Source organism: Sus scrofa, chromosome 2 (assembly GCF_000003025.6).
Source record: "Sus scrofa isolate TJ Tabasco breed Duroc chromosome 2, Sscrofa11.1, whole genome shotgun sequence".
Lineage (NCBI taxonomy): Eukaryota > Metazoa > Chordata > Mammalia > Artiodactyla > Suidae > Sus > Sus scrofa.
Window position 1 is genome coordinate 14,149,694 of NC_010444.4, and position 60,948 is coordinate 14,210,641.

The 60,948-nt window shown below is 37.0% G+C and overlaps 4 protein-coding genes and 1 pseudogene across 4 annotated transcripts; 1 reads left to right on the plus strand and 4 right to left on the minus strand.

The window, feature by feature from the left end:
* Positions 4,274-4,834, plus strand: LOC100522366 (olfactory receptor 4P4-like). Its single transcript, XM_013987262.1, has one exon. It carries the CDS (start codon positions 4,274-4,276, stop codon positions 4,832-4,834), a length of 561 nt encoding a protein of 186 aa, XP_013842716.1.
* On the minus strand, positions 15,364-16,339 carry LOC110259720 (annotated as a pseudogene).
* On the minus strand, positions 27,022-27,954 carry LOC100516851 (olfactory receptor 4C11). The gene has a single exon (XM_021085472.1). The coding sequence runs from the start codon at positions 27,952-27,954 to the stop codon at positions 27,022-27,024; it is 933 nt and encodes a 310-aa protein (XP_020941131.1).
* Positions 40,543-41,475, minus strand: LOC110259721 (olfactory receptor 4C11-like). The gene has a single exon (XM_021085473.1). It carries the CDS (start codon positions 41,473-41,475, stop codon positions 40,543-40,545), a length of 933 nt encoding a protein of 310 aa, XP_020941132.1.
* Positions 52,080-53,051, minus strand: LOC110259556 (olfactory receptor 4C46-like). The gene has a single exon (XM_021085049.1). It carries the CDS (start codon positions 53,034-53,036, stop codon positions 52,080-52,082), a length of 957 nt encoding a protein of 318 aa, XP_020940708.1. The 5' UTR covers positions 53,037-53,051.

The window sequence follows — 60,948 nt, forward strand, 5'->3', positions numbered from 1 at the left end:
CAGCAAAACAACAAACAAGCCTCAGAGAATATGTAACATGACTAATATTCATCAGGTAGGTAGAGGGACATATGCTGAAACCCATTTGGTGTAACTCAAGCACCCTCACTTACCACGTTAACCTGCCTTCCTTGCAAGTACAATTGCCAATTGTATTTTAGAAATAAAGATTAGTCAGTCTTTTTTTCCTAAGAAATATTTTCTGGGGGATGGAGGAAATCAAAATAACGCTGAAAATCAGGACTTGGGTGGTTGCGGTTGTTTTTCACTTTTTGTTCCTTTTAGATTCTGTGTTAAGGCAGAGTGAACATGAGTTTCTTTTTTTTTTAATTAATCAATTTATTTATTTTTGTCTTTTTGCCTTTTCTAGGACCGCTCCCACGGTATATGGAGGTTCCCAGGCTAGGGGTCAAATCGGAGCTGTAGCCGCCAGCCTACACCAGAGCCACAGCAATGGAGGATCCCAGCTGTGTCTGCAACCTACACCACAGCTCACAGCAACACTGGATCCTTAAGCCACTGAGCAAGGGCAGGGATCAAACCTGCAACCTCATGGTTCCTAGTTGGATTTGTTAACCACTGCGCCACCAAGGGAACTCCAAACATGAGTTTCTTAACTGTTCCTTTTAGGATGCTTTCCAGTGTAGGTTTTTTAATGTTTTCAGTTAATTAAAAGCAGTAGATATGAACGTCCTTTCCACTGAATGCACCACATATCGGATAGCTTTTGTGTAGCACGACCTAAGTATTCAGCATCCTCTGTTGCAAATGTATTGTTTTCTTCCATTAAAACTATAATAAGAGTCAGTATTAGTTCAGCAAAACAAAGAGGCAGGAAAAAGAGCAAATGATAAATTTGAGTCTTCAATAATAATGGCTATTAGATTTAACAAAAGATCTTGGGATTTACTTAAATCTTATCACATTTACTCAAGTATAAATAGACTTTTTAACGCTGATGTGAAAATGGTATTGGGGTTCCCGCATGGGTCAGACTGGTATCCATGATGATGCAGGTTCGACCCTTGGCCTCACTCAGTGGGTGAAGGATCCTGCATTGTCACGAGCTGTGGTGTATGTTGCAAACATGTCTTGGATCCTGCAGGCTGTGGCTGTGGCATAGGCTGGCAGCTGTAGCTCTGATTCAACCCCTAGCCAGGGAACTTCCATATAATGCGGTTGTGGCCCTAAAAGATGAATATATATATTCACTATATATATATATATATATGAATATATATATGAATATATATAATGGCCACAGGAGCAGTGCAAAAAAAAAAAAAGCAAGAAAAGAACATATCATGTAAAAGGAGATGAAGATATTGACATAAATGTCAATGCATAATGTTTAGATGTGTCCTGTTTCCTTATATCAGATATCTCCTTATAGAGGATGGGAAGGGGAATAGAATAGAAATGTATCAGTCTGTTTTGTTTACATCTTTTATGACAACTTATGGCATACAGTGCTCAGGGAGTAACATCCATGTCCACATTTACTAGAGTACTTGGGGAAAAAAAGTGCTAAGTAATGAGGAATGAGTTATGTGTGTTTCCTGAATTCTAGGAAAAGGCTGTGGTTTATGTTTTACTTTAATAGCATTCATTATGTACTATATTTCTCTTAAACCATATTACAAAATAATGAGTCAAAGTTAATTGTGGAAGTAATACTCAAATGTGTTGTCTTTTTTGTTTGTTTTCAGTGCCACCAATTACTTTATTTTATTTTTTAAGTGAAAGTAGAGTTGATTTACAATGTTGTGCCAATTTCTGAAGACATCAAAATATATACCACTAAAATCCCTTTTGGCCATCACTTTATTTCTGAGAAGTAAATCTTTCCTTCCTCATGTTTTCCTATTGATTTATAAGGACAGATGTTCTTGTAGAAACTACACAGTATTCAGTGGATGTTATTTTTAACATACAAGCTATTATACTGTGTTTATCTTTGAGGACCTTTTTGTATTTTGCATTCAAAACATATCTTATTGATGTGTGCCATAGTTGTGTGCAACATGAAAATTTCTGCATAGTTTTCCACTGTAATAACACACCGCACCTTATTTCCATTCTATTTTCAGGTATTAAGATCGTTTCCATTTTCCCAGCTGGAATAAGTCTGCATTAAATATCCTTTTGTGCATTTTCTGTGGAGGTTATACTAGGTCACTCATCAAAATGGTATATGAACAGGCTTTGTATTTTACTCTCACAAAATGACCCTAGCCACAACAGTGATAATGCTGGATCCTTACCCTGCTAGGCCATCAGCGAACACCCATAAATCCTTTTTAATTATTTCTCAAATATTTGTTCTAGTTTTGTTCAATGCATCTGCATCTTTCAACTATCTAGAATATGATTTTTCTGTGCCTTTTGAGGTATTTCACTCCTCCACAGGGAGATCCAAAATCTTAAACATCAGTTGCTGAAAAGTCATTATTTCACATCAATTTCAAATGTCAAATTAAGCGTAGAATAAATTCCAATATATTTTTGTTTATTTATTTTTAAAAGAAAATTTGTTTTAATTTATTTTTTAATTGTTATTTCCCTCAACATACTTTTTTTTTTTTACTGTGTTTAAGTCCAGCAATTTTCTTTACCAACAACACTTTCACTGACCTAGCTTTTTAATATGCTTGAGTTCTGAAAGGTATGTCTATCTTTTTGTTCTTTCTTTGCAAAAGTTAGGCTCACTACTTTGGATATTAATAGTTTCTGAATTCTGGAATCACATTCTCTAATTTCATGGACTATTTTGTCAGGACTTTTGTTTTCCTTATTAAATGTGATGGTTAATTTAGGAAAAGACTTTTTTTAAAAAAAAGTCAGATGTAACAAAGTGCAGTGTGTAGTTGCTGTTATAACCTTCACAAACAGGCTGACAAATGTTATCAATGTGTAGGTTTATCATTTTATAAAACTGAGCCTTGACGTTAGAGTTTTTGTAATACATTCTAGGTCATGTTACAAAAGGGAAGGAGGAGATGTGGTGCTATGTTTTGCACCAAAGAAATACTTCCTTTTCAACTAATATATTCCAGGACTCAATCCCATGGGCATATGATGAGCCTGGTAAGGAGGAGATTCAATTCAAAGACAATCAAGGTGATGTAAAGAATTGAGTGAAAAAGCATCTCTGAATGCCATCTGCCCCTCCAAGGGTGCTGTCACAAAAGGAAGTGCCTGAAAGTGTGACCAAAGGACAAAAATGATGAGATCTCCTGGGTTAGACTGGAAGTGAACTGGGAAGTAAGGGTGATTTCAGGAAGCCATAAATGTCTTAGAAGCCCATACAATGGAGTCTTTTTCACCAGAGATGATATTGTTACTCTTTTCCTCTCTCCATTTTAAAAAGGTTCATGAAAAATATTTCAGGCACTTTCTGAAATTGTCACCCAGATATTTAAAATTATGACCTCATGGAACTTTAGTGCCATGACAAAACTTTTGGAACTTAGCGCAGATGTAGTCACTGGAAAGGGCTAAGAATTAGAGTGACCTTCTGGCCCTTGAAGAAAAGACAGCCCCAGAACTCTTTCATATATAACAGAGACTCAAAAATCACTCTCAAAGTTTAATACTGAAAGTGTACTCCAAAATTGACCCCCAAAAGGAGTGTTTCATCTTTTAAATACTTACCCTGCTATTCACAGTCAGTGTGAGGCATTGAAGTTCATCGGCATTGCAATGATTTGATTATTGGTGCTGTGACTGTCACCATATGTCTGCTCTAATAGATGTAACTTGTGGGTAGTGACACTATTTTGTATCTTGCTGTACCCTTGCATCAAGATAGTGATTTGTAATATAATAGGCAACTGACGTATATTAGTTGACTAACTGAATGACTTTTAAAATAGATAATTTCAAAAAGTAGCATGTTTCAAGCATACTAACTTCCTCTTCGAAACGATTAAATGCTCAGAGGCCATGGGACATGAAAACATCACAGAATTCATCCTCCTGGGTCTTTTTAGTGATGAGAAGGTGAAGGTTGCCTGCTTGGTGCTGTTCTCACTTTGCTACATTGCAATCCTTTCAGGAAATCTGCTCATTCTCCTCACCATCCGGGGAAGCCGCCTCAGTGAACAGCCCATGTACTTTTTCCTCAGCTACTTGTCCTTCATGGACATCTGCTTTACCTCCACCGTGGCCCCCAAATTCATCACTGACTTATCAGCCCAGCAGAAGATCATCTCCTACAACAGCTGCATGGCCCAGATGTTTTCTTCCCACTGAGATCTTCATCTTGGTGGCCATGGCCTATGACCGCTACGCAGCCATCTGCCGACCTCTTCACTACCTGGTCATCATGAACAGCCAGGTGTGTGATGTCCTCGTAGTGGCTTCTGCTCTCGGAGCATTTATCCATTCAATCCTGCAGGTGCTGATTGTTCTCGGACTTCCCTTCTGTGGCCCCAATCAGATAGACCACTATTTCTGTGATGTGTTCCCCTTGCTGAAGCTGGCCTGCGCCGACACTAGCCTGTGGGTGATCGCAATCATTACCACCACAGGGGGGCTGTCCATTTTGACCTTTGTGGCCTTGGTCATTTCTTACGTCATCCTCCTGTCCACGCTGCGGACCCGCTCCTCCGAGGGCCGCCGCAAAGCCCTCTCCACCTGTGGCTCCCACGTCACCGTCGTGTTCTTGTTCTTCTTGCCCCTCATCTTCACCTATGTCCCCACGGCTGATTCTGTCGGTAACGACAAGATTTTTGCCCTGTTTTACACCGTGATCGCCCCCATGTTCAACCCTCTCATCTACACACTGAGAAACACAGACATGCAGAATGCCATGAGGAAAGTGTGGTGCTGAGACAACCTCCCCAAAGGGAAGCGTAGCCTCTGGGGGGTGTGCCCTTTGCCGGATCTGTTCTGTCCGCAGAACCATTAACGCGAACACACGCAGCGGGCACAGGGAGGTTCTGTGCTGCCAGCAAAAGTTGCAAGACTTGAAGAGAGAGGGCCCCTCTGCCACTTCACTTTCCTTGTTTTTTGCTTTCTTTCTTTCTTTCTTTTTTTTTAAATCTTTTTAGGGCCGCACATGTGGCATATGGAAGGTCCCAGGCTAGGGATCAAATTGGAGATGTAACTTCGACCTACTCCACTGCTTGCAGCAACGCTGGATCCTTACCCCACTGAGCGAGTCCAGGGATCAAACCCGAATCCTCATGGATACTAGTCAGGTTCTTAACCTGCTGAGACACAATGGGAACTCTTGTCACTTTACTTTTTTGAGACTGTACCGGGGGAGTAGATCTGACACTCTGGAACTTATGACTAACATTCTGGAGCATTCTGTCCTTAACAATCACCGAGATAGTGGGCATCAAAGCACTTTTGTCAGGGCAAATTACGAAGACTGCAAGATTTAGCAGGTGTGGCCATCTTAACTGAGACCCCTCTCACAGAGCTGTCCTAAACACCTCCATATTTTTAAGGCTTCCACTGCAATAATTTCAAAAAAGCCATGTGAAACATTTTACAAGTGTTTTATACTTTAATTCTTTCAGTAACACATTGAGCTCCTAAAAAATGCAATATAAGTATACTACTCATACCATATTTATGGACATTGTGGTAATTAATTCTTAGTGCCTTATCAGAGGTAATTAGAAGTTTTAAATTGGATAATGAACTATTTTTTCAATCTTAGACATGTAATTTTGTTATGTTATTTACCAGCTCTTTTTTTTTTTTTTTTTTTGGATCAATGTCTTTAGTTTGTGAGGAAAAAATTATATTATGGAGACTTGCCAGGGCCCTCAAGTTATGGCAGAGCTGAGTCTCCTAATTCCCACTCCAGGATTCTTCCCACCATATTCCCTTCCTGACATAGCTGCACCTTGAACGCCTCCATTGACAGGGAGCTCACCACATCCTGAGGTTGCCCAGGACATGGTTTTGAAGTTTTAGTGTTAGAAGTATTTTCTGAAAATTGAGCCAGAATCTGCTTGCCCCTAATTTCTGTCTTTCCTTCTTGTTCTTCCCCCGTAAGTCATGCAGAGGACAACTGGTTCTAGATAGGGTTTCTCAGCCTCTGGGGCCAGAGGACTTTTTGTTGTGTGTGTTTGGGGGGAGGGAGCTGGTGTGGGGGTGGTGTAGGAGTATAGGAGGAGTTTGTGCATTGTAGGATTGGAACAGAATTCCTGGACTTGACCTCCTGGATCCTGCACCCTCTCAGTCATGACATCAAGTTTCTCTAGACATTTGCCATGTGCCCACTGGGCATAAAATCACCCCGGTAAAGAGCCACCATTCTATAGGAATGAGAGTCCAAGGTTTCAGTGTCTCTCAGGAGGCCAGAAGGAGCTAGCTCCCTTGTCTCCACCCAAAGAAGCGAGCACCATAGCTGAGGGAGGCTGGCTGCCTACTTAGGTATTTAGAATTTGTTTTTTTATTATTTATTATATATTATTCATTTTATTACTTATTATTTTATCAATTATTATTTTATTATGTGTCCTATTGCTTTGTTTATTATTTGTTATTAGTTTTTATTTTTTATTATTCCTGTCCCTCATGCCCATTCTCTCCTGCTTGGCCTTTTTTATTTATTTTTTATTTTTATTTTCCCACTGTACAGCAAGGGGGTCAGGTTATCCTTACATGTATACATTACAATTACATTTTTCCCCCAGCCTTTGTTCTGTTGCAACACGAGTATCTAGACAAAGTTCTCAATGCTATTCAGCAGGATCTCCTTGTAAATCTATTCTAAGTTGTGTCTGATAAGCCCAAGCTCCCGATCCCTCCCACTCCCTCCCCCTCCCACAAGTCTCTTCTCCAAGTCCATGATTTTCTTTTCTGAGGAGATGTTCATTTGTGCTGGATATTAGATTCCAGTTATAAGTGATATCATATGGTATTTGTCTTTGTCTTTCTGGCTCATTTCACTCAGGATGAGATTCTCTAGCTCCATCCATGTTGCTGCAAATGGCATGATGTCATTCTTTTTTATGGCTGAGTAGTATTCCATTGTGTATATATACCACCTCTTCCGAATCCAATCATCTGTCGATGGACATTTGGGTTGTTTCCATGTCCTGGCTAGTGTGAATAGTGCTGCAATGAACATGCGGGTGCATGTGTCTCTTTTAAGTAGAGTTTTGTCCGGATAGATGCCCAAGAGTGGGATTGCGGGGTCATATGGAAGTTCTATGTATAGATTTCTAAGGTATCTCCAAACTGTTCTCCATAGTGGCTGTACCAGTTGACATTCCCACCAACAGTGCAGGAGGGTTCCCTTTTCTCCACAGCCCCTCCAGCACTTGTTATTTGTGGATGTATTAATGATGGCCATTCTGACTGGTGTGAGGTGATATCTCATGGTAGTTTTGATTTGCATTTCTCTTCTAATCAGCGATGTTGAGCATTTTTTCATGTGTTTGTTGGCCATCTGTATATCTTCCTTGGAGAAATGTCTATTCAGGTCTTTTGCCCATTTTTCCATTGATTGATTGGTTTTTTTGCTGTTGGGTTGTATAAGTTGTTTATATATTCTAGAGATTAAGCCCTTGTCCGTTGCATCATTTGAAACTATTTTCTCCCATTCTGTAAGTTGCCTTTTTGTTTTCTTTTGGGTTTCCTTTGCTGTGCAAAAGCTTTTCAGTTTGATGAGGTCCCATGGGTTTATTTTTGCTCTAATTTCTATTGCTTTGGGAGACTGACCTGAGAAAATATTCATGATGTTGATGTCAGAGAGTGTTTTGCCTATGTTTTCTTCTAGGAGTTTGATGGTGTCCTGTCGTATATTGAAGTCTTTCAGCCATTTGGAGTTTATTTTTGTGCATGGTGTGAGGGTGTGTTCTAGTTTCATTGCTTTGCATGCAGCTGTCCAGGTTTCCCAGCAATGCTTGCTGAATAGACTTTCCTTTTCCCATTTGATGTTCTTGCCTCCCTTGTCAAAGATGAATTGACCATAGGTGTCAGGGTTGATTTCCGGGTTCTCTATTCTGTTCCATTGGTCTGTCTGTCTGTTTTGGTACCAGTACCACCCTGTTTTGATGACTGTGGCTTTGTAGTATTTCTTGAAGTCTGGGAGAGTTATGCCTCCTGCTTGGTTTTTGTTTCTCAGGATTGCTTTGGCGATTCTGGGTCTCTTGTGGTTCCATATAAATGTTTGGATTGTTTGTTCTAGTTCTGTGAAAAATGTCATGGGTAATTTGATAGGCATTGCATTGAATCTGTAGATTGCTTTGGGTAGGATGGCCATTTTTACAGTATTGATTTTTCCAATCCATGAACACATGGACTATCTTTCCATTTCCTTACATCTTCTTTGATTTCTTTGATTAAAGTTTTATAGTTCTCGGCATATAGGTCCTTTACTTCCTTGGTCAGGTGTATTCCGAGGTATTTGATTTTGTGAGGTGCAATTTTAAAAGGTCTCGTATTTTTGTATTCCTTTTCTAATATTTCATTGCTGGTATACAGAAATGCGACTGACTTCTGAATGTTAATCTTATATCCTGCCACTTTGCTGAATTTATTAATCAGTTCAAGGAGTTTTTGGGTTGAGTCCTTAGGGTTTTCTATGTATAGTATCATATCATCTGCATACAGTGACAGTTTGATCTCTTCTCTTCCTATATGGATGCCTTTTATTTCTTTGGTTTGTCTAATTGCTGTGGCTAGGACTTCCAAAATGATGTTGAAGAGCAGTGGTGAGAGTGGGCATCCCTGTCTTGTTCCAGATTTGAGTGAGAAGGCTTTCAGTTTTTCCCCATTGAGGATTATATTTGCTGTGGGTTTGTCATAAATGGCTTTGATTATGTTCAGGAATGTTCCCTCTATACCCACTTTGGCGAGGGTCTTGATCATGAATGGATGTTGGACTTTGTCAAATGCTTTTTCTGCGTCTATTGAGATGATCATATGATTTTTGACTTTTCTTTTGTTAATGTGGTGTATGATGCTGATTGATTTGCGTATGTTGAACCATCCTTGTGAACCTGGGATGAACCCAACCTGGTCATGGTGTATAATTTTTTTGGTATGTTGTTGGATTCGGTTGGCTAAGATTTTGTTGAGAATTTTTGCATCTATATTCATCAATGATATTGGGCGATAGTTTTCTTTTTTGGTGGTATCTCTGCCTGGTTTTGGAATGAGGGTGATGGTGGCCTCATAGAATGTCTTTGGGGGTATTCCTTCTTCTTCAACCTTTTGAAAGAGTTTAAGGAGGATGGGCACCAATTCCTCTTTATATGTTTGATAAAATTCACCTGTGAAGCCATCTGGTCCTGGACTTTTATTTGTAGGGAGTGATTTGATGACCTCTTCAGTTTCATTTCTAGTGATCGGTCTGTTCAGTTGGTCTGTTTCTACTTGATTCAGTTTTGGCAGGCTGTAAGATTCTAGAAAATTGTCCATTTCTTCCAGATTGTCAAACTTGTTGCCGTATAGTTGTTCATAGTATTCTCTTATGGTTTTTTGTATTTCTGCTGTATCCGTTGTGATTTCTCCTTTTTCATTTCTAATTTTGGTTATTTGGGTTCTTTCTCTCCTCTTTTTAGTGAGTCTGGCCAGGGGTTTGTCAGTTTTGTTGACCTTTTCAAAGAACCAGCTCTTGGTTTTCTTAATTTTCTCTATTGTTTTTTGAGTCTCTAATTTATTGATTTCTTCTTTGATCTTTATAATTTCCTTCCTTCTGCTGACTTTAGGACTTTTTTGTTCTTCTTTTTCTAGTTCATTTAGGTGGAGGGTTAAGTTGTCCATTTGGGATCTTTCTTCTTTTTTGAGAAAGGCCTGGATTGCTATAAATTTCCCTCTGAGCACTGCTTTCGCAGCATCCCATAGATTTTGAGAGGTTGTGTCTTCATTATCATTTGTTTCAAGGTAGTTTTTAATTTCCTTCTTGATTTCCTCATTGACCCATTGGTTTTTTAGTAGCATGTTGCTTAGTCTCCACGTAGTAGGTTTTTTCTCTTTCCTTTTCCCATGGTTGGTTTCTAATTTCATGGCATTGTGGTCAGAGAAGATACTTGAGATAATTTCTATGTTCCTAAATTTATTGAGGTTAGCTTTGTGTCCCACTATGTGGTCGATTCTTGAGAATGTTCCATGAGCATTTGAGAAGAATGTGTATTCTGCTTTTTTTGGATGTAGTGTCCTGAAGATATCAATGAAGTCTAACTTTTCTATGGTTTCCTTTAGGATCTCTGTTGCTTTATTGGTTTTCTGTCTAGAAGATCTGTCCACTGATGTGAGGGGGGTATTAAGGTCTCCTACTCTGATTGTATTCTCATCCAGATCCCCCTTTATGTCTGTTAATATTTGATGTATGTATCTGGGTGCTCCTGTATTTGGGGCATATATGTTGATGATAGTAACATCCTCTCCTTGGATGGATCCCTTAATCATTAAGTAGTGTCCTTCTTTGTCTATCTTTATGTCTTTTGTTTTAAAGTCTATTCTGTCTGATATGAGTACTGCAACTCCTGCTTTACTGTCGTGTCTATTGCCGCGAAATATTTTTCCCCACCCTTTCACTTTCAATCTATATGTATCTTTTGTCCTAAGGTGAGTTTCTTGTAGGCAGCATATTGGAGGTTTTTGCCTTTTTATCCACTCAGCCACTCTGTGTCTTTTGATTGGGGCATTCAGTCCATTGACATTTAAGGTGATAATTGATAGATGATTATTTATTGCCATTTGAACCTCGTGTTCCAGTTGATTCTATGGTTCTCCATTCTTCCTTTCTTTCTTTTCTTTCTTTTTTTTTTTTTTTTTGTTTTTTTGGCTGGATGATCTCCTCTTATTATCTGCTTGAGATTTTTTTTTTTTTTTTCATTTTTTGTGAATGCAATATTTGGTTTTGGCTTGTGGTTGCCCTGTTTTTTAAGTCTGCTAACCCCTTCCCATAAATGTGTGTTTTAGCCTGATGGTCCTGTAAGTTCAAACACTTCATTACTATATTAAAATTAAGAAGAGAAACATACAAACAAACAAAAAGGGTTATTTACTTCCTAACATCCCTTGCCCACATTTTATGGTTTTGATGACTATTTTTTATTTTTTTCTTTTTAATTTTATTTTGTTTGAAGCATGTTCATGATTAAATCGTTATGCTGGCTTATTTGAGTGACTGCTCTCTGATTGCGGTTTCCTCAGTCCTAGTTCTTCCTCTTCTTCTTCTTCTTTTTTTTTCTTTTCTATTTTCTTCCCTTTCCTTCCTTTCTTTTTGGTTTAGAGAAGCCCTTTCACTATTTCTTTTAGCCTGGGTTTTGTGTTGCTGTATTCTTTAAGTTTTTGTTTGTTGGAAAAAAATTTTATTTCCCCTACTATTTTAAATGATATTCTTGCTGGATAGAGTATTCTAGGTTGCATATTTTTTCCTTTGAGCACTTTAAATATCTCTTGCTATTCCCTCCTGGCCTGTAGTGTTTCTGTAGAGAAATCAGCTGATATTCTTATGGGGGTTCCCTTGTAGGTAACCTTCTGTTTTTCTCTTGCTGCCTTTAGGATCCTCTCTTTATCACTAACTTTTGCCATTTTTATTATGATATGTCTTGGTGTGGGTCTGTTTGGGTTCAGTTTGTTTGGGGCCCTCTGTGCTTCTTGTATCTTGAACCCAGTATCCTTTAGATTTGGGAAGTTTCCATCGATAATTTCTTCAAATATATTTTCCATCCCCTTATCTTTTTCTACTCCTTCTGGAATTCCTATTATGTGTGGATTGGCCCACTTTATATTATCCCATAGGTCTCTTATATTGCTTTCCAGTTTTTGATTTGGTTTTCTGTCTGTTGACCGGATTGAGTGATTTCCATTATTCTATCTTCCATATCACTGATTCTTTCTTCTGCATTATTAATTCTGGTTTTTACTGCCCCTAGTTCAGTTTGCATCTCTGCACATGAATGTTCTAGTTTTTCTTGGCTCCTCCTTATATTTTCTAGTTCCTTTCTGAGGGTGTCTGCATTACTGTTCATATCTTCTCTTAATTCCTTCAGTATTTTCACTATTTCTCTTTTGAACTCCAGGTCTGTCTGACTGCAGAGATCGGTTTCATTGTTGACTGTTTTAGATGAGTTCTCCTGTTGGTTTGACTGGGGGTGGTTTCTCTGCTTCTTCATCTTGCTTGTTGTTTTCTTTCTCCTGAGGGAGTTGTACTCTCCGTGATTGGGCAGTATTTGCCTTGTCTCTGCCGTGGAATATTTCTGAGGGCTGGCGTTGTTGGTCAATCTTTTTTGAGGCATTGTATCTTTTCTGGAGTGTTGATGGGGCTAAGAGTGTTTCTTTGAAGCAGAGGAGGACTTCCTGAGGGCAGACAGGCCTGGGAGGTCCACACCACGATGGTAGCAGATTTCACTTGGTCATGCAGAGCTTGCTCTGGTGTTTTTAGGCTGTGGGGTTTTTGCAGGGGATTGGCGGTGTTGGGCAGCTGTTCCTCAGGAGTGCAGCACGTCCTGGGGGCTGGAGAAGCTATCTGGCTCACTGACAACCTAAGAGGCTCTTCCCTAGGGCAGCCCAACTCAGAAGGACAGCCTGAGAATGTAGGCGGATCTTTTCACAGTCTGGCCGAGCTTGTTGCAGCTTTTCTGGGCTGCAGGGGGTCCTGCCTGGAGCTGGCAGTCCTATGCAGCTGGTCCACTAGGTCTCAGCACCCCCTGGGGGCTTGGGCGGGTAGCAGGGCCGTTGGAAACCCAAGAGGCTCCTCCCTGGGGCAGCCCGACTCAGAAAAACCGTCGGAGATCTTTTCCCGAACCGGCCAGGCTTGTTGCAGCTTTTCTGGGCTGCAGGGGGTCCTGCCTGGAGCTGGCAGTCCTATGCAGCTGGTCCACTAGGGCACCCCCTGGGGGCTTGGGCGGGTAACAGGGCCGTTGGAGACCCAAGAGTCTCCTCCCCGGGGCAGCCCAACTCAGAAACACTGTCCAAGAATTAGGCCAATCTATTCACGGCCTGGCTAGGCTTGTTCTAGCTTTTCTGGGCTGCAGGCCTTTTCTCGGGGGCTGGTGGTGTTTGGTGCTGCTCTGCGGAAATGTAGCCCCTCCAAAGGGCAAGCAGACCTGTGCAGGGACAGCCCCTGCGGTGGTAGGCTTCAGGCAATTGTTGAGGCCAGCCCTCCTGGATGGCAGGCAGCCCCTGGTATGGCGAGAGCGTAGGGGGTGGCGGTGGTGGGGGGAGGGGATGCACTGGGAAGCACAGCTTTCAGCCAGCTAGCGGGCCTGTAAGCTTGCTGTGGCGTGGGGAGTATTCTATGGGGACCCACCCCTTCTTCTCTCCCTTCCCCAGCACGGGCGCAGACCAGTCTCTTCTCCCAGGTTCCTTCTGATGCGGCTTTCCACTTCCCCGCCCCTAGAGTATTGTTCCCTTCCCCTGCGACAGCTTTGTTTTCTAATCTCCCAGGCAGTCTCTGCCCCGTCAAATGGTTTCTAGACCTCCCAAGCAGTTTCCGCTCTGCCCCACACCCCCAGCCCGTTCTCAGGGTCTAAACTCTGGAGCCGAGATCTCGGTGCCCAGCCCCCACCCAGGTGTCCCCCAGCCCTTTCTCAGGGACTAACCTCTGGAGCCGAGGATTCGGTGCCCAGCCCCCACCCAGGCGTCTCAATTTTTGGTGACTGTGCCCGTAGTTCAGATGGTCTGTTCGGTTCTTGATCAGCTTTTCCGTACTCCAACTTACTGCTACACTCTTCTCTGCATCTGGAGATTCCTCCGGTTTGTTTGATCTTTCCCCCGGTAGGTGACTTTCCAGGGTGCAGGATCCCTTTCTCCTCCGCAGTTCCCTTTCGGGAGCGCCTGTCCTGCTCAGATTCACCTTCTCTCATTCTCCTCTTTTCTCCCGTTCTGCCCAGTAATGTCACGAACTTCTTGCCGTTATTGGAGTTTAGGTTCCTCTGCCAGCGATTGGTTGCTGTTCTGTGCGAGTCATTTATTCTGTAGATGTGCTTTTTTTGTTGTGTTTGTGGGAGAGGGCAAGCGTGTCCCCCTACTCCTCCACCATCTTGTCCTCTCTTTCTCTCTTGTATATTTCAAGAGAAACTTATACAACCCTCACATTCAGTAAAGGATCAAATTTGGAACATAAATTGTACCAAAAGAGTACCATTATAAGTATATACCCATAGTCAAAGCCTTCCTAAAGTCAAAGAAAAAAAAATCAGAAGTAGAATTATGTCTCCATATTCTGTCACTGTTAGAAGGATCTAGGGGAACATATGGTAAGAATTCAAAGTATAATACTGAAAGGTTGAACATTTGTTCTTTACAACATTAAGATTCTGTATTATTGGATCTGGTACTTTCTGCTGAGTCAGGAAGAACAATAAGTTGAAGGTCCATGAAATGACAGATGTGACCAAAGTGTCTAATAAACACCACTATTTGAAAGAGATCAGTTTGGCTCTTTGGAAGAGCCTGTCAGGCTGCGGATGTAAGCGTTTAAAAGTGTAAATAGAAAAGTTTTGTCTGGATATATGTCCAGGAGTGGGATTGCTGGGTCATATGGTAGTTCTATGTATAGTTCTCTAAAGTACCTCCATACTGATCTCCATAGTGGTTGTACCAACTTACATTCCCACCAACAGAGCAGGAGAGTTCCCTTTTCTCCACACCCCCTCCAGCATTCGTTATGTGTGGACTTATTAATGATGCCCATTCTGACTGGTGTGAAATGGTATCTCATGGAAGTTTTGATTTGCATTTCTCTAATAATCAGGGATGTTGAACATTGCTTCATGTGCTTGTTGGCCATCTGTATATCTTCCTTGGAGAACAGTCTATTCAGGTCTTTTGCCCATTTTTCCATTGGGTTGTTGGCTTTTTTGCTGTTGAGTTATATAAGTTGTTTGTATATTTTAGCTGTGTAGCACTGGGAACTATGTCTGGTCACTTATGATGGGGCATGGTAATGTGAGAAAAAAGAATGTATACATGTATGTGCAACTGGGTCACCATGCCGTACAGTAGAAAAAAATGTTTTGGGGAAATAACAATTGATTACAATTTTAAAAAATAAAAAAATTAAAAAATAAAATTAAAAAAAAACTAATTCCAGAAAAAAAAAGTGTAAATAGCCATAAACAGAGAAGACCAGAAGTCAACATGGGGGCAGGAAAAACAGATCAAAACTACTGTTAGGCAGGCAAAAGGGGCAGAGACTCAGTAGTGAAAAACATCCGAGGCAATGGATCTGCATGCCTGTTGATACCTGGTGCTGTTTAATTCTCTACATAAAATTGACTGGACACTAATCAGGGTATGTGTTTACAGTATTTATTTTCCTGAAGGAAACTAATACCAATTCATATGAAAAGATTATATTAACACCACAGTATGAAATGTTATTCTCCAGGGATTTCGAATTCAATCTAAACTATGAAGAAAATTTTGAAACTTCACTCATCTTTTGACATCTGAGATCAACTTCTTGCTCTATAGCATCCTCATGGCATTTTTTCACTTCTGCATCCTCAGTGTATAAACCAGAGGGTTGATCAAAGGGCTTCCAATTGTATAAAAGACAGTTATCATCTTATCCATGGAGAAGGTGGTTGCAGGGCGTGTGTATATAAATATGCAAGGACCAAAGAACAAGATGACCACGGTGATGTGGGAGATGCAGGTGGAGAGGGCTTTTTTCCTCCCTTCTGCACTGTGGTTTCTCAGAGAATACAAGATGATGACATAGGAGACCATCAGCATGACAAAACTCACTGTACAGATGGCTCCACTGTTGGACACCAAGAGTAGGTTGGTCACATAGGTGTCTACACAGGCAAGTTTCAGCAAAGACTCCAGGAAACAAAAACAGTGATAGATCACATTGGGACCACAGAAAGGTAAATTCAAGGCTAGAAAATTCTGAGCTGAAGAATGCACACAGCATCTGACCCAGGCCACAGCCATCAGCACACCACAGACTCGATGGCTCATGACGGTCGTGTAGTGCAGGGGCTTACAGATGGCCACATAGCAGTCAACAGCCATGAGGATAAAGATGAAGATCTCCAGGCAGCCAAATACATCAGATGAAAAGGCTTGGATCATGCATTCACTGAAAGATAGTGGTCTTCTTCATGAGGCATCCACAGTCATTCTAGGGGCTATGGAAGTAGAGGGGAGGATATCAGATAAGGAAAAGTGGAAAAGGAAGAAATGCATTCGACTCCCAAGTACCTGACTGGTCTTGGTGGTAGTAATAATGAGCAGGTTCCCCAGTAATGTCCCCAAATAGAAAATCAAGAAAGTGACAAACATGATTTTCTTCCTAACAGGATCCTGAGTCAACCCAAGTAGAATGAACTCAGTCACATTATTGTTCAGCCGCATGATTTCATAAATGAGGAGAAAGGATGAGTGAAATGGATTATCTGCAAAAAATAAATTACTGTATGTTGTGGTATATGATATGATGAAATATTTTAAGTAAATATAAATATTGCTTATTAGGTATATTCTAGCTGTGGTTTCCTAATAATGTATTTGTTCATTTCTTCTTAATAATAACACTTTGTTCTTCAATTTGTAATGAGCATTTCATAGGGTCATTATGAGTCTCATATAAGCTTGTGAATGTTAAACTTTCCTACAAAACTAGTTAAACACACTTCTACATTAGGAAACAAACTTTGCTAGCTCATTTGATTTTTTTCTTTACAAATCCAGGGAAAACACTATGGTGCTTGAAACCAGAGGTTCTATTCTGTGGGCTCCAGGCATTCCTCATACTGCAAGTGATCTGATGATTAATATGTATATGGAACTCTTTGTACAAACAATATGTATCTCTTATTTGTCAAATTCACTTCCATTTATTTTTAATTCATATTAGTAAAAGACATATCTTAAAGGAAACAATTTATTGAAACAATTTTGTTTACCAAGTATTTATTGATTAGCTTTTACATACTAGGCTCTCTGTTTGTCACTTTTCATAACTCAGCTTTTAATTCATATAATAATTCTACAAAATTGGTATTAAAAATGGAATTTTGTAGAAAAAGAAACTGGAACTCACAGAAGTTAAGCTGCTTGCCTAGGTTATACATTTAATAATTTCAGTACTGAGAACTGTACTAAAACTGTTTAATTCCATAGTTTGTTCTCATTCCACACATTTTCCTTATTCTATGCTAAATTGAAAACCAAAAAAAAAAAAAAAAGTTGGAGTTCCTATCGTGGCTCAGCAGTTAGTGAACCCAACTAGCATCCATGAGGACATGGGTTTGATCCCTGGCCTCACTCAGTGGGTTAAGGATCTGGGGTTGCCATGAGCTGTGTGGTGTAGGTAGCAGATGTGGCTCAGATATGGCATTGCTGTGGCTGTGGTGTAAGCTGGCAGCTACAGTCTGATTGGACCCCTAGCCTGGGAACTTCCATATGCTACAGGTGCAGCCCTATAAAGACAAGAAGACAAAAAAAAAAAAAAAAAAAAGAAAAAAAGAAAAAAAGAAATCCAGGGAGTACCAGAAAGTGATGATAATAATGAAAAATGTTTCTAATAGATTAGTAATGCTATCTCAGGTTGTGGTGTCTAGAATTTACAGTAATGTTGAAATCCCAATAGCTATAGGATATACAGGGAAACATTTTCACATTTTCAGTAATTTTTTTAAAAAATAAGAATTTCAAGCTAAATCTGTGCAATTATATTTGAGAATAATTACTGAAAATGATAGTTTTAATCAGAGGCAGCAATGCTCATATCAGACAATATAAAATTTAAAATATTCTATAAAAAAAGACAAAGGAGGGAATTATTTAATGATAAAGGATTCATACAAGAAGATATTATAATATTAATATTTCTGCACCCAATTTAGGAGCACCTAAATATATCAAGCAGGTATTAACAGACTTAAAGGTAGAAATTGAAAATAATACAGTAATAGTAATGGACTTAAATTGGAAGAATTAATATTGTTACAATATCCATACTATCCAGAGTTCCTGTTGTGGCTCAGTGGTTAACGAATCTGACTAGGAACCATGCAGTTGTGGGCTCGATCCCTGGCCTCGCTCAGTGGGTTAAGGATCTGGTGTTGCCGTGAGCTGTGGTGTAGGTCGCAGATGTGGCTCAGATCCCGTGTTGCTGTGGCTCTGGTGTAGACCAGTGGCTACAGCTCCATTTAGCCCCCTAGCCTGGGAACTTCCACATGCCGTGAGTGTGGCCCTAAAATGACAAAAGACAAAAAAAAATGCATACTATCCAAAGCAATATACAGATTGAATGCAATCACTATCAAAATACCCATGACAGTTTTCAAACAACTAGAACAAATAATCCTAAAATTTATATGCAACCATGAAGTTTCCGAGTTGATGAAACAACGTTAAGAAAAAATAACAAAGTTAGAAGTATCATTCTTCTTGACTTCAAACTATACTACAAAGCTTGTGTAATCAAAACTGTATGGTACTGACATAAAAACAGACAGATGAACCAGTGGAACTGAATAGAGAACCGAGAAATAAACCCACATACTTATTGTCAATTAATCTATGGCAAGGGGAGCAAGAATGGTGCTGGAAAAACTGCATAGCTACCTGTAAAATAATGAAAGTAGGACATTCTCTAACACTATATATACAAAGAAGCTCAAAGTGGATTAAATGTAAGACCTGAATCCATATCTAGAAGAGGACATAGGCAGAACACTGTTTGGCATAAATTTCAGCAGTATTTTTGAATCTGTCTCCAAGGCAATAGAAATAAAAGCAAAAATAAACAAATGTGGCCTGTTTAAGGCTTTTTCACAGCAAAGGAAATCATCAACAAAACAAAAAAGTAACCGAATGATTGGGAGAAAACACTTGTAAATAATATGACTGATAAGGGTTAATGTCTAAAATATATAAACAGCTCATACAACTCAATATAAAACAAACAACCAGGTTGAAAAATAGGCAGAAGCTCTGAATAGACTTTTTTTTTTTCTCCAGAGACATACAGATGGCCATAGGCACATGCAAAGGTACTCGACATCATTAGTCATAGAGAAATTCAAATCAGAACTGCAATGAGATATCATCTTATACCTATCAGAATGGCTTTCATCAAAAAGAACAAAAATAACAAGTGTTGGCAAGTATATAGAGAAAAGGGAAGTCTTGTTTGCTGTTGGTGTGAATATAAATTGGTTCAGCCACTATGAGAAATAGCATGGCAGTTCTTCAAATGCTAAAATAGAATTAGCATATTATTCACTAAGTCCGTTCCTGAGTATATAACTGAAGAAAACTGAAATACCATTTATTCCTGCACCCCCAATATTCATAGCAGCATTATTTACAATTGCCAAGATATGAAAACAATCTAAGTATCCATTAATGGATGAATGGATAAATAATACATGTATTCACATACACACACACACGCACACACAGAAATACTATTCAGCCATAAAAATGAAATTTTGCCATTTGCAACAACATGGATGGACTTGGAGAGTGTTGTGCTAAGTGAAATAAGTCATATAGAGAAAGATAAATACTGTATTATATCACTTATATGTGGAACCTAAAAAAACTATATGTGTTATCTCATCATTGTTATATTTGCAATAACCTAACAAAATATGATGTTGTTAATCTTTCCATACACTTGTTTTTCATCAATATGTTTTCTTTGGTGATATGTCTAGACTAATCATCTGCCCATTTTTTAAAAAATTGGATTGCTAGTTTTCTTGTTGCTCTTAACTGTTCTTTGTACATTTTGGTTATGGGTCCTTTGTCAGATATGTGTTTTGGTACAGTTGCTTTCAGTCTGTGGCTAGTATTTTCATTTTCTTAACAGTGTCTCTTGCAGAGCAGAGATAATTGATTTTAATGAAGTGCAGCTTAATACTTTTTTCAATTATGGGTGTAAACATAGCATATTTATAGATTTTTTTTTTAGTTGTTTTTTCAGTGCTGCACCTGCAGCTTATGAAGGTTCCCAGACTAGGGGTCGAATTGAAGCAGTAACCACTGGCAACATGGGATCCGAGCTGCATTTGTGACCTACACCACAGCTCACCATAACGCTGGATCCTTAACCTACTGAGCAAGGCCAGGGATCGAACCTGCGCCATAATGGGTACTAATCAGATTCGTTTCCATTGAGCCACGATGGGAATTTGTATAGATTTTTATTCTTGGCAGAGTTTTAAAGTTCACAGCAAATTTTGTGGAAAATGAAGAGTACCCACAAACCTTTTGCCTCCCCGCTCCTCACACACAAAACCTCTCCCTGCATCAACATTGACACATCATAATCAGCCACAGTCCATAGGTTACATTCAGGGTTCACTCGTAGTATGGTACACCCCGTAGGTTTGGATCTGTGTATAATGACAGGTAACCACCATTATAATATCATACGCAATAATTTCAGTGCTTTAAAGTCCTCTGTGTTCTGCCTATTCATCCCTCTTATTAAACTTAATAAAGGGAAGCCCCACTAAACTGGGGTTCGGAAGCCAGAAGGGGGAGCTCTCATACATATACTGTCAACGCAGATCCCAACAGAAAGAGATGTGGCTTGTATCTCTGGTGGGATGTGATACTTCACTGCCACCAGCAGGAGGAAGACTGTATCCTTGCCTGGCAACACCTCAGACAACAAGAGACTTAAATTCAGGTGACAAAAGCCACTGGAGTCAAGCTCCCAGTGTCCTCCAGTGAACTTGTTTATAACAGCCTCTCCCAACTGCCCCTTTGCTATAAAAGAGTGTCATCTTCTTTGCTTTACAGGTTCACATGTGGTTCATGGGAGTTACATGTTTCTAATTGCAGTTCTTCCCTGTTCCTGAATAAACCTGTTTTACCGGTGAAATAACTGGCTCTTTTATTATTTTCAGTTAACACCTCCCTCTCTCCAACTCCTGCCAAGCACTGATCTCTGTATTTTATTCCTTTTTTTTTTCTTTTCAGAATCTTACATAGTTGGAATCCTACAGTATGTTGCCTTTTCAGATTGTCCTCTTTCATTTCAGTAGTATGCATTTTAAAATCCCTTTGTGTCTTTTCATGGCTAGATAGTGCTTTTAAAATTTTTTTAGTGCTCAATAATATTTCATCATGGGGAAAGCACAGTTCGTTTACCTTTGCACATATTGAAGAACATCTTGATTGAGTCCAAATCTTAGTAATTATGAATTAACGTTTCTGTAAATATCTGTGTACAGGTTTTTGTGAAACATGAGTTTTCAATTCATTTGCGTAAATACTGTGTTGTGAGATTGTTGGGTTTATGTAGGTTAGGTTTTGTAAAACACAAAAGCGTCTTTCTGTGTGGCTATTCCATTTTGTATTTTGATAGGCAATGCATGAGATTTTCAGTTGCTCTATATGCTTGCTAGTGTTGTAGTGTTTCCGATGTGGCTTTTTATAGGTGCCTGGTGTCATCTTTTTTATAGGTGCATAGGTGCATCTTGTTTTAGTTGCAATTTTTTAATGGCATTTGATGTTGATTATCTTTTTCTATCTTATTTTCCTCTCTATATATTCCTTTTTATATCTGAAGACATTGTTTTTTGAGAGAAAATAATTCTTTTAAATATTTACTTATTCTATAAAGTTTTTATTGTGATAAAAATACTTGAGAAACACCCACTTAATAACTTTAAATTACACAACAGAATAATATTAACCATAAGTATGTTTTATACTCGCTCTGGAACTTATTCATCTTCTATAATTAAAGATTTTCCCTGGTCCTGGCAACTGCCATCATGCTATCTGTTTGTATGAGTTTGACTCTTGTGTATACTTCCTATAAGTAGACTCATACAGTATTTGTCCCTGTCGATCTGTCTTATTTCACTTGGCGTAATGTTGACCAGGTTCATCCAAGTTTTGCGTATGGGAGGATTTCCTTTTTAAAAGACTATATAATATCCCATTGTATGTATATACCATCTTTTCTTTATAATTTCCTCTTTCAATAAACATGTTGTTTTCATAAGTTGGATATTGGGAACAATGCTACAATAAAGACGCAAGTGTAGTTATCTCTTTGCATTCCTGATATCAATACATTTGGATATATAGATCCAGAAGTGAAAATTTGTATCACACGGCAATTCTATTTTCAATTTTTTGAGGAACAGCCATACAGTTTTTCTTTGGGGTTGCATTATTTTACATCATCCTGGGCAGCATACAGGTTTTCCAGTTTGTCCATGTATGTGCCAACACTTGCTATCTTTGTTATTTTGGTAAATACATCCTACTCAGTGGGAGATGATATCTCATTGTGGTTTCGATTACATTTCCCTGATAATTAGTGATGTTGATCACGTATGCCAGTTGACAATCTTTGTGTCTTCTTTGGAGAAATGTCTGTTCAAGTCCTCTTTTCATTTATCAATCGGGTTTTTAATTCTTTTCTATTGATTTGTAGGAATTTATTGTATATCATATTTTCTGTCTTAATGTTTTATTGTGTATGTGATTGCAAATAGTTTCTCCCATCATAGGCTGGTTGTTCGCCATGTATAAACTTTCCTTTGCTGTGCTTAGTGATGTTGTCTCACTTGTCTAACTTGATTATTTTACTTGTGCTTTTTTGTGTCTTTTCCAGAAATCATTGACAAACTTAGTGTTGTTAAGTTTTTCATCTCTGTTTTTATCAAGGAATTTTACAGTTCCAGTTCCTCCATTAAAATTTTTAATTCATTTTAAATTGATTGTGTATATGATGTAACATAAGGGTACACTTTCTTTCATATGGTTTGTTTATCCAGTTTCTCAATTTACTTGTTCCAGAGACTCTTCTTTCTCCACTGTATATTCTTAGTTTGCATTAAGGAACTGTTGAGAGTATATACTTGGGTTTTGGGGGTCCCTATTCTGTGCCTTTGGTCTATACGTTTGTCTTTTATGGCAGTATCATCCCATTTTAATCACTGGAGCTTTTTAATGTATTTTGAGATTAGGAAGTGTGAGTGTGATTCTTCCAGATTTTTCTCAATAGTAATTTGTCCAATTGGAGAAAATTGTGGTTCCATGTGAATTTTAGAATTGTTTTTATTTCTGTAAATAACTGCCATTGCCAGAGTTCCCTGGTGATGTAGTGGTTAAGGATAAAATATGGGCTGTGGCTCATATTTTATCTCTGGCCTTGGAATCTGCATGACATAGGCATGCCCCCTAATCTTTGACACGAACTCTTTCAGCCTTTTTTTTAGGACAGAAAATCCTACCCAAAACTTTGAAAATGTATGTTTTGCATTTACTTCCTTTTAGAACCTAAGGTGAATCTATATAAGATACATCGATCGTAAAATCTAAACTTATTTTGCTTTTATTAGAGAGCAAACTTACTTATAAAATTATGTCCTCTTCTATGATTATTAACATTGAATGATCCATGAAATTGGTATATTAAAAAAGAAAGAAAGTGGGAGTTCCCCAGTGATGCAATGGCTTAATGATCCATTATTGTCACTGCAGTGGCTTAGGGAACTTCCCCATGCCTCAGGCACAGCAAAAGACAGGGAGGAGAGAGAGAGAAAGTAAAGAAAGAAGAGAAAAAGATATAAGAACTTTTTAGATACACATTTATAAAAGTATTGAAGTCTTTCATGTGGAATTTTCATAATGTAACATTCAAATTAATGTTTGCAACATTATAATAATGCTCAAGATTTTAAAAAACTATTTGCACAAGGAAATATTGCATATTCATTAAATGTGTATTTATGTGTATTTATACTAGGGTAAACTATAGAATATTTGAAGATATTAATATATGTGTTAATAAAAGATGTACTTACAGTGAATTTGTATAAAAATCCAAATAAAATATTTTTGAACATGGTAATGAGAAATTGAGATTTCTCTTGATAATATAACTTTTTTGATAGACTATTTTAAAAGAATAATTGTAGGCTTACAGAAAAATTACCAAAGAAAAAAATACACAGAGTTCCCATCTAAGCTCTATGTCCCCTTCACCAATATACTGTTTACTGACAACAATTATGTAATACATTTGTTACAAATGATGAATCAATATTAATCCATTTTTACTAAAGTTTGTAGTTTACAATTGGTTTTACTCTTTGTGTTGTGGAATTTTATGGGTTTTGTGTCAACATCTTGTACCAAAGTGGGATATGAGTTACAATCAATGAATCTAGCTGATACGCTATTATCACCTAAAGACCGCAGATAAAATGAAGGTTTACTTTTGGAGTTGTAATTCTATGAATTTTGACCTACATGTAGTGACATGTATCCACATTCTAGTATCATGCACAATAATTTCACTGTCTTAAAAATCCATTGTGCTCTGGCTCTTCATCTCTCTCCTCCACAACCCCTGTTAACCACAAATCTTTATACTGTCTCCACTGTTCTTGCCTTTTCCAGAAGGTCCTATAGGTGGAATCATATGATATGTACCCTTTCGCATTGGTTTCTTTGCAAAGTAATATGCATTGAGGTTTCTTCCATGTCTTTTTAATGGCTTGGTAAGTTTCTTTGCAGTGCTTATTAATATTCCATTGTACAGTTTATCTACCCACTCGCTTACTGCAGAGCACCTTGATTGGTTCCTGGGTTTCACAGTTATGAATTAGAGCGGCTATAAACAATTGTGCACAATTTTTTGGTGTGGACATGACTTTTTAACTCCTTTGGGTAAAGACTGTGTTGTGTGATTACTGCATTGTATGATACGAATATGCTTAGTTTTGTAAAAACCTCCGTAGTTTCTTCCAACATGACTGTACCATTTTGCATTCTCACCAGATGGATGAGTATCTGTTTCACCACATTGTCACAGATATTTGATGTTGTGTTTGTAATTTGGCTTTTTAATAGGTTCACAGTTGTATCTTGATGTTTTAATTTGCAGCTCTTTAATGACATATGATGTTGATCATCTTTTCATGTCATCTATATATTTTATTTTTAATATTTTAGTATGTTTTAATTTTTATAGTATTATTTCAGTGAGAACTCATTTTTATTTTAGTATTTTATTTTAGTGAGAAATTTATAGTATTTTAATTTTATTTTATAGTATTTTTATTTTAGTAAGACCTGCCCTCTTGACAATCTTTGAAGTACACAGTGCACTATGGTTACCTACAGTGTTTTAAAGCATATTTTTAGAATTTACTGATCTTGTGTAACTGATATTAAATATCCATTGAAGACAATTCTCCATTTTTCCTTCCATGCAAAACCTGACAACAACCGTTCTGTTGTCTCTTTCTGGGTCTATTTTGTGTATCTCATATAAGTGGGCTCATGTAATAAAACTTCTACTTCATTTCCCCAGGTTTAATTTGACCAAAAGTATTCTCGAATCACACAAAACTTCCATTATTTTGTCCTGTGTATCTTCTTTTACTTCTATTTTCAATCTTTTTTAAAAAATTTTATTTTTTAGGTTATTTATTTTCTCATCTACCTCCTACTTTTAATTATTCATCTGAAATGAAAATCAGCATGAAAGCCTATAGTGAATGTGGTGTGTGTGTGTGCGCTTATCATGCTGGAGTTATAGAGGAATCTATTAGGTAAGTTTATAATAGATTATGACATTTCCATTCTGTGTTAACTATATGGACCTCCTCATTCATCACATGCCAACTTTGGGACACTAGTGCAGAAACTGAGCTTTGAAATATCCCAGAAAGCAAATAAATGTGAGAACACTGAAATCTCATGTTATTGTATTTTATTTATTTATTTATTTTAGGGCTACACCTGTGGCATACGTAAGTTCCCAAGTTAGGGGTCGGGTTGGAGCTGTAGCTGCCAGCCTAAACCACAGCCACAGCAACACAGAATCCAATATACATCTGCAACCTACACCACAGCTCATGGCAATCAATGCTGGATCCTTAACCTACCGAGCAAGGTCAGGGATTGAACCTGCGTACTCATGGATGCTAGTCAGATTCATTTCCTCTGAGCCACAACAGGAACTCCTTCATGTTATTTTAGTAATGAATTTATTCTAAAATAATTTTTGACAGGAGGTAATGATGGTTTTGGTAAGGTTTTACAAATAAGATAACAATATTAAAAATGAAGTGGTATCTTCATTTTTTATAAAGGTAAAAGTTCATGATGTAACCATTGACATGCAAATCCCAGGTTCAAGTGTTAATATGATCTGCCTGCTCTGGCCACCAAATTGTATTGGCAATTACAACATATGAAGCTAGATGACCTCTTTGTTGGGCAAGTACAGAGGAAAAAAATAACTTCCTGCTGTGTAGTGGATTTTCTACACTTTTTTTCCTTCAAACCACATTCTACCTCCCTGTACTTCAATCTCAGAAAATATGTTGCTTTTCTCCTGTATTTTTAAGTTTGTTTAAGTCTTGACAACAGAAATTATTTTACTTCCTAACTTCCTAGAGTTATTGAACTCTATCACTGTAGCTCCTATACACCAATCACACATAGAGCTAAATATCTCAAGTCCTTTGTAACACACACACACACACACACACACACATACACACATAATGTCTGTTATCTTAATAGTCAAAGAGAACAATAATAAAACTTTAAAAATATCATTATATAAAAAAATTTGATTCAATAGTGTGGAACTGTTTTAAAATAAAATAATTATATAATGAAATGAAGTGATTGATTCACAGGGTTAGTTTCCTTGCTCCAGAAGTGTTCAAGAGAAAGCAGTTTACCTGCTTAGAAAGGTGGTATAGCAGGAATTACAGATTGCAGAGTACTAGCTGTACTTTATTTATGGATGATCATGTAATTAAATAGTTTTGATTGTATAAAAGTTATTTTTTATGTAATCAGAGTCTAGACTGTTTTGTAGGTGTATTTCACAATCAGCAATGCCAGAATTGAACTCTCAGGAGAAGAATGAGTCAGGCTGAACATGTTAGGGAAACTATGAATCTGAGGGCAGAAGCATAGAGAAAAGAAGAAAAATCTGTTACATTTTAATAGATGTTGTGGGGGAGTCAATATCTGTCATCTATCTATCTATCTATCTATCTACCTATCTATCTATCTATCTATCCATCTAGAGGCAGTCAAACAGTGACTCAATAAGTAAACAAAGCTCTTAATTCATCTTTTGCTTTCAGAGGTAATTCTGACATGCCATAATTTCCTCATGGCATTTTTCACTTCTGCATTCCTCAGTGTGTAGATGAGTGGATTGAGGAAGGGTGTTCCAATGGTATAAAATACTGCCACCATCTTGTCCATGGGGAAAGTGGTTGGGGGGCGTGTGTACATGAATATACATGGACCGAAGAATAAGATGACTACAATGATATGGGAAGTGCAAGTGGAGAGGGCTTTTTTCCTCCCTTCTGCACTATGGTTTCTCAGGGAACGCAGGATAATGAAGTATGAGATCATCAGAATTACAAAACTGCTGGAGCAAATAGCTCCACTGTTAGACACCAAGAGCAGGTTGATCATGTAAGTGTCCATGCAGGCAAGTTTCAACAAGGGCTGCAAATCACAGCAATAGTGATCAATCAGATTGGGGCCACAGAAAGGCAGTCTCAAGGCCAAGATAATCTGAGCCATAGAATGTATAAAAGACCCTATCCATGCCAGAACAATCAGGATGATGCAGACCTGGCGCCTCATGATGGTTGGGTAATGCAGTGGCTTGCGGATGGCCATGTAGCGATCAACAGCCATGAGGATCAGGACAAAGATCTCCATGCAGCCAAATATATGTAATGCAAAGACTTGAGTCATGCACCCATTGTAAGATATGATTTTCTTTGCAGACAGAGAATCCACAATGAGTCTAGGGGCTATGGAAGTTGAAAAGCAGGTATCGGCAATGGACAAATAAAACAGGAAGAAGTACATTGGGCTCCCAAGTGTTTGGCTGGACCTGATGGTCACAATAATAAGCAGATTGCCCACCAGAGTTCCCATATAGAAAATGAAGAAGATTACAAACACTATTTTCTGTCTCATAGGATCCGGTGTCAATCCTAACAATACAAACTCAGTGACACTATTATTTGGCTGCATTGTTTCAGTCAAAATGGAAAAGGGGCAGGTTAGAAATAGTGAATCTGCAAAGGGAAAAAGAAATGACATGAATACCACATTTAAAGTTCAAATACATATACCTTATCATGAAAGTGCCACTTTCCAATTGGTAATCTTTTACCTTATGTAGTATTTTCTGAATAAAATTGAAACCATACTTTTTATTCAATCTATTTAATGGATTGCTTATGAAACAATGAAGTATATACATAACAAAAAATAAATAGTTCCTTAAATATAGTAAACACTAATTAGGGTAGAGTGTTGCATAAATAGAAAAAACTTATGCCTCACCCTAATATGATTTACATTACTTAAATTGTTAATACAGTTATAAATACTTTCTGGTAAATGTTATAAACATTTGAGGGGGGAGTACAGGAGAGATGGGAGAGGAAGAAGGGAGGGAGAGAGAAGTGAAATAAACACAGTTTTAGCAGTGAAAATCCACTCAAATTGTCCAGTCAATAATGAGATTTAATCCTTTGCCTTTGACTAAGTTTCTTTTTGCTTTACCTCGCAAACATTTTTAGTTGTTTACAGTTATGAATTCAGTTTATATCGTTAAACTTTACACTTTTAAATTTATAACATGTTGTCTAAAGTTAGATTCTTCCCCTTATTCATTATTTTTTGAGGCTTTCAACATATTTTATTGACACAAGGAGATGATAAGACTAAAATGAAGGGTAAATAGAGTGATAACATTTGCCATAAATGTGAATATTCTTTCAAATTTTATTCATGTGAAGCACCGGGAAATTTAGAAAAAGAACTCAGGAAGCTCCAAGGTATAGTTGAAACTTTTCAATAGAGAATCCTTTGGATCTATATTCTTCAGTGTCCTATAGCCTGACTTCAGTAAGAGAAGGTAGGAATAAAAAGAATTATTATTTATCCACATAAAGTAAATATAGGCATTATTTTATGTACCTCATCACAAATATTTTCCAAATAATAGCACAGGTGAAAGCATAAGTGTCAAGCTGATAAAATACATATATAACATATATACCAGATAAAAGCATAATTTCCTCAAGCATAAATGGATTTCAAGGGCCAATCTTTTAAAACACGGCACAGAGGAATGTGAGCAAAAGAACTGATCCTGAAAGAAAACCTTATTAAAATTAAGCATGTGAAAAGAAGTTCAATTTCATTCTAATTAAGTATATGCAAATTTAAATCACAATCAGATACCTTTTCACCTACCAGATTAACAAAGTGATCTTCTGATAAATATCTAAGTATGGTTGAAAATTTCTATGGGAAGCAATTTCACATTTTTGGTAGGAATTTAATCTCATAGGGAGTGATTTCCAGCACTGATGATATTACAGCCACATATAGACATAGGTCTAGTGATTCTCTTTGCTGCAGATTATCTCACTCATAGACACAAAATAGTCACTACAGCCCCTTCCATGGTAACAAAAAGTAGGAAATTGTTTCAATGCCTATCAGAAGAAAGCTGAATAAATGAGGGATAGTACTTTATACAATCATTTTAAAAATATTTTTTAATTGAAGTATAATTGATTTACAATGTTCCTTCAATTTCTGTTGTACAGCAAAGTGACCCACTCATACATACATGTACTTTCTTTTTTTCAAATACTATCTTCCATCATGTTCTAAGATGATGGGACTAGTTCCCTGTGCTGTACAGTAGGACTCCATTGCTTATCTGTCCCAAATGTAACAGTTTGCATCTACTAACCCCAAACTCCCCCTTTATCCCAATCACTAACAAAAATGAATTAGATACACATGCAGTGATTTCTAAAATATGTTGTAGAGTGAGTGAGTTAAAAACTGTGTGGGTTTCTAACATTTGTTAATAACAGAATAATATATATCACATATAGGTATATGCTTATATAAATTGATTTCATTTACAAGAACACCAAAATAGCATAAACCTTGTGGTCTTTGGTTGGGAAAATTGCATCTTGTTATCAGAGCTGGGAGGATGACCTGTGTTTTAAGCTATTCCCTTTGGTAATATTTGAAAATATGTCATGATTATGCTGCATTAAAAATAAAACAAAAAAATCCGATCTTAGAAAGTGACTTCTCAGTAATATTGACATATTACAGATCCAGAAAGTCAATGAAAAAATTAAAAGTGTTTCCCTAGATACAATTCAATAGTTACTGACACTATTCTATACTTACTTGTTGTTAAGGGACACGTGTGTCCTGCTGTATCTGCAGAAAAATCGTAATGTTCACGGAACATTTCCACAAACATTGAAACAGATAGTTTATCTTTTTGGCTGTCTCTCTTACCACATCTTCCAAGAGAAGTGCCCATTTCCATCAGGGGTCTGGTGCACAATTATATTTCCATCAACCCGAGATTGTAAAGCACTACTAAAAAATTCCCTAAACTTTCCCTGATTCCACAAGTGCCTTTAATGTATTAGGTGTGCACTGTGACATTTGTTAAATTTATTTTCTCCAAATAATAAATGTAGTCAAATGAATTCTAAATACAAATCTTACCAGTTTTGATGGGAGGTTATGTAGAAGTTAGGCTCTTCAGTGGAAGCCCAGATCTCTTTGATCTCACAAAGAGCCTAGGTTCCGACCTGAGTGCCAAAAGGCAGACCAAATTGATCTCAGATGCATCCCACACTTTCTGAAATCCACAGTCATGCAAGATTTTGACAGGGAGGTGCTTCTCTTTTGCCCTTCCTGGAAGAGTATTTAAGAGTGGGTGATGCAAAATAGAGGAGTCTGGGGATGGTCATTCCCTAAAGTGTGCTTTTGCTTCCAATTAAGAAACATAAGTCAGATATGATAAAGAACTTAACCTTCAATATAAGTTATTGGAATATGGAAAAAAAGGTGGTCTCTTCTTACAGTTAAAGTTGTAAAGTTGTTCATTTGTGCTATAAATCACATATTTGGGTTATAATTTTTTTTTTTTTAGGGCTATACCCATGGCATATAGAAGTTCCCAGGCTAGGGGTTCAATTGGAGCTGCAGCTGCCGGCCAGTGCCACAGCCGCAGCAACTCAGGATCCAAGCTGCATCAGTGACCTACACCACAGTTCATGGGAACGCCAGATCCTTGATCCACTGAGCAAGGTCAGGGATCAAACCTACATCCTCATGGATACTAGTTGGATCTGTTTCTGCTGCACCACAACGGGAACTCCTAGGTTACAATTTTTTTTTTTTTTTAAAGGATGATTATCTGTGTCCAAGTCTTGGTTTATGATACCATTCTTCAATAAAATAAATTAGAGCCTTTTAAAGAAATGGCTGCTTATAGGCCTGGGGCAGGGAATGTACAAGATGAACTGGAGCATCTCGTGCTAGAACATATAGAAGATCTCACACACACACTCAGATTCACATACACACACACACATGCACTCAGACGCAAAATATCGCATCTTTTTTTATCCATTAATCTTTTGATGGACACAGGTTGTTTCCATATCTTGGCTATTGTGAATAATGCTGCAGTAAACATGGCAAGGCAGATATCTATTTAATTTCCTTTGGATGTATACTCTTGTGTTGGAAAACTGGATCATATGGCAGTTAGATTTTTAATTTTTTGAGGAAGCTACATGCTGATTTTAAAAGGGGCTGCATCACTTCATAGTTGTACCAATAGTTCACCTGGGTTCCCTTTTTACTGCATCCCCACCAACACTTGTTATTTCTCATCCTTTATGATGGCCATTCTGACAGGTGAGAGGTTGCTATCTCATTGTGATTTTCATTTTAATTTTCCTGATGATTATGGGTGTTGAACATCATTTTATGTCTTTGTTGGCCATTTGGACATCTTTGACAAAAATGTCTATTCAGTTCCTCTGCCCACTTTTTTTTTGGCTTGTTTGTTATTGGGCTATTGAGTTCATATAGTTTAGGCATCAATATTTATTAGATATATGGTTTCTCTCATTTCATAGATTATTTATTTATTTATTTGGTTGTTTCTCATGCTGTGCTAAAGCTTTGTAGTTGATATAACCCCATCTATTGATTTTTGCTTTTGTTGCTTGTGTTTTAATATCACATCAAAAAACTCATCGCCAACACCAAGGTCTAGGAGCTTCTTTCCTATATTTACTTGGAGAGGTTTATGGTAATATGTCTATTTTAAGTCTTTAGTCCCTTTAGAATTAACTTTTGTGAGTTGTGTAAAATAGGGACCAATTTTATTTTTCTGTATGTGGTTATCTAGTTTTCCCAACACCATTTATTGAAGAGCCAATCACTTTCCCACTGAATATTCTTGTCTAGCTAAATGTGATATACCACATTTATAGAATAAAATGTAAAAATGATGTGATCATCTTAATATATCCAGAAATATCATTTAACAAAATACAGTTTTCTTTTATGAAAAAAAGAAAACCTCTCAACAAATTGAGTGTAGAAGGAATATACCTCAACATAAGAAAGATTATGCACAACAAACCCACAGCTAACTTGACATTCCACAATGAGAGGTTGAAATATTTTCCTCTAAGATCAGGCACAATTCAAATGGGTCCACTCTTACCATTCCTATTCAACATATACTGGAATTTCTAGCTGAGTTAATTGGGAAAGATAAAGAAATAAATGGCATCCAAATTGGAAAAGAAGTAAAAATGTTTCTGTTGCAGATTATATAATCTTTTGTATAGGAAATCTTAAAAAAAATCAACAAAAGGAAATTGTTAGAACTAGTTAATGAATCCACTAAAGTTTCAGGATACAAAATAAATGTACAGAAATTAGTGTGTTTCTGTATACCAATGACGAAATGACTAACTTAAAAAAAAAACACTCACAGTAGCATCAAACACAATAAAATACTCAAGAACAAATTCACCAATGAAGTGAAAGGCCAGTAAAATGAAAACTGCAAGCCTCTGATGAAAGAAATTGGAGAAGATATTCACACATGGGAAGATATATGAGTTCATGGGTCAGATGCACTAATATTATTTTTAAAAATTAATGTTGTTTAAATGATCGTACTACCCAAAGCAATGTATGCAATGTATAGAGTCAGTGTAATCTCTATCAAAATGTCAGTGACATTATTCACGGAAATAGAACAAAAAGTTCTAAAATACATATAGAATGCAGGAAGAATAGCCCTGGCAATACTGAGGAAGAAAAACAAACTGCAGGCATCACACTTCTTGATTTCAAACTCTATTGCAAAGCTATGGTAATCAAAACACTATAGCAATCAAAATAGTAATAAAAACAGACAAATAGACCAATGAAACAGAATAGAGAGCTCCTTTTGTTAATATGATATATTACATGATGGATTTTCCTCTATTGAACCAATCTTGCATTCCAGTATTAAATCCCACTTAATTACTTGTATAATTTTTTTTAAAGAGTTGTTGAATTCTGTGTACTAGTGATTTCCTGAAAAAATTTGTATCAGTTTCTTCAGAGATATTTGTCTGTGGTTTTCTTTTTCTTTTCCTTTTTTTGGGGTGTGTTCTGTAATTGCCACAAAACACTTGATGTTTCATTGTCCTCTGTTGTGGGTTATTAGTTTCAATCCATTCTAATTGGATAAGATAGCTCTAATCTTTTAAAATTTACTAAGAACTGTTTTGTGTCCTAACATCTGGTTCATCTGAAGATGTTCTATATGTACTTGAGAAAAATGTAATTCTGCTGGTTGGTGGAGACTTCTCTAGAAGTCCATTTGGTCTACACTGCTATGTAAGTTCTCAATTTATTACGATCTTCTGTATGATTGATTTATTCATTATGAAATGTGGAATATTGAAGATTTCCACTATTATTTCAGAGCTGTTCACTTATCCCTTTAATCTGTCAGAGTTTGTTTCACATATTTTTAATATCTGATTTTAGTTGTGTATATATACATATGTGCATATTTCAAACTGTTGTTTTGTTTTGGTGAGTTGATTATTTTCTCATTAGATGATGACCTGATTGGTCTCTTGCAATAGTTTTTGACATAATGTCAATTTTGTCTAAATTAGTATAGCCATCTACTCTGTTTTACTACTTCCGTGTAATTTATTTTTCTAACTTTTCAATTTCAATTTATGTGTGTCCTTAAATCTAAAATAAGTTTCTTTTAGACATCTTATAGTAGTTAGTGTTTTATTTTATATTTTATTGAAATAAAACTGATGTACAACACTATATTAGTCCCAAGTACAAAACAGAATGATTCAGTGTTTCTGAACTTTGCAAAACAACCACCAAAATAAATTTAGGTGACATTTATCACCATACACAGATTATTTCAAAATCATTGACTACATTCCCCATGCTGTACATTCCATCCCTCTGACTCTTTTATTGTGTAGCTGGAAGATTACAACTCTTAACGTCTCTCATATATTTCATTCATCACCACCACCTTATCCTCTGGAAAATACTTGTTTTTTTTTCAGTATCATGGAACAGCAGAACTCTGCAGAAGGCAAATGTCTATGGACTCAGAGTTCTAAAGTACAGATTCTCCTTCCAAGACTAGATGAAGGACTTACGCATTAACCATATTATTTTATGAACAGCTGCACTATGTCCTAAGATACCCCCTTTTGATATTACAAAAGAAGATAATCTCGTCATTGTCTATGCCTGTCCCTGCCCCCAAATCTTGTCACCTTCATTAATCCCATCAATAATAATCTCATCAGCTTCCTTAATAAAAAGATAGGAGCTAAAGCCTAGGCACCTTTGTTCTGCAGACCAGAGTGCCTCCTGGTCCCCCACTTTCTAAATGTTAGAGTCTTGTGTGTTCTCTTACACTGTGCCACGCCGTCTCTCTTCCAGGGTTCCCCGTTTCCCTGCAGTGCTGAACTCAAAGATATCTTTGAGTCTATTTCTGTTTTGTTGTGTTTGTTCACCTGTTCTGCTTTTTGGGTACCATATGTTAAGTGATCACATGCCATTTATCTTTCTTTGTATGATTTATTTCAATTAGTATCATACCCTCTAAGTTCATCCATATTGTAGCAAATGGCAAGCTTTCATTGTTTTTATGGCACCCTCCCTCTCTCTCTATTTTTTTCGCAACTACTTATCCAGTCGTCTATTGATGGGCACTTACATTGCTTTCCTATCTTAGTTGTTATAAACAATGCTTTGATGAACACAACTGTGCATCTGTATGTTCACATTAGTGTTTTTGTTTTCTTTGGAGAAAATACACAGAAGTGGAATTGCTGGATAATATAGGATGTCTCTTTTTAATTTTTTTGAGGAAACTCTATACTGTTTAAACAGTGCTGTACCAATTTAAAGTCCTACCAACAGTGCATGAGAGGTCGCTTTTCTACCCATCCTTGGAAATACTTACTATTTTTTGTCTTTTTGAAAATCACCACTCTGAGAGGCTTGAGGTGATGTCTCATTGTAGTTTTGATTTGGGTTTCCCCAGTGATAGTGATTTAGAGCCTTTTTTCATGTGTCTTGGCCATTTGTATGTCTGCATTGGAAAAATGTCTGTTCAGGTCCTCTGCCCATTTTTTAACTAGGTTGTTTATCATTATTTGATGTTGAGTCATATGAGTTCTTTGCATATTTTGGATATTAACCCCATGTTAGCTCAGACATATTTTGCAAATATATTCTTCCTTCTCTGTACAAAAGCCTTTCAATTTGAAGTAGTTCCCATCTGTTTATACTTGCTTTAGTTTCTCTTGCCTGAGGAGACAGACTCCCCCCTTTCCCCCAAAAAATATTGCTAAGACTAATGTCAAAACATGTACTGCCTATGTTTTCTTCTAGGAGTTTTATGGTTTCATTATTACATTTAAGTGTTTAGTCCATTTTGAATTTATTTTTGTGAATGTTGTGAGGAAGTAGTCCAGTATGATTCTTTTGCATGTAGCTTTCCAGCTTTCCCAGGACCATTTATTGAAGAGAATTTCCTCCCACTGTATATTCTTATCTCTCATTGTAGAATAATTGACCCTATGAGCATCTTCATGATCATTACCTTAAACTCTTTACCAGGGAGGCTGCTTCTCTCCACTCTGTTGAGTTCTTCTTCTGGAATTTTGTGTCTTCATTTGGAATGTATTCCTCTGTTGCCCCATTTTGTGTAACTCTGTTTTCATTTCTTTGTATTATGTTGGTCGGTTACTTTTGCTAATCTTGGAGAGATGAACTTATTTAGATGTCTTAATGGACCCGACCATGTACTCCCTTCTTATCAACAGAACCATAGGCATAGTTTCTTTAGTTGTAGTAGGAGCTACTATTGTAGCTGTGGTGGTAGGGAGGGCTGGGCTCTGACCTGTTTGACGTCCAGGTCCTGCTTCAGGTGGAGGCTGTCAGACTGCGCTTATGTTAGCTGGGTCCTGATGTGGTCCCAGGCTGGGGGAGTAAGGATGTGGAACTTGTGTTTTTGAATTCATCCAGCTACTCTCTGTCTTTTCATTAGGGCATTTAGTTTAATCTATTTACACTTAAAATAATTACCAAGAGGGAAGGACTTACTACTTCCTTTTTTAAAGTTATTCCTGTCCTGTAGCTTGTCTTTCTTTTCCTCTTGGTCTTTCTTCCTTTCTGTGTCATTGACTTTTTTTAACTCCTTCATTTGAAACAAAAGTGCACTGGAAAGTAGCGTGAAAGCTTATAAATATATAAAATTCACTAGTAAAGCTAAAGGAACTCTGGTGAGTGGATGCCATGCATTTATCTACTCACTTTGATGCAGCTGGTTTTCAACTATAGGCACTGTAAGCTGACATGCTTCTGAGACTTTATTAATCACATAGCTGAAAGTTGGTACCTGTTTACCAGACTCTTCATATTTCCTGCCATCTCTGCCTCTAGCACCCACTTTTCTACTTTCTATTTCAGTAAGTTAAACCTAAACTTTTTTTTTTCTTTTTTGCTTTTTAGATTTCACATATAACTCATTTTTAAAGATTTAAAGCTAAAGATGCAATACGTAAAAAGACTGGAGCTGTTATCTATAGTCTCCTTTTTCCTTTAGTTAAGCAATAACTGTGTGTTTAGCATTCTCTTAGGTTTCTTTTTAATCTTATTAAAACAGTACCAAATAATATCTTCAGTTAAAATTTATCTTCTATTAAAATTATAAATTGCATTCTCCAAATAAAAGTATTGTTAGTAAATGTATATGATGGCCATGACTAAAAATATGAGTTTCACTAATTATATTTTTAAAATCCATTTTATAATGAAAATAGGTAGTGCACACTAGATTTTCTTCTTTATTCACAGCTCTATATTATATCCCTTTTTAAACCTCATGACAAGCCAATAAAATAGAGATTATTTTCACTTCCAATTTACACACCAAAATTGAGGCCCAGTATTTTATCTATATTTCCTGATGTTACAGGGCTGTAAAATAATAGAACAGAATTTGGATCCATCCAGGTTGAGCATAGACCTCCTATTCTTAATCATTATATCCTTCCACCAAGCTTGAAGCAAAAGTAAGTGCAGTTCATGATCATTGCCTCAATTCCAAATGTTTCCTGTATTGTAGGCCACTTTGCAGGGATAAAGTGGATCGCAGGTATTTATTACTGAAATGAGGGGCATACAAAACTTGTTTAAAACCTTGCTTCTGATACATTTTAGCAGAATAACCTGAAGGGTGTTTTTACTTCTCTGAACTTCAGATTTTTATCTGTGAATTTTTGATAAATATACCTAACTTTGTATTATTTTGTGAGACACAATCATGATAATAAAAAAGCACTAGATGCATATCAGCCATTCTACTTCTTTCTAAAATGAAAGGATAATTATAATGCATAGTATTTCTTTTAGGGAAGTCACTTTTGAGGGCAGGTGACCACTTTACAATGATACATTGGATGGATATCATGTCCAGAAACTTTTAAAATTCCATCATTTACCTAGGTTTAATTTGACTACAAGCCTTCTAAGTTTGATGACCCTCTATAACTTCTTGTTTTAGTATCTTTATTTTTAACCTACATGTTGGTTTATTTTATTCTATTCTGTTCCTCATATATTAATACATTGTTTCATCTGAAATGCAAATGGCCATGAACCCCTGTACTCTGTGTGTGTGTGTGTGTGTGTGTGTGTATGCTCGCATTAGGGAAGTGTAGGTTAAGTGAGTTTATGATGGAATCATAGCACTTCTGTTCCTTTTATATATGTGGCCCTCATCATTAAAGCCATGCAATGTTGAGACATCGGTATTGACACTAAACTTTGTAATGTCCCAAGAAGGTAAAACAAAATGAGGACAATAAGATTCATATTATTTTACTGAATTTATTTCAAAATAAACTTTGATATGAGAACATGCTTAGACTGGTAAGTTGGGTCCACTTAAAGAAGGAGAAACCTAGCCACAGCAATTAGACAAACAAAAGAAATAAAAGGTATCCAAATAGGAAGAGAAGAGATAAAACTATAACTGTATGCAGATGACATGATACTATACATACAAAACCCTAAGGACTCAACCCAAAAACTACTTGAACTGATTAATACATTCAGCAAAGTAGCAGGATATAAGATTAACATTCAGAAATCAGTCACATTTCTGTATTCCAACAATGAAATATTAGAAAAGGAATACAAAAATACAATACCTTTTAAAATTGCACCCCCCAAAAAAATCAAATACCTTGGAATACATCTGACCAAGGAGGTAAAGCACTTAAATGCCAAGAACTATAAAACTTTAATCAAAGAAATTAAAGAAGATGTAAAGAAATGGAAAGATATTCCATGTTCATGGATTAGAAAAATCAATTTTGTAAAAATGGCCATACTACCCAAAACAATCTACAGATTGAATGCAATCCCTGTCAAATTACTCATGACATTTTTTACAGAACTAGAACAAACAATCCAAAAATCTATATGGAACCACAAAAGATCCAGAATTGCCAAAGCAACCCAACCCTGAGAAACAAAAACCAAGCGGGGGGCATAACTCTCTCAGACTTCGAGCAATATTACAAAGCCACAGTCATCAAAACAGTGTGGTACTGGTATCAAGAGACTGACAGACCAATGGAACAGAATAGAGAGCTCAGACACCTATGGTCAATTAATCTTTGACAAAGGAGGAAAGAGCACAATATGGCACAAAGAAAGTCTATTCAGCAAGCATTGCTGGGAAACCTGGACAGCTGCATGCAACGCATTGAAATTAGAACACACCCTCACACCATGCACAAAAATAAACTCCAAATGGCTGAAAGACTTAAATAAAAGACAAGACACCATCACACTCCTGGAAGAGAACATAGGCAAAACACTCTCTGACATCAACATCATGAATATTTTTTCAGGTCAGTCTCCCAAGGCAACAGAAATAAGAACAAAAATACACCAGTGGGACCTAATCAAACTGAAAAGTTTTGCACAGCAAAGGAAACCAAAAAGAAAACAAAAAGACAACTTACACAGTGGGAGAAAACACTGGGAGTTCAAATGGTGTAACTGACAAGGGCATAATCTCTAGAATATACAAACAATTTGTACAACTCAACAGCAAAGCCAATCACCCAATGGAAAAATGGGCCAAAGACCTGAATAGACTGTTCTCCAAGGAAGATAGACAGATGGCCAACAAGCACATGAAACAATGTTCAACACCCCTGAGTATAAGAGAAATACAAATCACAACTACCGTGAGATACCACCTCACACCAGTCAGAATGGCCATCATTAATAAATGCACAAATAACAAGTGCTGGAGGGGCTGTGGAGAAAAGGCAGCCTTCCTTCACTGTTGGTGGGAATGTAAGCTGGTACAGCCACTATGGAGAACAGTTTGGAGATACCTTAGAAATCTATACATAGAACTACCATATGACCCCGCAATCCCACTCTTGGGCATATATCTGGACAAAAGATTCCCTGAAAAAGACACATGCACCTGCATGTTCATTGCAGAACTATTCACAATAGCCAAGACATGGAAACATCCCACATGTCCATTGACATATGATTGGATTAGGAAGAGGTTGTATATATACACAATGGAATACTACTCAGCCATAAAAAGAACGACATAATGCCATTTGCAGCAACATGGATGGAACTAGACACTCTCATACTGAGCGAAATAAGAAAGACAAAGACAAATACCATATTATATCACTTATAACTGGAATCTGATATACAGCACAAATGAACATTTCCACAGAAAAGAAAATCATGGACTTGGAGAATAGACTTGTGCCTGCCTAGGGGGAGAGGGAGCAAATGGGAGGGATAGGGAGCATGGGGTTATGGGATACAAACTATTGCTCTTGGAATGGATTTACAATGAGATCCTGCTGTGCAGCATTGAGAACTTATATCACAGTAGAACAAAGGGAGAAAAAAAAATATATACATGTAAGTGTAACTTGGTCCCCATGCTGTACAGTGGAAAAAATAAATAAAATTAAATTAAAAAATAAATTAAAAAAAAAGAATGTGAAGCCTTGGCATTCATTTTGTCTGTGAACCAGAAAAAAAAACAGCAACTCTCAATCTTATGTTTGATTTATGTTATTCCCACAATTATATACCTCTACAGAATCAGTCAAACCATGGCACATTAAGTAATCAGACCTCAATTCATCTTTTGCTTTCTGAAGTAATTCTGACATGACATAACTTTCTCATGGCATTTTTCACTTCTGCATTCCTCAGTGTGTAGATGAGTGGATTGAGGAAGGGTGTTCCAATGGTATAAAATACTGCCACCATCTTGTCCATGGGGAAAGTGGTTGGGGGGCGGGTATACATGAATATACATGGACCAAAAAACAGGACAACTACAATGATGTGGGAAGTGCAAGTGGAGAGGGCTTTTTTCCTCCCTTCTGCACTATGGTTTCTCAGAGAATCCAAGATGACAATGTATGAGATCATCAGAATTACAAAACTGCTTGTGCAAATGGCCCCACTATTAAATACCACGAGTAGGTTCATCACATAAATATCGATGCAGGAAAGTTTCAACAAGGGCTGCATATCACAGCAATAGTGATCAATCAGATTGGATCCACAGAAGGACAGTCTCAAGGCCAGGATAATCTGAGCCGTAGAATGTATCAAAGACCCTATCCATGCCAGAACAATCAGGATGATGCAGACCTGGCGCCTCATGATGGTTGGGTAATGCAATGGCTTGCAGATGGCCACATAACGATCAATGGCCATGAGGACAAGGACAAAGATCTCCATGCATCCAAATAAATGCAGTGCAAAGATTTGAGTCAGGCACTCGTTGTAGGATATGATTTTCTTTTCAGACAGAGAATCCACAATGAGTCTAGGTGCTGTGGTAGTGGAAAAGCAGGTATCAGCAATGGACAAATAAAACAGGAAGAAGTACATTGGGCTCCCGAGTGTTTGGCTGGACCTGATGGTCACAATAATAAGCAGATTGCCCACCAGAGTTCCCACATAGAAAACGAAGAAGATCACAAACACCATTTTTTGCTTTTTAGGATCCTGTGTCAATCCTAACAGTATGAACTCAGAGATACTGGCATTTGGCTGCATTATTTGACTCAAAGGGAAAGCACTGTTTAGAAATATTCTGCAAAGAAGAAAAAAAATTACAATTTCAAAATAAGTAGTATATTTGCAAGTAGAGTATATATCATGGCAATGCTACCTTTCACTGGGTAATCATTTACCTGCTGTGTGTTGCTTTTATTTCAGTAAAATGGAATTCACGATACTTTTTCAGTCTGGTGCCCTAATGACATATGAAAATGATATGAGGGACTTCCCTTCATGGCTCAGCAGTTAAGTAACCCAACTTTGATCCCTGGCTTTGCTAAGTATGTTAGGATCTGTCATTGCTGTGGGCTATGGTGTAGGTTGCAGACTGGGCTCCAATCCCTTGTTGTTGTGGGCTGTGGTGTAGGCTGGCAGCTGTAGCTCTGATTGGACCCCTAGCCCATGAGCTTCCATATGCCGTGGGTGTGTCCCTAAAAAGAAAAAAAAAAGGAAAAAATTATATGAAAGTAAGAAAACAATGAAAAAGTAAATGATTGTTCAGGCATTGGAAGCACTAATTTGGGTTACTAGCATGAGTTTATTCACTTTGTCAGCTGAATGATTTCTCCAGTTTTAATCTAGAATGTATCCATATTGGGAGAGCTATGTTTTAGTAGAGAAAACTTTTGCCTGATTTACTCAATCCACTTTTACATTTCTTAAACCCGCAGTCCAGTTATAAAGTATTTTAGTAACTGTTCTGAGCATCAGAGAATGACGGTTCAAACAATTCAGTATCTCTTCCTTAATGAAACTTCTACACACACAAATACTTGGAAAGTCACAGATCATAGAGTCTAGTGTGAGAGATAGAGAGAAACAATAAACATAAAATTTTGGTAATGTATAATCCGTCAGTTGGTCCAGGCCATCATGAGATTTATTTTAATCTTTTGCCTTGACTAAGTTTACGTCTTTTTCGTTCTCAAAACTTTCTAGTTGTTTATGTTTAAATTCAGCTTCTATTAATAAAATTTATAACCTTTAAATTATACTATGTTGTCCAAAGGTAAATTTGCCCTGCTAGTCATTGTTTTTTGTAAATCTTTCAATATGTTTTCTTAAGACAAATGGACTCATTGAATCTAACATGAAGAAAATATAGAAGGAGTACATTTTCTATAAATAAAAACATTCTTTTAAATTTTGGGTTTAAAGTTTAAAACCAGGAATTTAGAAGATGAACACAGAAAGCTCCCAGTCATACCTGAGACCTAGAATACATAGAATTTTTGTGATATAAATCTTAAATATCCTATATTCTCACTTCAAGAGAAGATAGAAATAAAAAATTAATCATTATTTATTCATATCTAGCTGTCTGCCAAACACTGGACAGATTGTTTTATGTGCCCTTATATTCTCCAACTAGCAACAAATTCAATAACAAATTATGAGACAAATTGATAAAGTATATTTACAACTCTCATACCAGTCAAAAGCATAACTTTCAAGTGCAAAGTGGATTTCACTTGTTGATCTTAAAAAATACAGTAAAATAAGTAATAGGCAAAATAATCAATTTTAAAAAACTTCTTATTAAATCTAATTAAGCATATAAAAAGATGCTGAATTTCATTCACAAGTAAATACATTCAAATTAAATGTCCAATCAGGCAATGTTTTCATGAATCTCTTCAGATTCATCCCTAACCCAAGAACTTCCATATGCCCTGTGTGTGGCTATAAAATTTAAAAAAAAAGGGAGTGTAGTTTTATTGACACCACACACCCTATAAAACCATTGATAAAAAGAAAGCAGATATATATGCAGTGGTCTCTACAGTATATTTTAAAGTGAAAAATAAGACAGCATTGTGTGCTAGGTTGATAAGAAGTAATTAAAAGTAGGATACTACATGTTGCTTACACACAAAATCATGCATAAATGAGTTGTATTTAAAAGAATGCCAACAAGCCCTGCATTTGTACTCTGTGTATAAGGAAGCTGCATTCTTGGCAACTGAAATATGAGCAATGCCCATTTTTTTAAAGAGGTGATCTTTGGTCAAATTTGAAAATACATCACTAGCATGTGTTATGTAAGAAGTAAAGTCTATGATGGTCTATTATTCACAGTGGCATATCCCTGAGCCATAATAACTGTCCTGTGATGTAAGCAGGAGGGACAGCAGTATTTTTGGGGGGAGAGGGTGGACTGTAAAACTAAAGAGCATAAATAGGGACAGCTATAGAGGTGAGTATGGAACTCAGTGCTTTTTAATCCCATCTAAACCATCACAGTGCCTTTAACTACAGGTTCACTGACATTCTGGATATTTTCCAAATGAAATCTGGTCAAAGCTTTTCAAATGAAAAATCATTTGGTGTTTATATATCAATTAAGACCATTATAGAAATATCTCTACTTATCTATTTTTGTGTTTGTATGTATATGTATATAAAGATAGGCACATCTGTATAATTCACATAATATAATATATTTATGTGTTTACGTAGATAAAGAAATATGCACATATCAGAAATATATATATACAATTAACACACATTAGAATGGAGCATTTTAAGAGGCATTTTTAATCCATAAATGACTGTATTTCAGCTTCTAGAGTAAAATGTATGCTTAAATACTTGTGAGTGAATGAGAAGATCTGAGAAAATATCCTGTGGGTACAACCCAATAGTGTTCTGCCCTGTGCTGTCCTGAAATGCATGGAGGAAAAGGGAAGTCTGAATTCTACTATATCACTGCCAAATCATCATGTCTAAGCATATCCTGAAACTCCTAGGTAGATATTATTTCTCTGTTCTTAATCTCTCATACCCTCCACTCTAATACCCCTTTCCTAGCAGTGCCCCTTTCCCTCAGGAGAGGCTGTGCACAGCTTTTATTTCCATCGTCTCACTTTAGAATGTAGAACACCCCTTAAAATGTCCCAAACTTTCTATCCTTCCACAAACGCATTGTATGAATTAGATACTCCCATTGATCAGATTCACTTTTTCCCGAGTGTTATATAAAACTATGTTAATTCTCAGTACAAATCTTACCAGTTTTAAAAGAGTTCATGCAGAGGTTAGGATGTTCAGTCATCCTCTTTTTCTTTCCAAGGCAATCTGGACAGCCTTGATTCAAATGAGAAGAAAAAAGTTCCTAAAATTGTTTGATTGTCTAGAACCAGGAATTCTTTGGTCTCACAAGGAGACTTTGCTTCTTATCTACAGGCCTGAAGGCAGATTAAGTTGATCCAGAATGATCCCCCACTTTCTGAAATCCACTCTCACTTAAGATAGTGAATGAGAGGTGCAACTCTTTGCCTTCCCCAGAGGACTGTGTAAACATGGATGATGAAAAAATACAGGCACGGGGGAAGGTCATTCCCTAAAGTGTCCTTTCTCCTCTAGTTCAGAGTCAGGAGCTGCATGTGAAAAAGACCTTAATCTTCACTATATCTTATCACAGTATAGAGAAAAAGGTGGCTTATTTAAAAAATAAATATGTTTTGTTTTTTTGTTTTTTAGGCCCACACCCATGGCATGGAAGTTCCCAGGCTAGGGGTGCAATCAGAGCTGCAGCTGCTGGCCTGCACCGCAGCCACAGCAATGCAGGATCCGAGCCACATCTGCAACCTACACCATAGCTCATGGTAATACAGAATCCCTGAACCACTGAGTGAGGCCAGGGATGGAACCTGCATCCTCATGGGTACTGATTGGGTTTGTTTTAGCTCCTAAGGAACTCCTAAAAAATAAAGATGTTTATATGGGTCATGCATTTCATCTTTTGACTGGAATAGGACATGATAGTCTTCTAGTACCCCGGACCTGCCTTCCAATACTCTACTGCAATAAAAAGAATTAGGGCTTCTTGAAGAAATGGCTGATTTTAGGTCTGGGTCAGGGAATGCAAAGATGAACTAGAGCCACTAAGAATGCTAGAAAGAAAGGAAGTGCGGAAAGACACATCCTCACATAGTGATGAGGATATGCCAAATGATCACAGGAGCCAAATGGAAGACCCCCAAAGCCCAAAGCTGGAAAAAAAAATCAACAACATACTGCATAACAGAGAATTGAGCTATAATTTAAAGTCCAAAATAAACATCTCTGAGTTATAATGATATAAATAATTGAGTAACAACTGAATAGGAGAGGATAGATGAAAGAATTCTGCATGATATATGTGTATACTGTGTCCTCAAGTGTGAGCTGAGCACACACTTAAAGTGACTTCCTTCTATGGAATGAGGGAAAAGAGTAAATTTGCCAAGGAGAATTCTGACAAATAGTACCTCAGTCAGGTGGCCAAGATCAAGGTTAATAGCGACAAGTCACATTGAGAGTATGTACCCACTGATGTGATGTGATACAAATGGTACTTGATCTCTGTGGTCTTCCTTCCGATGACCCATAACCCCCATCTAATAATCTTGAGTAAGATATCAGACCCCAGTGGAGGGTTTTTGTACACAAAACCTGAATAGTCCTCCTCAAAACTATCAAAGTCATCCAAGACAAGAAAAGTCAGAGAAACTGTCACTGTCTGGAGGATCTCAGAAAAACTTGACAACTGAATGTAATGTGATTTCCCAGATCAGATGCTGCAGGAGAAAACAGTAACAATGCATGAGTCTGGTTAAAGTATGGATTTTTGTTAAAAATAGTGTAATAATGATGGTTAATTAGTTGTGACAAATATACCATACTAATATAAGATAATGATAGGGGAAACTGACTGTGGGGTGTATGGAAACTATCTGTTACTTTTGGAATCTCTCTGTGAATATAAACCCATTATGAAATGTAAAATTTATTTAAAAGAGCCGTTTATTTAACGTGTTCATATTTTATTTCTGTCGTAGCATGCATCAGATGCTCCTTCCATTTTAATGCTGAATAATATTCCATTGCGTGGATACCACATTTTGTTTATCTGGTTATGTGTTGATGAAGACTTAGGTTCCTTAGCCATTTTGACTGCTCTGAAAAACCTTTTTATGAAATCCCGGTTTGCAAATATCTCTTTAGGTCCCTTTAAAGAGATTTTTTTTTTTCCATTTCTTTTTGGTATATACCCAGAAGTGGAAATGCTGGATCGTATTCTAATTTTGTATTTAACTTCTTGAAGAACGGTGTACTGTCTTTCACAGTGGCTGCACCATTTACAGTCTCAGGAACAGTGTACAAGTGTGCTTAATAATGTTGGGCATTTTTTCGTGTACTTATTGGCCATTTGTATGTCTTCTTTGGAAATACGTCTATTCAAATTTTTTGACTACTTATTAATTGGGCTATTATTTCTTCGTGAGTTCTAAGAATTCCTTGTATATTCCAAATATTTGTTTCTTCTCATCAGATATTTATTTATAACTGTTTCCTGCAATTCTGTGGGTTGCCTTTTCTCTCTTTTGATTCTGTCCTTTGATGCTTAGAAGCTTATAATTTTTTTGTTGTTGTCTTTTTAGAGCTGCACCTGTGGCACATGGAATTTCCCAGGCTAGGAGTCAAATTGGAGCCATAGCTGAAGGCCTACACCACAGCTACAGCAACGTGGGATCTGAGCCACATCTGCAACCTACACCACAGCTCAAGGCAACGCAGGATCCTTAACCCACAGAGCAAGGCCAGGGATTAAACTCTTGTCCTCATGGATACTAGTCAGGTTCATTATCATTGAGCCATGCTGGGAACTCCAGAATCTTGTAATTTTGATAGAGTCTAATGTACCTATTTTTCTATTGTCACCTGTGAATTCTGCCCAACACGGCACAGCTGTCCTGTGTACAAGTGAAAATACACTCTTTCCCCCCAAAGGAGGTAGAGTCTTTGTTATCTTAAAACTTTAAATGCTGTGGTAGAAATTAATAATACTTAAATACTATGATAGAAAGTTAACATTATTTTATATGATACAGTAATAAGAGAAAGAATAAAAGATACATATGTATATGTGTACATCTATAACATATGTGTTTGTATGTGTGTGTATGGGTATAAATGTATGTATACATTGTTATGTATATAACATACGCAAATATATTCATAAATTAAAGAGGACAAAGAACATAGGCACAGAACATGTCATTACATGTCTTATTTCCGTAATTGGTCACACGGCTGTAGCTGGTCTTTATTCTTTCACTCACTCATTTTGTATTCTCTGTGCCTTTAGCAACACCTGAGCTGATTATGATTTTTACCTGGTGGGCTGACATAGACCTTCACTGCTGAAAAGTCTGGGCTGTTAATAGGTCTGCCTGGATTGGGTCGCTGCAGTTTCTGTTACTCTTATTACCAGACGTGCTGACACTAAAAGAGGCTGTCTAGGAGTTCCTGTCTTCCAGACATACTTTTCCTCATTCCTCTTTCAAAGTAGTAGTCCCATTTCCCCTTGGGGTCAATATCAATCACTTGATCTCACTCTCCTGTTGATTCAGAGGCGGAAGGATTCTAAAACGCTCGGGCAGGAGTCTTGACCCCCACTTCCACAGAATCTTGCTGTGGCTCCTGGTGGAAGCTGTCCAAGACATGTTTCTTTGAAAACTCCATCTCGTCCTTCTTTACTTTATCCCATCTTCTTATCTTACTTTATCCCATCTTCCTGCTTGGAAAAACAGTCACAGTGCTGGTAAATGACTTAAGCTTAAGAACAAAGACCTAAAGGCATAAGTGACTTAAGCTTAAGAACTGTTATGTGCCTAGAGGTCAGAGTAGGAGCTTAACCTTTTACCACCTGAGTGGCTTTTTAAATAGTAAAAGAACTTATATAATGGTAAAAAAAACCCTGTACCCATAGCCACTCCTCACTTGATCTCATCTAAGGAGCACAATAAAAGCAGTGTGGTTTCTTGAGGCGGGGCGGGGGGGCACTTGGTCCCTGAGACCTTGAGTCCCAGGCTCCCACCTTTACTTAAGATAAATGTCTCTTTGTCTTGTTTTATGTTAACTTTTTTTCCTTAAGTTCCACAGCACCCGTCCTTCAGCCCCATCCTGCTGAGCTGGCCCCGGCAGGAAGCATTTCTCCCTTTGGAACTAAAACCTCTAAGCCGGCAGAGCAATAGGTTACCTAGAACTGGAAGCAACATTTTTAGCAACAATAGTTACTAAAGATAATTTTGAATGGCACCACTCCCATTTTTATCCTTAGTGGTGAGACACAGATATTTTCATACATTTTGTCCATTCAGAGAAGCACGTAAATGTACATTGTCCTCATTTTTTTTTTCTTTTTCTTTTTTTGGTTACCAATTATTCAGTCATGTTCCTCCTGAATTCCAGATCATCCACCCAAATCATTGGTTAAAAGCCATGAAGCAGTATATATAGCATATCTGGACATTTCTCTTCCAAACAAAGTAAACAATCAGGTGCACTACTTGAACTTGTACCCTTCGGGAGGATTTCCATCAATACTGATGTTCAGGAATTTTCCAGAATGGGGCTGTAGTGCTGTAACTCTCCACTTTCAGGTATTTATTTATTTATTTATTTTTTCTTTTTATAGCCGCACCTGTGGCATATGGAAGTTCCCAGGCTAGGTGTCAAATCAGAGCTGCAGCTTCCAGCCTATACCACAGCCACAGCAACACCAGATCCTGGCTGTGTCTGGGCCAACACCACAGCTCATGTCAATGCTGGATCCTTAACCCACTGAGCAAGGCCAGGTATTGAACCCACCCAACTGGATAATATTTGGCTTCCTAACTCACTGAGCCACAAGAGGAACTCCCAGTGAGACCTCACTTTTAGCAGCTTCCTGCTACTTGAGTCTAGTTACAGAACTAGAAGAAAAGAGGGGTGGTTTGTATTATTGAGTGGATCCTGAGGAGAATCAGCATGGTCTTTCATGGCAGCTGTTGCAGGGTAGGCCATTACAGTTTCTTCAGGCAATGAAGGGTTAATACTTCAGCCTGAGAATGAGTGGCCATGCCCATATAAATTGGCCTCATATAAAGAGGCCTTGTTCACTGCCAAAGAATGCTCTTCCTCTCTCTATTCATTCTCATCAATTTCTTCAAACATTCAGTGGTAAAAGCCAGAATCTAGATTTAATCCCTGACTATTTTGATCTCACATCTTCATGTTATTTTAATTTCTTTTTTTATAACTCTAAAATATTTCTCCCTTCCCTGTCTCTCCATTTTAGTTAGGGAAACTGCCCATGATGGGGAAAAAGATGTAGTCTCCATTCGTTTGGCTCCAGCCTGAATACATGAGAGCTCTGTAGTATATACTGCATAACTGCACAGGTTCCTCCTTTAGGCAAGGGGACCGGTGCCTTCTACTCCTTCTTCAGTCATTCATTGGATGCTGGTGGGCCTTCAGTTGGTGAGCCTGGTCACAAAGTGAGGCAGTTTCAATTCTCTTGTGCAATTGTCCAGGAAGAATGGGACTTGTGAGCTCTTAACAGCCCAGACACACAGCAGATATTCCTGGGGGCACAGGTCCAATGAAAGGGATTTGACCAGGTGCAGCATCATCCACAGCATTCTCCATCATCACTGGCACCACTCGAGTCCAAGCCTCCATCATATCACATACAAGTAATTACAGTCACCTTCTTACTACTCTTTTGCTGCCCGTCTTGTCCCCTTCAATTGATTTTCTATACTGTAGCTGTAGAGTCATCATTCTGTATCTCAAATTTAACAGCATCACTTGCTAGCTTAAAAAAAATCTTCCAATATTTTCTTCACACTACTTAGCTTGAAGCCTTAATAAATTTATGAGAGCCTTCTTGGTCTTCCCTGTTCTTTTCTCTCTATCTTTATATCTTGCTCTTTACCCTTGATAAGCTAAGTGTCCAGCATGTTACCTGTCACACAATGCACATAACTCAAATAAATAGTTGATTTGACAACCACAGCTGTATCAAATTTATTAGGATTCCTGCACTCTTATTTTTCATCTTCTTGCCTTTATTATATATTCCATCTCTGAGGAATATCTGATTCTGATGCCTGTTCATTCTACTGACCTTCATATCCTTTGTGTCCCATTTTTGATGTCTTTTCACACTTGAATCTTTTCTAAACCCTCCCCCCAGTCATTGTTGTTTGTCTCTCCAACATACTTTCAGAGCACCCTCTGCTTTTACTAGCTTGCTATTTATAACACTGTGTGGTATTTCTCTGCTTTCTTTGGAAGTCTTTCCATGATTCTAAGCTCTGTGAAGAAATCATTTAGATTTCTCTTTACTCACTGCTGAAGCCCTGGTGACTATTAATGTACTTTATATATTCCTTGGGTTCAAGAATATCTGTTGTTTACGGAATGAAGGACAGAAAAAAATGAATGGAATTTATTTACCGTGAAATTGCTTTGTGTGTAGAGGAAGTTACAGATTTTTAAAAACAGCTGTTCATAATGAAATGTTACCAAAAACACACCAATTAAAAGGAAAATATCACACAAAAAAAATCCCACATTCAGAAAATGATGAAATCTTGGTAAAAGCAGGGAGAATACCCAAGTAAACTCTTAGTTCATATGACAAAAAATACTCAGCTTCCATTTCTTTCTTATTCCCACTTTAAGCAGGAATAAATGTGGTTTACCAAAGAAATCCAGCTAGAATTCTCATAGTCTGAAGGAGATAAAGGCAGAAAAAATGTCCTAATCTCGTACTTACTTTATCTGCTCTGTATTTTATTGAATGCATACACCTTCCTTTATATATTTATTCATTCAATATTTATCAGATATTGTGTACCAAATACTGTGATACTGGTAGAAACTGTTGTTAGCAAGTAGGCAATTACTTTATAAATTCTATTTATTTAATAAATTGAAATTCCCATCTGACATTAAAATGTAATTTGAAACATCACTCTCTCTGATAGATTTTTTAGCATAAGATTGTTACATAATCAATACAATAGGATTCTGACTGCTACAAGGAAATTTGAAAACATGGTGTAATATTCCTTACTTACCTCTTAGAAGTTAAATGACCCATTGCTTTTATATTCCTGAAGTAATTTTGTATCACATCTTAACAGTTAACATATTGCCATTAACTATGATATATAAAAATGAACAGAGTTATTAATGAACTATTAGAATTTATTTATATATGATGAAATAATACATACAGTCTATACAATAATATATATTTAATATATAACATATTAAACATAACATATACATGTGCTATATATCATGTATTGGCCTCTCACACTTTCTCGCTCTCTTTCTCTGTATATGTGAGTGTGTGTGTGTGTGTGTGTGCGCACGTGTATTCAGTATTTCTGATTTGGAGTTTTATTATTTTTGTTTGTTTCCTCACCTGTATTGATGGGGACAATAGCAGTGCCTACTTCTATGGATTGTTATAGAGATTACTGCTTGATATCAATGTTTCATATTTCATTAATTTTTTATTAAAATGAAAGCTTAGGAATCTTTGATTGGGAATAGGATGAGGATGGTAAAACTAAGCCCCAATTTGGTAGAATATTACAAATATTCCAAAATTTATCCTGGACTAGATTTTTCTTCTTTTTCTTGAACTCATTTTTTTTCTCTCCCTGCAGAATCTATGATTTATGGCAGTTAATTCTTTTATTTTAATGTCATAGACTTTCTTTGCTAAGATCATCAACAATATCCTTTTGACCTCTGCATCAGTTGAATAAATCTTAGGCACGATGTACGTTTAATTTATCACTTGAAATAGCTTGCCAACTACAGAGTTTCCTAATAGCATTTTTCATCTGGGCATTTCTCAAGGTATAGATTAAAGGATTTAACATGGGAGTTATCATAGTGTAGAACACTGCAACTGCTTTATCAATAGGCAAAATAGCTGCTGGTCTCATGTACACAAATATGCAGGGCCCAAAAAAAAGGACAACCACTATGATATGGGATACACAGGTAGAGAGGGCTTTTTGCCTAGCCTCCAAAGTCTTTGTCCTTAGAGAGTGCAGGATGACCACATAGGAGCCAATCAAGAGGAGAAAGTTTAACATACAGAGAAATCCACTATTGGCAGCAACAAAGAGCCCTAGAATGTGGGTATCAATGCAGGCAAGATTGAGCAAAGGGTTCAGATCACACATAAAGTGATCTATGATGTTAGGACCACAGAAGGGTAATCTGAAGATGAAGAGGATCTGTATGAATCCATGAAGAAAGCCTCCCATCCATGAAACTCCCATTAACAGGTGACACACTCTACGGTTCATGATGGTTGTATAGTGTAAGGGCTTGCAGATGGCCACATAGCGGTCAAAGGCCATCACAGTAAGCAGGATGATCTCAGTACCTCCAAAGAAATGTTCCCCAAAAATTTGGGTCATGCACCCATTGAATAGGATGGTCTTCTTTTCATGGAGTGAATCTCTGATCAGTTTAGGGGTATTGACAGAGGAATAGCAAGCATCAATAAAGGAGAGATAGGCCAGGAAGTAGTACATGGGGGACTCCAGTAATGGGCTAGAAGTGATGGTGACCACGATGAGCATATTTCCTACCACAGTGAAGATGTAGATGACAAAAAACACCACAAAGATGATATTCTGCATCTTTGGATTTTCTGTGAGCCCCAGTAGAACAAACTCTGTTACATTATTCCTGTTCTCCATATATTTCATGTTGTGCACCGCTCCAGTGCCTGAAAAAAAAAGGCATCTAATACATCATAAATCCCTAGGGTCTACTGAAATCTGAATTCTTATAGGATTTTTTTTTGAGATAGAAAAAAAAGTTTCCAATTTCTTGAAACTTACTCAAATTCTTTCCCAGGGTGGGTGATGTTTAAAATGTAGACATGAGGAACTTAGACACTGAGGCAGAAGATGATCAGTGTACAGTTAATGATGTGAGATACTTAGAAACCAAGGTGAAGCACTCACCTAGAGTGCTTTCATGTTAAGTATGAAAAGAGAGGGAGAAAATAGATGTAAAGCTGTAGATGTAAAGCTAAGGAATTTTCCATCCATTGTAAGAAATAGGAAACCAAGAAGAGTAACTGAGAATATGTAGGATGAAAAAGGATTGGAGAAAGAGAATCTTGGATATAACTCCAGTAAAGATGTTTGTGTCACTTGGGTAAAGTGGACTGAGATTCTGCATGCGGATGAGAGACAAAGAAAGGAACCCTAGTAGTGGACTATTTGTAATAATTGACCTAAAGTGTAACAGGATATTGGTGATGGGAAAGCAAGATAGAGGAGATACTATAATCAAATGAGAAACATTTTGCCAAAATCCATTAACTTTTTTTTTCTTTTCTTTTTAGGGCTGCACCTGTGGCATATGGAAGTTCCCAGGCTAATGGTCAAATCAGAGCTATGGCTGCCAGCCTGCGCCACAGCCACAGTAACATGGGGTCCGAGTTGCCTCTTCAACCTACACCACAACTCATGGCAACACCAGATCTTTAACCTACTGAGCGAAGCCATTGATCAAACCCACATCCTCATGAATACTAGTCAGATTTGTTAACCACTGAGCCACAAGGGGAACTCCCCAGTAACTTTATAATAGCTAATGAATATACTTTTAATAATTGATTTCTGTGGGAATGGTATAATAGCAACCTGTGTGGATAGTATTATTTCATCCGTTTTGCACATGGGAAACTATCTCAAAGACTAATATTGATAGTAATATTAATTATCATATAAATAAAAATTTCATTATTACTGTGCTCCAAGTGTATTTACAAACCTTTGGTTATCTAATCATCAGTACAAATCTGTGAAATGATTACTACTATCATTTTACACTTATTTTACAAATCAGTAAATAAAGCATAGAAAAGTTAAGGATCCTGCCCAAGATCAAGCAGATAATAAAGATCAGAACCATGATTAGATCTAAGAAATCTCGGAGCCAAGATTAGATCAGATTATAATTTTTACCATTTTTTCCTCCAAATTCTTCACACATGCCCTTTATTGTTATGTTGTAGTAAACAATATTAAACTAGTAAACTTCTTTTGAAGTGACCATAATAATTATAAGTGCTTAATAATACTTCAGAGTCAAGCATATATACAACAATTTCATCAACAGACACAAACATGTACACACGTGGTATAACATATTATAATTCCAAAGTCTTAATAAGTATGTGTTATTGCTTTATTTAAGGTCCATTTTAGCTTTGCTTCTCCATCACCCCATTTCTTGTCCCCCCCAGTTTCCCTCCAAAGAATGGGCCCACAGGCTCTTCTTCAAAATGTTGAAAATGACTATCTCAGTGATGAAATATAGTGTTTTGAAAATCAGAAAGACTAGATTAGAATTTTGCCTTTTCCCACTTGTGACTGCTTAACCTGGGGTACATTTTATGGCACCTTACATTCTGTTTCCTCTTATATTAAGTGAGAATAATATTGTCCACCTCACAGGCTGCTATGAGAATTGATTGAGGAAAAATAAATGAGCAGAGCCACCACACGGTTATGGACAAAGGCACTTCACTTAGTTTTATGACTATGCACCAACAAGATAGGAAGAATGGACATTTTGAGCAGTAATACAGAGAAACATTTAACCATGCAATAAGCTGAGGATGAATCATCTCCGATTTTACTTTTAAAGACACCACAGAGACATGTGTTATCTATAGACATTGGTCCCAGGTAGAGTTCTTCATATTTGTGTTTGGATTAAATAGCTGATAATGTATAACATTCAACAGATTTATGTCTTTGTGTGTGTGAAGTATATTTAAATTTTGTTTTCATTCTCATGATAATTTTAATTATTAAAGGAAGTGTCTTGTGGCAAAAGAAGAGTATCTGGTGTTAGAGAGATGGATCCTACAAATTTCTTAAACTCTATGAGCCTCAGATTTTGCATGTGTCAAATTAGGTTAATGATATTTACCAACTCTCTTTTGAAGAATGGGGTGAAGATGAACTGCTCCATCACTCTATTTGAAGTGCTGAGAATAATGATTACTATGTATGGAAAGTCACAATCTTTAATAAGCATCAGCATTATTGAAAAAAAACTTACCACCTGGTTCTAGATGATCTAAATGATAGTTGGGGCCTCAGAAATAATCGCATCTTCAAACTGACATTTCTTGGGTAAGGTAACTTTCAAGATGAAAAATATGGCGCACTCACAAAGAGAATATGATGGATAATTCAATAGCAGATCAATACTAGAGAAGTAAGTCTTTTTTAAATGTCTTTCCTTCTAGTCTAAAACCTGGGTGATTTTCACAGAAAGCCTAAGACTTGAATTTAGAATGAATTCCTTTGGAACCATGGGAAAATGATGTCTCCAGTCCCACAGATAAGAGGCAAAAGTAGTGGTGGAAACATATTCAAATGAGTCATTCTACCCTGATGAATCCTGTTCTGGAGCTGTAAATAACAACAAAAAAGACATTCTCATCTGTAATGCATGGATATTTAAAGAAGTTTCCATAAAAGTTCAAGGACCTTGTCTTATAGATACTATTGTCTCTCCCAGGAATTAATTATTTTCTTTGATGGAAAGGCTTTGTCTTAGAAGCAGATATTCTGGAGAGACATGCTGAGAAACATTTATTCTTGAGTGGGGAATTGTATTCCCTACACTTGGAGCCAAAACACGTGAATTTCCTTTGCGTATCAGAACCTGACTTTCTAAGAAAGGGGAATGTCATGCAAATAGCAGTGATGACATAATTCAAGCCTGGGGGTCTGTGATGTAATTAAGCTGTGGACTCATGTCAGAAAGACAACTTCTATCTTACTCATATTACAATTTTTTGGGAAACCTAGTATTGATTGTGGGAGGGCTGGAGCAGTGAGGGCAAAAAATTAATGGCAGTCACTTTAAAATACTTGTCTCAACACCTATTCTTGACATTTATCAGAGGGCTGTGAAAATAAACAGACATTCTGAAGGACTCCCAGTAAGTTATTTCTTGGAATCATGTGATGGCCATTATGACATCAAACACAAGCATGGTTCCACATTCTTGTCACTTGGCATTACTCGTTTAGTTACTCTAGGAGGTATGTAGAGATGCATTACTGAGGATTTAGTTTACTTTTCCTAATGATGTTTTTAATATGTTGTTATTGACCATTTGTGTATCTTTATTTTCTGAAATTTCTTTTTAAGTTTTTGCACCATTGGAAAATAGGAGTTCCAAGTTTATTACTAAGTTGTGTTTTATTATATATTCCAGATAAAAATTTCTGTCGTATTTATTTTTGATATATATAAAATGAATATAAACATGCTTATGTACAAAATTTTATACATTCATACATATGGATTTCAAAATTTTGCATATATGTATGTGTAATTTTCCCCTAGTCTGTGGATTGCCTTTTCATTTTTAAGATGGATGGTATCTGATGAGCAGAAGATATATATTATTGACAAGATTGAATTTTTTTCTTATTATTGTGTAATATCTAATAAATATTTACCTACCTCAAGGTCAAAAGTATTCTATGATTTTTTTAGATTCATCTTTAACATTTGGGTTTCTGACTTATTTTGAGTTCATTTGTGTACAGCATGGGGGAGTGATGAGGTTCATTTTTTGGTTGGTTGGTTGGTTTTTTGCTTATGTATGTCCAGTTGATCCAGAATTTATTAAAAAAAAAATCTAATCTTTCTGCATTGAATTACCCCAATATCTTTGTAAGAAATTCATTACATTTAAGCCTATTTATAAACATTCTGTTATGTTTCAATTATGTGTATTTTTTTTCCTTACATCAAAATCACACAGCATGTTCATGGGAGTGTTGAATTTTGGTAGAATAAATTCTCCAACTGTGTTCCTTTTTGAGACTGTTTTTTCTATTACAGATTCTTTTAAAATTGTATATTTTTAAACAAACTTCAAAATAGGATTGTCAGGAGTTCCCATCGTGGCTCAGTGGTTAAAGAATCTGACTAGGAACCATGAGGTTGTGGGTTCGATCCCTGGCCTTCATCAGTGGGTTAAGGATCTGGCGTTGCCATGAGCTGTGGTGTAGTTTGCAGATGCAGCTCAGATCTCATGTTGCTGTGGCTGTGGCGTAGGCTGGTGGCTACAGCTCCGATTCGACCCCTAGCCTGGGAACCTCCATATGCCATGGGAGCAGCCCTAGAAAAGACAAAAAAAAAAAAAAAAAAGAAAGCATTGTCAATTTCTTCAAATACCTTATTGGATATTTATTGGAACTGCACTGAAATTATAAAAATTGGTATTATAAGCATATTAACTCTGTTAATTAATCAACATGGCATGTGTCTCCCTTATGTGTTTACTTTCAGCAATTTTTTTATTTTCATGAAAATATTGAGTATGTTTCTTAAATGCATCTCCAATTTCATATTTTTAATAGTATTTTACATAGCATTTTTTAAAATTTCAATTTCTAATTGTTGGTTTTACGTAAATTCATTTGAAATTTTATTTTTTTATTTTATTTTTTTCTCTTTTGACCATTTAGGGCTGCACCTGCAGCATATGGAGGTTCCCAGGCTAGGGGTCTAATCAGAGCTGTTGCTGCCGGTCTCTGCCAGAGCCTCAGCCATGCCAGATCTGAGCCATGTCTGTGACCTACACCACAGCTCACTCAAAGCCAGATCCTTTAACCCACTGAGCAAGGCCAGGGATCCAACCCGCAACCTCATGGTTTCTAGTCAGATTTGTTTCCACTGCGACACAATGGGAACTCCTGAAATTTTATATTGGCATCGTATCTTGTGACATTATTAAATTAACTGTTTACATCTATTTGATTTTTTGTAGAGCCCTTAACATTTTCTACGTATATAATGATGCCATTTGCACATAAATACATATTTTTTATAAATTTGTTTCTTCTTTTCATTTTTTTACTTACCTTATTTCAATGGCTAGAATCTAGAATAGAATGTAGAAATTGGGAGTTCACAGCCTTGTCTTGTTTCTAATCTTGAATGTATTTTCCATTTGTATGATGGTAACTGTAAGTTACACACAGATGCTTTTGTTCAGATTGAGTGAATTTCTTTCTTGCCTTCATTTTCCAAAATCCTTTTTTTCATAAATCTAAATTGAAATTTATCAAGTTGTATATTGAAATGGTCATGTGATTTTTCTCATTTATTCTGTTAATTTATTGATATCATTGATTGTTTTTAATGTTAAACACTATTTCTGGTAATGATAAATTATTATTAAAATTTTGACAGATTTAATTCAGTGGTAGGATCTTTGTCATTTTCTTTCCTGTAAAATGACTTAGCACTTACACAATGCTGGTTTTATAAAATTATGTGCTTAGTGTTTCCTATTTTCTGAGAGAAATTATGTAGAATTTGTGTTTTTTATTTTAAAAATAGTTTGTAGAATTTAGAAGTTGAAGCTATTAGGCCTGGGATTATTTTTGAGAATGGTTTTAACTACAAACATATCTTCAACTGGTATAAGATGACTCAATTTTTAAATTCTTTTTAAGCCAAACCTTGCAATAATTTTTTAACAATTGATTTTTACGTTATCAAATTTTCTGGTTTAAATGTGCTCATGATATTTTCTACCATCGTGTTAATGTCCCTAGAATCTGAATCTGATGCAATATGTGCTTTCATTGTGTATTTGAATAATGCGTCTTTTATTTGCCACTTGGTCTCTCTTCTTTCTACTCTTCCTCTCAAACAATTAATTAATTGTTTCTTTATTTCAAAATTCTCACTTGTGATTGTTTTAACTGAGGTAAAATTTGCATAACAGGAAATTCATCACTTTACCTAAAATGTTCAGTCCTTTGGATTTTAATATCTACACAGTGTGGTGTAATCATCACAGCTTTCTAATTACAGATCATTTTCATCATCTTATGCCAATTAAGTGGTCATTTATTATGTTACCATTTATCCCTCCCCCCTAGTACCTGGGAACCACTAATAAAGTTTCTGTTTGTATGAATTTGTTTATTTTGGACATTTCATATACACAGAATCAAACAATGTATGCTCTTTTGTGTTCTTAGCATGTTTTCAAAGTTCACTCATGTTATAGCATGTTCTTCATTCATTTTTATGATGGAATAATTGTTTATTGTATGGCTATACCAGTTTCATTTTTCATTCTTTTAACCTTTGAACACTGAGTATAATGTTAGCACTGTGAGCTTGCTGTACCTGTGACAGTGCTGTTTAAAGTGCAGGTGTATGCAGATCTCCTTTGGAACCTAGACTTTGGTCTCAGGGTCTTGCTGCAGTGACTCTGGCTGTAGGGAGTACGTTGGACCCTGCCTGGTGACATAGGCCCTGTGAAGACAATGTGAAGCAGGGGCTTGGTACTGAGAGGCAGGATGCAGAGCTAGTACAGCCTGGGCTTGGCGGGTCAAAAATTCAATTCTGACCCAAGGAGACAGTCGCAGGAATTGGCAACACAATGTAGGTGGTGTTCAGTTAAAGTCAGAAAAATGTCAGTGGTCTGATGCAATGACAGTTCAGAACCTCAAATTGAGACTGGGATGGAGGGTCACACCAGTGGCAGTGCAAACTGATAATGGTGGGAGGAAGCTACAACCTGGGGCCAGGGTTTGGGCCCAGAGCAATGGCATCTCCAGCACTATATGGTGAGGTACTCTGCTGTTGCTGTCCCAGAAAACAGGGTGCTGATTGTTGGTCTCACTGCAGAGATAGCTTCAGTGCCAGGAAATAAATGCAAGTGTGGGGCACTCCAAGTTAGCTCCATCCAATGGGATCAACATTGCTGAAGAATACGGGAGGCCTCTGGAGCAAAGGCTGCAAATATCCACAATGGTGAAGCCTTAGTGGGGTTCCTGCTTTCCTCTCTCATTTTTTCCTGTGGGGTAGAATTCCTTCGATGAGATGCCTCTTGGTGCAGAGCTCCTCTGGACTGGGATATGAGGTGACATAGGTAATATGCTTCTTGTACTTTTCTCTGTGGCTATCCATGATTTTTGAGCTCCACAAAGATTTGCTGCTTCTTCTTTGTAATCCAGAATTTTCCCTGAGTATTTTATTTGGTTTGTAGTTATATTTATTGTTCCTATTTTTTTTGGGGGGGGTGCTGTGAGCATTGGGGTCTTTTAGATTTTCGATCTTGCTGATGTCCTGATCTTGTATATATGTGTGTGTGTGTGTGTGTGTGTGTGTGTGTGTGTATACAGACATATATATATATACACACACACACATACACACATATAGCTATATAGATATAGTATGAGTAAATTTTTTAGGATTTTCTGTATATAATATCATGTCATTTGTTATTGGAGGTAGTTTTACTCCTTCCTTTCCAAGTAAAATGCCTTGTGTTTATTTTTGTTTTTTGTTTTTGGCTGCACCCATGGAATGCAGAAGTTCCAAAACCAGGGATCAAACCCATGCCACAGCAGTGACCTGAGCCACTGCAGTGACAACACTGGATCCTTAAGCTGCTGGACCACATGGAAACTCTTCCTTGTACATATTTTTAAACCTAGTTTCTCTACTAATAATCTCCCATAACATGTTTAGTTATTTGAGAGAGATATCCCTAAACTGTTTGAGCAAATAACAGTAATATAGATTTAGATTTAGATTTTG

Bases quoted from the DNA above. Each gene is read 5' to 3' on its own strand.
- LOC100522366 (XM_013987262.1), top strand. From the start codon at position 4,274: ATGGCCTATGACCGCTACGCAGCCATCTGCCGACCTCTTCACTACCTG.
- LOC100516851 (XM_021085472.1), bottom strand. From the start codon at position 27,954: ATGCAGCCAAATAATAGTGTCACTGAGTTTGTATTGTTAGGATTGACA.
- LOC110259721 (XM_021085473.1), bottom strand. From the start codon at position 41,475: ATGCAGCCAAATGCCAGTATCTCTGAGTTCATACTGTTAGGATTGACA.
- LOC110259556 (XM_021085049.1), bottom strand. From the start codon at position 53,036: ATGAAATATATGGAGAACAGGAATAATGTAACAGAGTTTGTTCTACTG.